Genomic DNA, 72,089 nt, shown 5'->3' on the forward strand with positions numbered 1-72,089 from the left:
ACAGTCTGCGAATGGCGATAGGGGGGTGGGGTTTACTTGTCTTGTGCTCTGTGCGGTTAATAGAAATCTGTCATCTGCATGGGCTCATGCGACGTGAGACTCCCCGCCACCCCCATCGCGTAATTGCGAAGCGATACAATGTCAACATCCACACCATTCCTGTCTGCATATATATAATATGTATATATATAGATAACTATGGGATTACACTGTAAATTAATGATGGACATTTTGTTATTTTAAAGGCATTGATAGGGGTGATTTCGTACAACAAAATGCGGGATGTATTTACATTTAAACGCACTTTGTAGGAATGCCATTCATTAACTGTATTTAAATATATATATACGATAATATGATACAAAGATCCCCCGTATAACCTACACGGGCTGTTGGGGCAAGTGCTGTTAGCGAGCACCTATGAAGGCCGGCACTGCACACGAGGGAGTGGGTGGCAGACACCACGCAACAAAGACAAAGATCACCCGTATAGCCTGCACAGGCTGTTGGGGCAAGTGCTGTTAGCGAGCTGCACCTACCAATTCCGGAGCGGCACACGAGAGGCTCCGTGACCAGCAACCACGCATGGTCGTCTGATGCTAGAAGTTATTCATTCACGGCTGAGCCGACCCAGGGGAGAACCAGAACCGGTTAAAATATTTGCCACCGATGTTGGCCGTGAGCGGGAACGGAATTCCCGACGTCGGTTTAGTAGCGCGGTGCGCTATAACCACCACATCACCGCTCCTCATATACTAAAATATGCTACATGCACGGGCGTGTGCGTACGTACGCACAAAGCGTGTTTAATGTGTGCGCACGTACGTCGATGTATGCATAGTGGCCGCCGCAATTGAGAATGCGATACTGAAAGTGCCAGAATTCGTTTCTTCTAAATCTAATCAAGGACGAAATCACATCCGTGTTGAGTAATTGTCCGCTATACACAAAGATCCCCCGTATAGCCTGCACAGACTTTCGGGGCAAGTGCGGAACGGCGAGCGAGGCGATGGTGAGGCCAGAACCACGCCTTGCCGCCTTTGTCTCCCCAGTGGCGGTGTTTTTACACACCGCACCGGGTACTTATTTGAGGCTGAGTCGACCTAGGGGAGGCCCAGGACCGGTTCAGATAGTCGTCGCCACTGGTGTTGGCCGTGAGCGAGAATCGAGCATGCGTTTCGTAGCGTAGTGCGCTTACAACGGCACTACCACCACCCCTGCCCCAATTATAGATATATATGTACACACAAATATACCCCCCCACCCCACCCCGGTATATCCTTAACAGACTGTGGCGGCAAGTGTTGTGAGCGAGCGCCTGTATGCACACACAAACGCACAAACGCACAAACGCACAAACACACAAACGCACAAACACACAAACACACAAACGCACAAACACACAAACGCACAAACACACAAACGCACAAACACACAAACGCACAAACACACAAACGAACAAACACACAAACGAACAAACACACAAACGCACAAACACACAAACGAACAAACACACAAACGCACAAACACACAAACGCACAAACACACAAACACACAAACACACAAACGCACAAACACACAAACGCACAAACACACAAACGAACAAACACACAAACGCACAAACACACAAACGCACAAACACACAAACACACAAACGCACAAACAAACAAACGCACAAACGCACAAACACACTAACACACAAACACACGCGCGGCTAAAAAACCAAAAAACAATCGGTGTGGCCGACGACTAAAGAAGTGGGCATCGATAACGCGGCGAGGTAAGTGGAACGTCACCAGCGTGGCACGCACGTGTTGGCGGTGACCCTTCACGTTTCGCAGAACTGACCAGACCCCCCCCCCCCCGCTTGTCATGCCTACGCAGATGCCTCAATGTAACCGCGTGTCCACAACCCCCCCGCGTGCTTTCCAACGAACCAACGCGCGCGTGCGTGCGTGCGTGCGCGCGCGGCTAGCCAACGTGCATGCTGTGAGTATAATGCAATTGTACCATTTGGGTTTTAATTTTTTTGTTTACGAAAGCCAGGGCTTAAATTGTACAGTGTACAAGTATACAATTGTCACATGCCGCGCGCGCGCATGCACACACGCACGCGCGCACGAACCGTTCCGATGGCGGATTTTCACGTTCCGTTCTACGCCGCTGTCTTTAGGCGATGCAGCATTACATGCGAAGAACCTCCCCCCCCCCCCCCCCCGTGTGTTCTTGACAAAACTTTTGGGGCAAGGGCTGTTAGTGAGCGTCTGTAACGGTCGGAACGATATACGAGGGGGAGCGGTGGCATTCACCACGCCCGGCCGCCTTTGTCTCCCCCAGTGGCGATATTTTCACACCGAACCAGATGCTTATTTGAGGCTGAGTCGATCTAGGGGAGGCCCATGACCGGTTCAGATAATAATCGTCGCTGGTGTTGGCCGTGAGCGGGAATGGGAACCTCGGGTCGCCGGATTCGTAGATAGCGGAGCGCGCTTAACCGCTACACCACCGCTCCCCATTAATAACAAACAAAGACTAAGATCCCCCGTATAGGCTTAACAGACTGTTGGGGCAAGTGCTGTTCGCGAGCATCTACTCAGGCCGACCACGGCGTACGAGCAGGGTCGGGTGGCCAGCACCACGCCCAGCCACTAATGCCTCCTTCATTTCTGATGATGCGCACCCCCACACAAAGACAAAGGCTACGATCCGACGTGTAGCCTTAACAGGCTGTAGGGGCAAGTGCTGTTAGCAAGCACCTATGAAGGCCGACACGGCACACGAGGGGGTGGGTGGCCAACACCACACCCGGCCGCCTTTGTCTCCCCAGTGGCGATGTTTACACATCGCACCAGGTACTCATTTTAGGCTGAGTCGACATAGGGGAGGCCCAGGACCGGTTCAGATAATCGTCACTGGTGTCGGCCGTGAGCGGGAATCAAACTCGGGTTGCCGGGTTCGTAGCACAACGCGCTAACCGCTCCACCACCGCTCCCCCCCCCACACACAAGCACGCACGTACCACACCATGTACGACTAATTTGAGGCTGAGCCAATCTAGGGGAATGCCAACCCCCTCCCACAACCAACAATAAACATAATCAGATACCGCTTGCCACCGCACCCGTGATGTCCGCCGGCCGGCAATCGAAGTCAGGTTTTGGTCGGGATGATTGCAATCGCAGTGCGCCAACCACTGCGCCACCACTCCCCGACACAAGACGCGCGCACACGCGCGCGCGCGAGCACACGTTCAATGCGCAAACAAGCTCGTACACATACCACGCACGTACGCAGACACGCATGCCTGTGTGTGCGTACATATGGGGAGCGGCGGTGCACCGGTTAGCGCGCCGCGCTACGAAACCCGACGCGCCGAGTTCGATTCCCGCTCACAACAGTGACGATCGTCTGAACCGGGTTACCCGAGCCTCCCCTAGGTCGACTCAGCCTCAAACGAGTACCTGCTGCGGCGGTGTGAACATCGCCACTGTGGAGACAAAGGCGGCCGGGCGCGGTGCTGTCCAACCACCCGCTCACCCCCTCCCCCCCACTCGCGTGTCGTTCCGGCCTTCATAGGTGCTCGCTAACAACACTTGCCCACCTCCCCCCAAAAGGTCTGATAAAAGCCTACACGGGTGTTCTTTGTCTTTGTGTACATATATATATACACGTGCGTGCATACACGAGGGCATCATTACGCGGTCGGGTCGCCGATCGCGCTCGCCATTGGTCGCGCGCGCGCGTTGCGCGAGGTGTCACGTGCTTTGTATCATGGAGCAGCAATAAGAGCTCGCCTCTCAGGGAATTGATCGCACATCAGTGCGTCACGCGGCTCGCGGACGGAGAGGGAGCGAGCGAGCGAGCGAGAGAGAGAGACGCACACACACACACACGGGGGGTGGAGGGGGGAGGCTATCAGCTTTAACCCTGGCCAAGCAGCCACCATCACCACCACCATCATCACGACCACCACCCAACCGCCGTCTCCAATTCTCTGCGCGCTCTCTCTTCTCTGCTCGCCTCTGTGTCTCTCTCTCTGTCTGTCTGTTTCTCTCTCTCTCTCGAGCGTGCAGTCCCACCGCTCTCGTTCATTATCACAGCGAGCAAAAGCAAAGTAAGAATATTTTTTTTTGAATAACAATTGTTATTATTATAACAATAATTGTAACGTAGCGAATAACGGTAGTCTAGCAGCAGCAGCAGCAACCCTGGCGGTTATCGACGCGCTAAAGTGGTCGTAGTCGTAACAACAGTTTGCATCTTGGGGGTGGTGGTGTTGGTGGTGGTGGTGGGCAGGGCATTCATTTCGGCCGAGTAAAAGTGCACGATTTGGGTCGTGGTGACTGGCGTGCCGGGTCGGCTTCGCCTCGCGGCGGGGTGGGGGCCCCGCGAGTCGGTGGGGGTGCTGTTCCCGCTGTCCCCGCTGCTCGTGAGTGAACGCCCGAGACGCGTGGAATGAATTCGCGGCGAACTGCCTGAACTGGAACGCGCGCCGCGGGCTTACGCGCCACGACGATGAGATTCGCCTCCTCTTCCTCCTCCTCCTCCTCCGCCTCCTCCTCCTCCTCCGCGTAATCGCGCATCGCGGTTGGGGCAGAGCCATCCCATCGAGAAGGATTCTCTCTCTCTCCTTCACCCCTCCGCTGCCGCGTCTTTCTCTCCCAGCGACGACGCCGCCGCCGCTGCTGCTGCCACCGCTATCGCCGCCATAGCGGCAGCAACAGCAGCATTAGCAGCAACATCATCATCAGCAGCAGCAGCAACAGCAGCAGCATCAGCACCAAGAACGGAAGCCCATATCGGCACAAGCTGCCATCTCCGCCGCGGCGGCGACGGCGGCACCCGTGGCAAGTCGCCGCGTCTCTCTGCCATCCTCACGTTGCAGCATCAACATCTGCTGCTGCTGCTGTTGCGGTGTTGGTGGTGGCCGCTGCTGATTTGCGTCTGCTCCTGCCGCTGATTGTTGTGGGTCGTCGGTGAGGCGGGCGAGAGAGCGAGAGAGCGAGCGGGCGAGCAAGCGGGGAGATCGGGCAGGGCGCGGGCAGACAACAGCGGGGGAAGAGACGCGGACCGAGGCGAGGGATCGCACGGAGAGAGCGAGAGAGAGAGAGGAGGGATACAAAGTGTAACCAGTGGCGACAGGGGAAGGCTGTAGCGCGGGGGGAGGTGGAGGGGTGGAGGAGGCGGGGGCCGGTGGAGGAGGAGGAGGGAGTCCTGCTCCTCCTGACTCCCGCCTGGCGCGCAGCTACTAGAGGAGCGACCCCCATGGATAACGGCGTGAGCGCGGAAGACAATCGCACCCGGGACCCCGACTCCCGTGTCTCAAGCTCCTCTTCATCCTCCTCCTCCTCGTCATCATCTTCGCCACCACCACCACCACCACCACTACCGCCGCCGCCGCCACCACCACCGCCTGCTTCGCCACCCTTGGAGATCGCCGCCGCTGCCGCCCATCAGCCGATTGCTCCTCCTGCTGTCGCCGTAGTCGCAGCAGCAGCAGCCGCAGCAGCAGCCGCAGCAGCAGCAGCCGGCCCCCCTCATGCCGTGCCCCCCCCAAGCCGGCTCACCAACTTCTTCATCGAAAACATCCTGAGGCCGGACTTTGGGCGGCGCAAAGAGCTCGGAGGCGGCGGCGGCCGCGCGCTGCTCCTGCCGCCGAGGCCGCTGTCGGTGAGCAGGCGGGGCGAGGCGAACCTTGGAGGTGGTGGCGGTGGTGGAGGTGGTGGAGGTGGTGGTGGTGGAGCAGGAGGAGGAGACAGCGCTTCGTCCAGCAGTCGCTCTCCCGAGAGGACTCGGCGCAATGGCGACCACGCGGACGAACGCGCTCACGACGGCGATGACGGCGACGGCGATGACGAGGATGAGGACGACGACGTTCTTAGCGTCGGTGGTGGTGGAGGTGGTGGTGGAGGTGGTGTTGGTGGAGGAGGAGGAGGCAGTCGAGGAAGAAACGCAATCATCATCCGCGAGCTCGGGCAAGGAGGCGGTGGTGGTGGCGGCGGTGGTGGCGGCGGCGCTTTCAGCTTGGACGGACAAACGAATCCCTGTAGCGGCCGCTTGCACCGCAAGGGGCTGGGAGGCTTGGCCAAGTCTCGAGCCAAGCCCGGAGCCAAGACGGACGGAGGAGCGACAGCGGAGAGCGCGCTGGAAATGGGGACCCTTCCCAACGCGGGCGGGCTGGGGGCAGCAGGAGCAGCAGCAGCAGCAGGAGCATCAGGCAGTCCCGGAGTTGATCTGGCTTTGCAGCAGCAGCAGCAGCAAGCGATGGCGTGGCCTGCGTGGGTTTATTGTACCCGCTACTCGGATCGCCCCTCGTCCGGTAAGGACAGCGAGCCGGGGGGGTTCAGTACCCACGCGCGCGTGTGTGTGTGTGTGTCGTCTCGTCACGCGTGTGTGTGTGTGTTAATGTGAACTTGTGTTTCAATGTGTGTGACCCCCCCCCCCCCTACCTCGTGTGCCTTGCCGGTCTTCATAGGTGCTCGCTAACAGCACTTGCTCCTAAAGTCTGCTAAGGCTATAGGGGGGATCTTTGTTTGTGTGTGTGCGAACGTGTGTGTGAAAGTGTGTTTCAATGTGTGTGCATGTGTGTGTGTGTTTGGACGTGTGTTTGTATGTATCGACGTGTGAACGTGTGTTAGTGTGTGTGGACGTGTGTGTGTGTGTGTGCACGTGTGTTTGTGTGTGTTAACGTGAGTTTCAATGGGTGTGCGTGCGTGAACGCGTGCGCGTGTGTCTGTACACGCGTGAAAGTGTGTTTGCGTGTGTATTTGTGTGTTTGCGTGAACGCATGTGTGTGTGTACGTGTTTCAATGTGTGTGTGCGACTGTGCGTGTGTGAACGTGAGTGTGAACGTGTGTGTGTGTGTTCGCGCAAGTGTTTGTTTCGTGTGTGCTTGTGTGTCCGTGGGCTCGGAGCAGTGGTTTCGTGGTTAGCGCCGTGGGCTACGAACCTGGCTCGGTCCTGGGCTTCCCCTAGGTCGATTCAGCCTCGACTAAGTACCGAGGGCGTTGTGTAAACATCGCCACAGGGGAGACAAAGGCGGTCGGGCGTGGTGCTGGCCACCCACATCCACTTCGTGTGCAGTGCCGGCCTTTATAGGTGCTCGCTAACAGCACTTGTCCCAAAAGTATGTTCAGACTATACGGGGATATCTTTGTTTTGTCCATGTGTGTGTGTGTCCGTGAAAATGTGTTTGTATGTTAGGGTTCGCGTGTGAAAGTTCATCGGTGGGGTGTTCATCTCCACGTGCACGAACTTGTGTTTGCGTGTGAGAATGTTGGTGCGTGTTTGTGTGAAAGTGTGTTGGTGTGTGTTTGTGCGAAAGTGTGTTGGTGTGTGTGTTCATTGTGTGGCCTCAACGTGCACGTAGCCTGGCACAAGGGCCGTGGTGACATCTCCGCCACTTAGTGTCGAATGGCCGTTGTTGTTGTTGTTATTGTGTGATGTTTGCAGTTTTTTTTAATGCGTGTGTGTGAGAACGTGTTTTTGAATTAGCGCCCGTGTGTTATCTGTGTGTTAGCGTGTTCTTTCCCGATGTGTGTGTGTGTGTTTGAATGCACGTTTGCGTGTGTTGGTGTTTGTGTGTACGGTTTGTGCGAACGTGTGTTTGAATGCGTGTGTGTATGTTGACGTGGGTGTGTGTGTTTGTGTTAGTTTGTTTTGCGTGTGTTTGTCTTTGTGCATGTGCGTGGTGTGTGTTTGAATGCACGTTTGCGTGTGTTGGTGTTTGTGTGTACGGTTTGCGCGAACGTGTGTTTGAATGCGTGTGTGTGTATGTTGACGTGTGTGTGTGTTTGTGTTAGTTTGTTTTGCGTGTGTTTGTCTTTGTGCATGTGCGTGTTGTGTGCTCGCTAAACAGCAATTGCCCCACAAGTATGTTCAGGCGAAATGGGGGATATTTATATTTGATCTGTGTGTGTGTCTGTGTGTGTACGCATGCGTGTTTGTGAGTTTGTGTGTTGGTGCATTTTGTGTGTGTTGTCTTTGTGCACGTGTGTGCGCGTTTAAAAACATGTACACTTGTGTCTACGTGTGTGTATTTGCGAGTGTGTGAACCTGCGTGTTGATGTTGGTGCGTGTTTGCATTTGAATGTGTGTATGATGATGATGATACTGTGTCTACGTGTGCGTTCGTGTGTTTTCGAATGTAATTATGTTTCACGAATGTATTCGTGTATCAGAGTGAATGTGTGTTTGTATGTACTGTATGTGTATTGGTGTGTGGTGCTGGCCACCCACCCCCTCGTGTGCCGTGCCGGCCTTCATAGGTGCTCGCTAACAGCACTTGCCCCAACAGTCTGTTAAGGCTATACGGGGATCTTTGCCTTTGTGTGTGTGTGTTGGTGTGATGGGTTTTGTCTGTGTATTGGTGTGTGTTGTGTTTTGTGTGTGCATGCGTTTGTGTGAATTTGTGTGTATGTATATATGTGTGTTAGGCATATGTTTATTGGTGTCTGTGTTTGTGGGGTCAAGTTTTAGTGTCTGTAATGCGTTTGCGTGGACGGCGTCGTGTTTCCGTGTGTCTGTGCACATTTGTATGTGCGTGTGAGTGTCGTTCTGCATGCATGCATGTATGTTTTGTGTGAGTCTGTACGTATGAGTGTGCATGTGCGTTTCACGTAAGTGTTAGCGTGCTTGGGGAGCGGTGGCGCAGTGATTAGCGCGCTGCACTACCGCGCCCGGCGACACGAGTTCGAATTCCGCTCACGGCCAACATCGCCACTGGGGAGACAAAGGCGGCCGGGCGTGGTGTTGGCCACCCACCCCCTCGTGTGCCGTGCCGGTCTTCATAGGTGTTCGCAAACAGCACTTGCCCCTAGCAGACTGTTAAGGGTGTACGGGGGATCTTTGTCTTAGTTATTGTGAGTGTGTCTGTGTGGTTGTGTGCGTGTACCCTATGCATGTGTGTATGGTTGGGTACGTGACTCCCGAAATGTTGCGTATGATTGAAAGTGTGCGTGCTTGCGCGAGTGTGTTTGTGTGTACGTATGTCTGTTGGTGTGTTTGTGTGTGTTAGTGTTGTTGTGTGGGGAGCGGTGGTGTAGCGGTTAGCGCTACGCTGCGCTACGAACCCGGCGACCCGGGTTTGCGATTCCTTCTCACGGCAAACACCGGTGGTGACGATTATCGAAACGGGTCCTGGGCCTCCCCTAGGTCGACTCAGCCTCAAATGAGTACCCGGTGCGATGTGTAAACATTGCCACGAGTGAGACAAAGGCGGCCGGGTGTGGTGTTGGACACCCACCCCCTCGCGTGCCGTGCCGGCCTTTATAGGTGCTCGCTAACAGCACTTGCCCCAACAGTCTGTTACAGGCTACACGGGGGATCTTTGTCTTTTGTGTGTGTTGTGTTTGTATCTCCGTGTGTTTGCACGCGTGGGTGGGTGCGTATGAATTGGCCTGTGCATTCGCGTGTGAGTGTGTTGTTGAGTGTGTTATTGTGTATGTATGTGTGTATGTACGTGTGTATGTGCGCGTGCGCCGTGTTGGCCCTTCATGGGTGCTGCTCGCAGACAGCACTTGCCCCAAAAGTCCGTGCAGGCTATACGGGGGATCTTTGTTTGTTTGATGTGCGCGTGTTTATTTTTTTGAACTTGTTTGGGTGAGCGGTGGCGCAGTGGTTAGCGCGTTGCGCTACGACCCGGGCAAGCCGAGTTTATTATTCACGGCTATCATCGGTGACAAGTGACATCAGAACCAACTTAGAAGAAGCTTCCCTAGGTCGACTCAGCCTTAAAGTAGTTCCCCGGTGCGGCGTTGCAAACATCAGCATTTGGGAAGACAAGGCGGCCAAGGCGTGGTTCTCGTCACACCGCTGCCCGAATGGCCTCAAAATCCGCTCACTCACTGCGCTTATAGACAACAGTGCGACAAAGTCTACACGAGAGGGGGGGGGGTGATTTGTGCAACGTGCAGTGCTTGCGTGCACGTTGTGTGTCCAGATCCACTCAGCGTAAAATGAGTAAGCTGGCGGAGTGCGTAAACACCGTTACTGGGGAGACAAAGGCGGCCAGGAGTGATGCTGGCCACCACTAAGGCACTCGGGTGCAGTCCCGGGCCTTCGTTAGGTGCTACTCGCGATCAGCACTTGCCCCTCCAGCCTGTTATGTCTATACAGGGGATCTTTGTCTTTGTTTTGTTTACGTGTGTACGCGTTTATATTCCTGTGTGTGTGTAAGAAAAACAACGTGTGTATGCATGAGAGTGTCCACTGCGGACACACGTACGGACACACACGCGTGCCTTTTCCACGTGCACCGTAGATTATATGTTGCGCGCGCGTGCGTGTGTGTGCGTTGGGGGTAAATGTCCTGCTAGCGAGTGCCTATTTCGGTGTGCGTACGACAAACCACGCGTGTCGAACTTCTTCCGCACCGTACGTGGCCGATTGTGCTACGAGTGATAATTCAACAGCGATCATTTACAACCGCGTCGCTCGCTCGTGGGGGGTCGTTTGGCCATACTTCGCCACGGGGGGTCACGGCGAGTTGGTGCGCGGTTTGTGAGAGATGGCCCAACAGGCGTGATCATCTGCGGGCTGGAATCGAACCCATCGTTGCGCGCCCGCACAACCACTGCGCCACCACTCGCTCAATACACACACACACACACGTACATACGTGTACGTACACACGATACCACGACGGGCGAAATTATTTTAAGACACACGACATACGAAAAAATAAAAAATAAATATTTTACTGTTTAACACGTAGGCTTTCGCGACCAATATTATTCATAATCAACGTTTTTGGGTTTAGATCGCGTTATTTATAAATGTGTCGTAACCCTCCACCACCCGACACGGCCAATCAGTAAAAAAGTGTCACGTTGACAAAAGACAAATAGTTCACTGCTTTAGCCCACCGGTGTGTTGAAGCGTGAAACCACAACATTTACAATTTGAGTACGACGTTTCGCTGGTAATTGCATCCAGCATCATCGGGCAATTCGCCAGATGAAATTGAGTACCTCGACGTTTCGGCCAACTGGCCTTTGGTCGCATTCACAAGGCGCACCGTGAATGTGTTTATAGCACGTGGACAGCGAAACGGACACGCATAAGTTGACACAAAGACGAAGATCCCCAGTAGAGCCTTCACAGACTTTTGGGGCACCTAATGAAGGCCGGTACGGTACACGAGGGGAGTGTGGCGGTCAGCACCACGCCCGGCTTTCTGTATCGCCCTCGTGGCGATGCGATGCCTTAGACATCGCCGCAAGACTCATTTGAGGCTGAGTAGACCTAGGGGGAAGGATCGGGACCGGTTCAGATAATCGCCACTGGCGTTGGTGGCTGTGAGCGCGAATCGAACTCGGTTTGCCGGGTGTCTTCCAAGCAACGCGCTAACCGCTGCGCCACCGCTCCCCGCACGCGCGCGAGCACTTGCACCCCCCCTCCCCTTACCATCGTACCGTGCAAGCTCAGAACACGCGGTGTTATTTAACCTTACAACAGCAGCAATATAAATCAACGTTTGCCTATGAAATCAACGCCGCGTTCATTATACACAAGCGGTTAATAAGGGGGGGGGGGGGGGGGGATATGTAATACTTACATTGTTCCCCGAGTAAGAGTGTTTTTTTTAATAAATATTATTTCTCGGTTGTATGCCTTTAGTTTAATAATCAGGGTCTAAATAATTATGCAAACGTATGAAATATAAATCGGGGAGTGTGGGGAGCGGGGGCTATGGAGCTGGGGAGGGGGGGAGGTAGAGGGGGGGGCGAGTCTTGTCTGTGAAATTAATGTTTGTGCCATCATCAAATATTAACCATTGCACTTTCTGGCATGATATTAGAATAGCCAGGCGAGTGAATTGCATGGGCAGCATGGCACGTATAGGCATCTTTTATACAAACACAATGCATATATATATACCATTTAACTTATGAACCTCGGTTGGAGCGGTGGGCACGGTAGTTCGCGTGGCGACTGATTAAACAAAAACCATAATCTTAGCCGGTCAAGGCTGAACATCGATCGGTAGGCGAGTGATGTTCTGTAACCACGTCTCGGTTCCTAAACGTTTATTGTTTGCCACCACCAATCAGCACATGGACCGGCGTGGTGAAGTATGGCCAAACGACCGCGATCAACGACACTGCGTTAGATAGGGAGGCCTTATACACTAAACTATATATTTGTTTTCTTGGTTCCTTCGGTAAAGTCACGTAGAAGACGGCTGCTTGCGTTGTAGCCGAAACGTCGTGAGAATGATTTTATTATGTTTTATTTTTATTATTTTATTACTTCCCTTCTACGTGACTTTACCGAAATAACCAAGAAGATGAATCCCTGCAGTCACGAAAGCTTTAAATCGAAATATCTATTTGTTTTTATTTCACCAGCTAAGGCCCGCCACTTAGCTACATAGCTCTAATTCAGAAGCGACTTCACCACGAATGACAGCCGAACGAAGTGGCTTATCATCGCGTGGGCATTTCAGAGCAGGCAAAATACGCTTGGGTGCGTGTTTCTAAATGTGAAAGTCAAAATATTGGAGGACCCCGAGAAAAATCCACGCGACCACGGGGGGGTGGGGGAGAGAGAGACACGCACGCAGACTCCAAATATACAGCAGCAGGCGTACGCGGTCGTGGATCGAACCCACGAACCTCCTGCATACCAGGCGAGGGCGTTAACACCTCGCTACCGGCAGCAGCTTGACAAAGGGTTCGTGGAATCGCAATTCGTCGGCATTATCATCGTAACTATCATATTTGGTTTGTGGACGTAATGGCAAACGTTATTGTCCACTCACGTCGAGACCTCGGAGTTCCTTCGCCTGAGTACGTACGCATGGAGGGGGGAGAGGAGGGGGAGGGTAACTCAAATGCGTAGCTTGCGTATGGGGGGGGTCTCTACTGACAATGTACGCATAAGAAACGGGAGTGAAGCCTCGATAATAATTTGTCTACATTGGTCTTCAGATGAGTTAGATAGTCCGGCGGTGGACTATCTGTTTGCGTAAACACGTGAATATTATTAATCCTTGATCGTTTTTGCGTGGATTAAATATCGGCCGTTCTATAGGATTCGATGGGGGGGGGGGGGTCAAGCCTACGTACGCAGGTGGGGGGGGGGGGGTGTAAAAAGTCCGCGTGCGTACAGGGAGCGGATGGAGGGGTCAAGTTTTGACAGATCTTCGCGTACCTACTACACGGATGGCCCCCTAACTGGGACCCGGCGGGGGGGGATGTCAAGAAACTTCGGCCGACGCGACTCCCTCGCTCGCAAACGCATAAACCTCGCGCCCTATCGATCGAACGCGAATATCGATTAGGTTTTGTTGTTGTTTTTGTTTTAAGTTGTAAAATGTGTTCGTTTATATTTCTCTCTGCAACGATGGAAAACTTTGCGGGGGGTTTTCCTTTTGTTGTTGTTGTTGTATCGTGCACAGATTCAGCGAGCCCGTTCCATTCATCACCACCCTCCACCCGACCCCCCCCCCACTGGTTAGTTGTGTTGCGTGTACGGTGGGGGGTGCGGTAGCGTAGCAGCGGTCGGCGCTACGAACCCGGCGACCAGAGTTCGACACACGGCCACCGACAACCCAGTGACGATTATCTGAAGCGGTCCTTGGTCGACTCAGCCTCAAACGAGTTCCTCGTGCGCTGTGTAAACATCGCAGCGAGGGAGACAAAGGCGGCCGGGCGTGGTGCTGGCAACCCACCCCCTCGTGTGCAGTGCCGGCCTGCGTAGATGCTCGCAAACAGCACTTGTCGCAACAGTCTGTTAGAGGCTATACGGGGGATCTTTGTCTTTGTTGTGTACGACATTGCTGCATGCGAAGTGCTGTTGTCAATAACAGCAGCAGCAGGCTCTGGCGATGCTGTTGCTCACGATGATGATCGCCAGAATGTACCGCATGCGGCGCAGACTTACATAGCTCGCCTTCAAGCAAACCATGCCCGATAACATTGGTCTGGAAGGCCAATAGACCGATGGCCACATAGGGCCACGTAAAAAGCAGTCTAAATCATTGACCACGCGGGCATGTCGAATGGGCTCGTGCGTTCTCTGGCGTCTACGCACGATCAGATGCGCGTGGCTGGATTCGTCGAAGCCGTGAATCTTTGCAGCGGCTTCGTAACGGCCACCGGCTGGCAACTCATTTGAGCCACCACCGCAAGGAAAACAACAAAAGGCAGGGAGACCGCCGTCTCCGGGCGACCCTTAAGAAGAACCACGACGGCTGCTGGGCGTCCACAATCGGTGGTGGTGGTGGTGGTGATGTGGAGAGAACCACTCCTGATAAATTATTCACTCGCCTCTATAATCAAAACACCTGGGCCTCCCACGTGTCAATCTCTCCCCCTCGTCCCCCCTCTCTCGCCCCTCTCCGTGTCTATCTCGCTCTCGTATTTGTTAGTATACAACGTGCTGTAGGATCTCTCTGCGATGCAACAACAATAACAACAACAACAACAATACCGACAATAAAGAGCTCTTTCCCCAAGTCGTTAGGCCAGGATAAAAATGCTTGCTCGATTAAAAAAAAACAATAGGCTGATGGGACGTTTTAAAATGTACATATTAAAATCTCGGTATAGCACAGAGTTCCGCTTACGAATTAACGTGATTGTACACAATACTCTACGGTAATTTAGAGTGCCCGTGGGTCTATATATATTGGTGGACAGTTGTTTATGTGTGGCCGTTATAAGACGGGCGGTCAATGCTTCGGTGTGTAGGTGTGTTGCAAAGACGTGCAATGAAGATGTGGTTGTTTGTAAGTGGCAGTATCGTGCGCGTGCAAGTTCAGTCATAATTGCACGGTGTTATACGGCGCCTCCGATGAGCACGCTTGACTACGTACGGTGCGAAAGAAGCTCTACATACACACGCTATGAGCATGTACGATAGCGTATACTTGCCGTGGGTAGAATGGCAATAATGTGTAATGTAGGCGTTGTGTATGTTGAACTTCTTTCGCACCGAATGTAGCAAGCTGTGTTCATCGGAGATGGGGCTACAGAAATCTACAATGTATAGCCGTGATAATATGCACTACTCGTGTTATGCAAATATATTCAATAAACATGGTATAATTGCGTACGCATGCGATGTACACAGATGTACGTATATATATACACACACACGCACAGGACACAAGCATAGGCGGTCATACTTTCCGTAAGCATAATATACACAACATCGTCGTACGTGAGCGTGTAGGATTGTACAATTCCGCAGGCGTACACGCGAACACAATATACACATACATGCAATGATAATCCGCGTGTTTTTTGGGGGGTTAGGCCACGTGGTAGTTTTATGCCCAAAACAATTATTGTCATCGGCCCGCCACCACCCGGCAAGATTAAGCCATGAAGTGCCAATGCATTTATCAAATTCTGACACACGTGGACACGCACAATACGTAATGATATTTATATAAATAGATAGTTGAACAAAACATTGACAGAAGTTTGTTCCGCAATAGAAAAAAAATATGTATATATACAATTGCATTGCATGGCCATCAGCATATCCTAGCCTCCTGCCCGCCGATGTCTCCCCACAGCAGCGTATGAGCAGGCAGATCATGGACCGGTTTTGGACGCTCAGTCTCATCAGCAGAGCTGGAGCCAGCCAAAGAGATGCTGCCAATTTAACAAATGAACCTCGGTTTACGTGCGCGCGTGTGAGTGATTGTGTGAGTGAGTGTGTGAGTGAGTGTGTGTGTGAGTGAGTGTGTGAGTGAGTGTGTGAGTGAGTGAGTGTGTGAGTGTGTGAGTGAGTGAGTGAGTGTGTGTGTGAGTGAGTGTGAGTGAGTGAGTGTGTGAGTGAGTGTGTGAGTGAGTGTGTGAGTGAGTGAGTGTGTGAATGAGTGTGTGAGTGAGTGAGTGTGTGAGTGAGTGTGTGAATGAGTGTGTGAGTGAGTGTGTGAGTGAGTGTGTGAGTGAGTGAGTGTGTGAGTGAGTGTGTGAGTGAGTGTGTGAGTGAGTGAGTGTGTGAGTGTGTGAGTGAGTGTGTGTGTGAGTGAGTGTGTGAGTGAGTGAGTGTGTGAATGAGTGAGTGTGTGAGTGAGTGTGTGAGTGAGTGTGTGTGATTCGCGATCGCGCAACGAACCCGGCCACCCGAGTTCGATTCCCGCTTACGTCCAACACCGGTGACGATTATCTGAACCGGTCCTGGGCCTCCTCCCCTAGGTCGACTCAGCCTCAAATAAGTACCTGGTGCGGTGTGGAGGCGTGGTGCTGGCCACCCACCCCCTTCTCGTGGTACCGTCCCGGCCTTCATAGGTGCACGCTTATCTGCACTTGCCCCAACAGTCTGTTGAGGCTATACGGGGGGGGGATCTTTGTCTTTCTGTGCACCGCGTAAGGCTGCAAAATGCAATTACAAAAATCCGATCTCTTCCCTTTCGTTCGCAATCCCCGTTAGGCCCCGTGTTTGCAATGTCAAGCGACGGGATGGGACATTATATTGGCTTAGAAGTTGCGCGTGTTTTTGTTGTTGTTGTTGATATCTGCTGTGAAGAAGGGCCATCGCCCGAAACGTCGAATAGTATCTAGGTCACCTTTACAGGATATGTTGTCGATATTTGCGCTTAATGCATCACTGCCCATCGCCGCAGCATACATCAAGCGGGCATCACCAAGTACATTTTTTTTGTTTTATTCAGGAGCCAAAGTAAGAGGTGCGGACACACAACGGGCGCTCTCGTGCCTCCATTAACGTCCTCCCGACGTCTTTTTCCGACGTCCTCTCAACGTCTTTTTCGACGTCCGATCGACGTCCTCTCAACGTCTGAGCACGTGACCAGACGCGATGTCACTCCCGGGGTATTCCCACTCCCCACCCCCAGCAGCCAATCAGATGCGCGCGCACGTCACGTGTTACGGCACGTGACGTGCGGTGCGCGAACAATATTCAATATTCGCGGTTTGCTTCTTGGCGTTGCAGTCATCACGGATGCAACGACCCCATTGTGATGTGCGTACTAACGTTGTAATAAATACATAAATGAAACGTGTGCACGAGTGTAATAACAATTACAGCATTAATATTGCTATTTAGCTATATAAAAAAAAAACTATTTTAATATTCGCGGTTTGCTTTTTTTATTTTATTTTACCAGCTAAGGCCCAGTGAGCTTTTTAGCTCTTATTTTTTAGAAGCGACCTGGCCACAAATGATAATATAGATTATATATATATTTGTTGTGTAGGCGAAGTCCTAGCGTTACCACATGTATATTTATATTGACGAGTACAACTGTTGATGGGCTCTTCTCTCGCTCCCACAAAACTGCCCGAGTCAATAACCCTGGCCTGCTGATGAGCTCTGATGAAGACGAAACCGAACCTTATCATCCACCGTTGTGTACTGCTCATGGAATATTTCTGAAATATTCAATTTATGGCAGTGAACTAAAATAAAATGCTGAATGGTTTCATAACAATAAGTCATTTACACAAGCACGTGGGTTTTTTTTTAGTTGTTAATTTTTTTTTATAGATTACGGAAATTTAAGAATGTCACAGTCATTGACAATTTTTGAACCGCATTGGCTTTTCCTTATCAAACGGGGCACAGCATTCCAATTGACGGCATACTCACGCCTAACAAACCATACCGATTAACAACGCGCCAAATTATCGTCAACAACGAGGCGTGCGAAACGAAACACCTTCCCACGATTGTCTCTGGCGAGTAAATTTGTTAGTTCCACGGCACCATCGGCCGCACGGACTCCTCTGGGCGATTTCGCGAACGTCCCCAGCAATCGTTGGGAGCGTTTTTTGTTCGTGTTTTTGTTCGTGTCGATGGCGAGCAAACACTCGGGGAACGGGCTTTCAACGTTCGAGGTGTGATCTTCGAACAGACCCACGTTTTGGCTTTAATTGGATCGAGGTTCGCAGCCAGTCTCGACAGCACACACGACGAGCGTGGAGGACTTTGTGTGTGTGTGTGTGCAAGCGCGGCTCGGCGGCGCTGCATTCGAGCGCGTATTCCTCGCATTGTTGAATAGACGGGTGCGCTTGAATAGGCCCCAGTGCGTTCGCAATGCAAAGCGACGGTTTGGACATGTCATTGGCACGGAAGTTGCAATTGTTTTGGTTGTTGTTGTGGTTGTAATATCTGCTGTGAGGAAGGGCCATCGCCCGAAACGTCGAATAGTATATACGTCACATTTCAACGCCGCGTGTGTTGAGTATATGTTGTTGTTGTTGATATTTGTGCCTTATGTACTACCTCCGCTTCACCAAATATTTTGTTTCATTTGGAAGCCCTCGTAAGAGGTCTCGACATACACAACAGCCTCGTGTGTCATTGACCGGCGTGCGCTTTGTCACGTGTGTACACACAACATACAAAGATCCCCCGTATAGTCTTAACGCAGACTGTTGGGGCAAGTGCCGGTTAGCGAGCACCTATGAAGGCCGGTACGGCACGCGAGGGGGTGGGGTGGCCAGTACCACGCCCGACCGCCTTTGTCTCCCCAGTGGCGATGTGTTTTACACACCGCACCAGGCACTCATTTGAGGCTGAGTCGACCTAGAAGAGGCCCAGACCGCATTAGATAATCGTCACCGGTCTTGTCCGTGAGCGGGAATCGAACTCGGGTCACCGGGTGCGTAGCGCAGCGCGCTAACCCACTACACTACCGCTCCACACACACATTCACACGTACACACATACATACAAAGACAAAGTTCTCCCGTATAGCCTTAACAGAGACTGTCGGGGCAAGTGCTGGTTAGCGAGCACCTATTAAGGTCTTCACGGCGCGCGCGAGGCGGGTGTTGTGGCGCCCAGCCGTCTTTGTATCCCCCGGGTGCCGAGGCTTTACACACCGCACCGGGCATCCATTCAAGGCTCAGGCAGTCGACCTATAGGCCCTGTTGGCAAGTCCCAGAGCGGGTTTCTATTCATTTTATGTTGAACTTCTTTCGCACCGTACACAGTCCACCGCCCATCGCTCGGCTCACGCGTCAAACGCTCTGCGACCCATACAAAGACAAAGATCCCCCCACCCCCCATAGCCTCAACTAGTCGGGGGCAAGTGCACTTAGCACCTACGAAGGCCAGCAAGGGCGCACGGGGGGAGAGAGGGGGGGTGGGTTGACAGGAACCACGCCCGGCCGCCTTTGTCTCCCCAGTGCTCAACGTTCTCACGCCACCCAAGGTACTCATTTAAGGCTGAGTCGACCTAGGGAAAGCCGAGGACCGGTTTAAATAATCGCCGCTGCTATTGGTCGTGAGCGGGAATCAAACTCGGCTCGGGTTCGTAGCGAAGTGCGTGCACACGCTGCAGGATATCCACACTCACCGCATCTCCACAACACGTGCATCTACAACATTGCAGACAGTAGCGAAACGTAAAATAACATAGAAACACTTAATATATAATTCTCATCGCAGAATCTGCGCAATGCTTGCATATGCATATAGACGCAGTTTGGTGAAGGGTTGTGGCATATCAGTATATATATTAAAAAAGACACGTTTTCACATTTCAGACAATGGTATGCCCAATGTTATTTTGACACGTGTGTTCGTACGTAGGCATGCATATGTGTGCGTGCGTGTGTACGTAGTTGAGCGCAGTTTTTGATGCGTGTGTTAACACTCAAAATTTAATATCAGCATATATATAAATATCTTATCAGCACATATATATTAAACACACGTTTTCACATATAATACAATATTATGCACTTATGCCCAATGTTATTTTGACACGTGTGTTCGTACGTAGGCATGCATATTTGGGTGCGTGCGTGCGTGTGTAAGTAGTTGCGTGCAGTTTTCAATGCGCGCGTTTCTGTGTTCACTCAAAATTGCCCACGGAGATATTTTTTTGAGCTGTCATGTGTCACGCACAGTGCGCGAGCGGTGGCGCAAGTGGTTAGCGCGCTGTGCTGTGAACCTCGGCAACCTGGGTTCGATTCGTATCCTGGATTAGTATCGTTGGCGACTTTTGAAAACTCACAGAATCGTCCACCACAGCGCTTCCCTAAAGAGGAATGAGGATCACATTCGGCCCTATCCGCACAACACTCGGGGCAATGTCGCAATCCCTTTCTCTCTCTCTCTCTGCTCATGAAGGACCGTTGCCCGAAACGTCGACTCGGTTATTTTGTGTGTTCCTCTAAAGGGCAGTGGTGGTACTGGTAAACGTGTTGACTTGTTGTTGTCGTTGTCGTTAAGTGTGGGCACCGCTGCTGCCAACACAACGCAGCGGCAGCATCACCACGCACGCGTGAGTCGCGAGTGGTATCCGTGCTGCTCACTGGCCCATACTCCTCAACCCCTTCCACAGAACGCGCACTGACCGCCGCGGTGAAGTATGGTCAAACAATCTCCATGGCCAATGTGGGGTGGGGGGGGGGTGAGATCTTCGTCTCCATCCAGCAGTGGAGTAACAAAGATACAGATGTTTGAACGTGTGTCTGGACACTGCAAGCCATCCATTGCTCCGTGCCGTCTGTTGCATTTTCGCCTCCTTGTGCCTTTGGAGGTTTACTCAGTCGGTGAAGTCGCTCGTCAGCTATCGGTAACCCGTGGTTATGTGGTTTTCAAGGCTGCAACTCTTAACGCGATGCTATTATAATTGCTAATACTACAATTTCGATTTAAAGCTTTCGTGACTGCAGGGATTCATCTTCTTGGTTCTTTCGGTAAAGTAACGTAGAAGGGAAATAATAAAATAATAAAAATAAAACATAATAAAATAAAAATTCTCACGACGTTTCGGCCACAACACAAGCAGCCGTCCTCAGGTGAAGAAACAGAGCTGTCGGAAAGACAGCGTCCCAATCATTGGGACGCTGCTTGTGTTGTGGCCGAAACGTCGTGAGAATTTTTATTTTATAATGTTTTATTATTATTATTTTATTATTTCCCTTCAACGTGACTTTACCGAAAGAACCAAAAAAATGAATACTACAATTACCAACGCAAACCGTATATATTCCGAATTATAAGTCGCCCGGAAAATAAGACGCGGTGTTAATACGTCACACAACTTTGGTTGAACACACACAAGGCAAATAATGCCCCCGCATATCCTGCAACATGCTGCCAGGGCAAGTGCTGTGAGCGAGCTTCACCTATGAAGGGCCAAAAAACGGCACACGAGGGTGGCCAGAATCACGCTCGGCCGTCTTTGTCTCCCCAGTGGCGATGTTTTTTTACACACAGCGCCAGGTACTAATTTGAGGCTGAGTCGACCTAGGGGATGCCCAGAGCCTGTGCAGATAATCGTCACCACCGGCGTTGGCCGAGAGTGGGAATCAAACTCGGGTCTGCTGGGTTTAAAGCGCAGCACGCTAACCACTGAGCCACACACACACACACCGATACACATATAGACGACACACAAACTACCCGATCATACGACGCACCCGATACGTTTGCGTTAACATACAGGGGGAGGGGTGGGTGGAGGAAAGGTGCGTCTTATATTCCGGAAAATACGATGCACCACGGGCAACCCATTCATTTAAAATCTCGCTCGCGCACGCAGCCCCTGGCTCAAGTTGACGGGGTCTTCCACGGCGACCCCACGGCCCAGGCTTAGAGGCCCCAAATGCTGGATGAAGGCCCCCACCCCGGTCCACACCACGTGGCACGGTCACGGGGGTTGTGTTGACCATACTTCACCACCCCACCGCACCGCTGCTCAGTGCGGGTTGGTGTCGCGATGGGGGTGTGGACGATGACGTTAGCCGCGTGGGCTGCGAATGTCCAAGCTTGATAATAAATACGACTCATATCATTAATCTATTATATATAGATGTTTTTTTATATATATATTTAGTGACTCGCTTATTATTTTCTCTCTACTTTGCACTCCTATCGTTAGTTTTATTTTTTATTGTTTGCTGTTGTAACTTTCTGATCCGCCCATGCTGTTACATCTGTGAAAAAAAGAGCGTTTATAGCTCATCGGATTCCTCCTACAGCCTCAACAAAGATTCTGATTCTGAACAGAACTCAGAAGAGGATTGCCCGGCGGTTTAAAGGCAGCACTGTGCTACCCACTGCGCCCCCCCCCCCCCCCCCCCCGACAAAGCAATGCTAACAACAATACTAATAACTAGTTTACTCATTGTATTTGTAGTAAATATAACCTGTGCCACTGTGCCCTTTGTAATCATCACAATACGAAGTATATAATCCTCGCTGTGTCCGAGTTTAGCACCGAAATAAAACCACCCTGGATTTACGAGCGGACACGTTGGGACGAGTTAGGGCCTTTCATAATCGTCGTCGTCATAACCAGTCATGGTCGATGTGCTGCTGGATGGATTAAGGCCGTCGCCGAGAATCTCACGACCACGCGACGCGACAGTCCAGCGGGGAGCGTGCAGTGATTCCGCCGCTCCGTCTCCCTTCGTTGGGGTCGCCCTCTCGGGCGCGATTCCTCCTCTCCCGTCACCTGTCTCGATCCACCGACGATCCGTGCCACACCCTCCTACCACCACCTTCTGAGCGCCACGTGTCCTGCCCAAGCCCCCACCCCCGCCCCCCCCGTCCCGCTTACTCTTTTCAGCAGACAGAATCAGAGATATTTATTGATACTGGAGGAATCCGATGAGCTATGAAGCCCTTTTTAATACGTGTGTGCAGAGTAGGGGCAATTTCAGAACGTTGCAACAAACAAACAGTTCGAAAACACGACGGGAGAGCACTGGGTAGGAAAGGTAAACAAATCATCTTCTTGGTTCTTTCGGTAAAGTCACGTAGAAGGGAAATAATACAATAATAAAAATAAAACATAATAAAATACAATTCTCACGACGTTTCGGCCACAACGCAAGACCTGTTCTTCACCTGAGGACGGCTGCTTGCGTTGTGGCCGAAACGTCGTGAGAATTTTATTTTATTATGTTTTATATTCATTATTTTATTATTTCCCTTCTACGTGACTTTACCGAAAGAACCAAGAAAATCACTTAAACATACACAAGTAAAACTAATCAATTTGTTTTGTATATTATCAGGTAAAGCCCACTGAGCTATTAGCTTATGTTTTTTTAAAAGCAACCCGGCCACAAATGATAGCTCAACGAAGTGGCATACGACGTGGACATTTATAGCAGCCAAAGTAATCTAAACAATATAGACGACGTTTCGATCGCAACACAAGCGGCTGTGTTGCGATCGAAACGTCGTAGTTTTTGGTTTCTTATTTTCTTTGAACCTATCTACGTGACTTTCCCGAAAGACCCAACGAATATTAATTCCTGCAGTCACGAAATCTTTCAGTCAAGATTTAATATCTAACTGTGGAGAGGGGGGGAAAAAATCGCAGGACCCGGAGAAAAATCCACGCGACCACGGGGAGAGAGATAGAGACAGAGATACCGCGAGCTCCACATATACAGCAGCAGGCGTCGTCAGGGTCTGGATCCGGGATGTCCCCAACTTGCGTTCTGCTGTCCGCCAATCCCCACTCGTTCATCCCCACGCTCAGTGTCAGAATTCCAAGACGTGAACATCTCCATTGCCTCCCTGCGCACGTTCCATTTGGCGTTTGCCGCAAAGTCCGCGTGAGCGATTCGTGTGCCACGGTGGCTGATTACACGCCAATTATTTCCCTCCTCTGCAGGGGCGCACTTCGCGTGTCGTTTTTTTAGGATCACGTTCAATGTCGTTTTGGTTTCTGGCTAAAAGAACTCCACATTTGCGCTCAACCGCCTCTCCATTCAAGTTCCGTCTCGATCCACATTCATCGCCAATGTCTGCTCCTCGGTATGCACGCTCTGGTGTGTAGCCCAAACGTTGGGACGACTTTGAGACACATAGACAGGGGGACGACTCAAAGACAGAGAGAGAGGACGAATTAGAGACAGAGGACGACTCAGAGAGCGAGAGGACGACTCAGAGAGAGAAGACGACTCAGAGAGCGAGAGGACAACTCAGAGAGAGATTACGACTCAGAGAGAGAGGACGACTCAGAGACAAAGAGAGGGGATGACTCAGAGAGCGAGAGGACGACTCAGAGAGAGATTACGACTCAGAGAGAGAGGACGACTCAGAGACAAAGAGAGGGGACGACTCAGAGAGAGAGAGAGGACGATTCCGAGAGAGGTGATGACTTAGAGAGAAGGGGGGGCGACTCAGAGAGAGAGGACGACTCAGAGAGAGAGGACGACTCAGAGAGAGAGGACGACTCTGAGAGAGGTGATGACTTAGAGAGAAGGGGGGGCGACTCAGAGAGAGAGGACGACTCAGAGAGAGAGAGAGGACGACTCAGAAACTGACAGAGAGGACGACTCACAGAGATAGAGAGAGGACGACTCAGAGAGAGAGACAGAGAGGACGACTCAGAGAGAGAGAGAGGACGACTCAGAGATAGAGAGAGGACGACTCAGAGAGAGAGACAGAGAGGACGACTCAGAGAGAGAGAGAGAGGACGTCTCTGAGAGAGAGAGGACGACTCTGAGAGAGAGAGGACGACTCAGACACTGACAGAGAGGACGACTCACAGAGATAGAGAGAGGACGACTCAGAGAGAGAGAGAGACAGAGAGGACGACTCAGAGAGAGAGAGAGGACGACTCTGAGAGAGAGAGAGGACGACTCAAAAACTGACAGAGAGGACGACTCAGAGACAGAGGGAGAGGACGACTCAGAGAGAGAGACAGAGAGGACGACTCAGAGGCGCTAACAGGAGGAACCACAGACGATTGTGAAGGCAGCAGCAGCAGCACCAAAACAATTGCCCAAGCTTCGCGTTCTCCCCTATATTGAAGACGTTATCGGCCAACTACAGTGTGAGTTCATGGCTGTGTCGCCACAAAAGAAGGAGACGATTCGTGTTTCTCCATTTATGCGAATGGCCTTATTGCTGCTCCAATTATCAAATTGTTTTTGTTGTAAAATGTATTTTCCAACGTTGCTGTGAATATTCCCGGCGACAGAGCTTCTCCTGGTCTCACTCCACTACCGATGTTTATTTTGTCAAAATCTCTCCTCTCTCTCGCTCTCGCTCATGCGATATCAACCGATGTTATTTTTTTTTAACGACGACCATTGAATGGTATTCAATGCTAGCACGGTTGGCTACGTACGGCGCGAAAGAAGTTCAACATACACACGTCGTAACGACTACCACGATTCCTCTTCGTCGTAGACGTCTATGGAAAGGGGCAAATGGTTTCGGTTTCACGAACACTAGGCCTACGGAATAATACAAATACATTTTAAATTACAAAAAAACCCGAACAATTTACGAACGCTATACGGGATTGCATTAAGAAAGTCGTGAACTCAATACCAGCCGAACAACAGTACAGCTGACCCTATATATACATACACAGTACTGAATACAACATTGCAATAATCGTTATATATGGTGGGAGGTGTATCGTATTATTGAATATATTTGCATACAGCATTATGCACAGAGGTAGGTTTAAAATATAATTCGACAGGCAGGTATTTGTGTATAGTATTATATATACAGTTAGATATGCATTGAGTCGATATGACGTAAAAAAACACCATCAGAATCATGATATGTGTTCAGAACCAGAATTTGTGTTTATATTGGAGGAATCCGATGACCTACGAAGCTCTTTTTAACAGATGTCCAGTGGCGGCGGGTAAGAAGGTGACAACAACAAACACTACGAACACGCGATAGGAGCGCAAAGTGCAAAAGAGATAAACAAATCACCCCAACACGCGTACAAATACATGAAAGATGATCAACAGAAATTATACTAAGATCGTGTTGTTATTATTCACAATATCATTCATTGAATGTCACCTCCTGGACAAAAAAAACACCAAAACACTTAAGCGGTTGTGCTTTCGCTACGTTGTCCCCACCTGAAGAAGGACGCTTGTGTTGCGCCCGAAACGTCGTGATTTAATTTAGTAGTTTTATTTGTATTATTTAATTATTTCCCTTCTACGTGACTTTACCGAAAGAACCAATAATATGAATCCCTGCAGTCACGAAAGCTTTAAGTCGAAAATTAGAGGTCTCTTACGCATCTCTCCGTACATCCAGCTCCCAAAATGACATTTCCATCAAATGTACTTAGAGCAAGCAACCGTGGACTGTGACAGCCCACGTAATTTTGCTGTAAAAAAAAAATCGCTTTTAAACGAAATTTAACATAGATTCAGTTGCTTCAAACGCGTTGTTGCTCCTTATAACTCCCACGATGACAATGAGAGCCACATGACGACATCCTCGTCGTCATCATCATCATCATCACGCATCCGGTGCCGACGCATTCTGACCTATGAAGACGAAAGTTGCTGCATTGAATATGTCCTCTGACTGCACAGGCGCGCGCACACACACACATCGCACCAAGACAAAGATCCCCCGTGTAGCCTGTAACAGACCGTTCGCGGGCAAGTGCTGTTAGCGAGCACCTATTAAGGAAGAAACGGCACTCTAAGGAAGGGAGAGGTGAGGAGGGAGGGGGGAGGGGGCTTGGGGGTGACCAGCATTACGCCCAGCCGCCTTTGTCTCCCCAGTGCCGATGTTAACACACCGCACCAGATAATTAAGGCTGAGTCGACCTAGGGGGAGGCCCCAGGACCGTTTCAGATATTCGTCACCGATGGTGGACGTGAGCGGTTATCGAACTCGGGGGGGGGGGGGGGGGGTTCGGATGTTGTGGTGACGTTTGAAGCACGTGTCAGCGTGTCTGGACGTGCGTCCTCCCGTGTGTGTCTGTGTGTGTGTTTGTGTCGCGGGGAGCGGTGGCGCAGTGGTTAGCGCGCAGTGCTACAAATCGGGCGACAGGAGGTCGATTGCCGCTCACGGCCACCGGTCCCTGGGCCTTACTTAGGTGGACTCAGCCTGAAATGAGTTCCTGGTGCGATGTGTGTAAACATTGCCACGAGGTGCTCGCGAACAGCACTTGCCCCGACAATCTGTCATTGGGCTATACAGGGGATTTGTGTCTTTGTGTTCTTATACACAGTATATGCACGTGTCTGTGTGTGTGTGTGTGTCCGGGGAGCGGTAGTGTAGTGGTTAGCGCTACGCTGCGCTACGAACCCGGCGACCCGGGTTCGATTCCCGCTGACAGCCAACGCCAGTGACGCATATCTGAACCGTTTCTGGGCCTCCCCTATGTCGACTCAGCCTCAAATGAGTACCTGGTGCGATGTGTAAACATCGCCACTGGGGATACAAAGGTGGTCGGGCGTGGTGCTGGTCACCCACCCCCTCGTGTATCGTTCCGGCCTTCATAGGTGCTACTCGCTAACAGCACTTGTCTTAACACTACAGTCCTTGTACAGAAGATTGTTTTAACCAAACCTTCCAATATAGCAGGATCCTCCTATGACGAGTCTCGAGACTCAGTGGTGTGTTCTTTGCATCAACAAAAAATGCAATAATATCATACTGGTAGGAACCCACTGGTTCGACCAGCCCACAGGGGATTATTGTGTCCGTCCGGGGCTGGGTGGGGAGGGTGGGCTGGGTGGGGATGGGTGGGGGGTGGGGCTGGGTGGGGAGGGGCTGGTCACCCCGTGGTGCCCTTATAAAACTCAACGTTTAACCTACTCACGCCGGCTTGTGCCAGCCCTCACAGTCGGGCATATTTGCGGAATACACCACGCCGCCGTTGACCCTGGCCATTGACCGAGCAACCCAACGTTCCTACCAGCTCCCTCCGCAGGAATGTGTTTATTATTTTGTTAACGCAACTCGTTCCGAAGAGACGGAGCAATGAAATCACAGGCTTCTGTCACTCACAAGCGTTGCATGGACTTTTTTTTTAAATTTAAAGGTTGAGTAGACCTAGAGGAGGTCCCGCGTACACTTACTTGCACGTGGTCACCTTCGTGGGCACAGTGTTGTGATGTAGGCGAAGTCGAGTGCTTAAGAACGACCCCTGCAGAGGGTCAAGGCCTCTGACAGAAATCAGCCTCGGAAGCTAAGCAGGATTTGAGCCTGGATAGTTCTAAGCTGAGTTACCAGCGCGCACAGGCAGCTGGGACGTGCGACACGAGCACCACTGCTCACGTACGGGCGGTCCCCCGCATTTCACGACGCCACAACACGCGTTCGTGGAAATCCCGTTGTCGAAAATCGGACCGCTGTTTTCTCACAAGAACAGCGTTGTTGTTTACCTCGCCTGCGGCCTTGCGCCCACTTAATTTGTGTCGTCGACGATTTAACTTCTAAACAAACAAAAACATCTGGCTAAGAAGAAGAAGAATCATTGCCATAGGCAGTCGGAACAGAAGAGACGTCGCTTGCCGATGCGTTTCCTCTCTCTCTCTTTCTATCGGCCTATTTAAACGCGACCAGATAGCTAAACGACTAAACAGGTAAACGCATAGGTAATTAAACTAAATAGGTAAACTAAACGACTCAATAGGTTAACGTCCGCACAAATAAACCCCCTTGAGAGTTCCAAAAAAAGCTCCACGTCAACGTCGCGTCGGAGACCGGTCGGACGAGGTTCAAACGCGGTCCGAGTTCGTGTCGTAAGCCGACTCCGTGCGTTGTAAATCGATCCACAGCGGCGGTGATGCAAACGTCGTGAACGCGGATCGTCGTAAACCCGAGACCGCACGTGCCGCTCTCGTTCTCCTACGCTACCCCCCCTCGCCCGCCTCTCATCCAGCAGCGCACTGACACACGCGGGCCGCTCTGTACAAACATAGCAAGGTAATAGGACACGTGCATGCGTTTTAATAATGAGCAGTGCACACACATTGTATTGTTACGGCCTCTGAGTGTTACGTGCGAATTTGCGCGCGCACGCGCATTCGGGCAAAACGATTAAACCGAGAAAAAAAAATTTGCTTGAGTTAGCAAAAACGCAATTGGACCGTATGCTGTTAATTACATTGTCATTACCATACATTGGGGGCAATTATTTGCTAAATTAATCGCAGAGTCCTGCTAAGTGTAATTACGAGAAACTCCGCCCATGACAATATTTGCGGGCCCAGCCTGCACAGTTCACGTGCAGAACCGATTTCTACCCACACCGCACAAAAACATAAAATTCGCTCGACGGCAGCTCTCACGCCTACTTCAGCATTTTTCTTGCTGTGGTTGTTCCACCTGATGAAGATTGTTTGTAGTAATAGGTTTTTACCCTTTTATCTGTCACCAAAACTGACACCTTTATACAAGCGATCATGTTTGCAATAACCACAACACAAGCAGTCAAAATGCAAACAAAAAGAGACAATGAAAAATAGACAACTCTGATAATGATATGCACTGTCCTTGAAATTGATTGGTCCACACCCGAGACGGCTTTTCTTAGAGCCTAGTCTCCACTGGTGTTGGACCAGATGACGCCAAAAGGCGTACAACTCAAAAACAGGGCACTATCAGAGTATTGAGAGCTCGGGGTAAGATATATGACTATATCTTGCTACTGGCAAAGGAGGTCTCATAATGTAAATGAAGATTGCGTGTGTTGCGATCGAAACGTCGTGATTTGTTTGATTTTATTTTTCTACCCACGTGACTTTACCGAAAGAACCAAAGAGTATGGATTCCTGTAGTCACGAAAACTTCAAATCAAGATCGGTTATAATTCGCTCGTGTAGGTGTACTGTAGGTGTACTGTGTGTGTGCTGTGTGTGTGTACTGTGTGTACTGTCTGTGTAGCGTGTGTACTGTGGTGTATACTGTGTGTACTGTGTGTGTGCTGTGTGTATACTGTGTGTACTGTGTATGTTAGTGTAAGACTAAAAGAACACCAGAGAAATATTAAACTATCGCAAACACAACTGTCGGCAGTGGCAGAACATGCTTGTCAACAGGGACACTCAATTGATTTTGACAACGTTGAAGTGTTGTGTAAAACTAGTTACTACTGGCAAAGACTAATTAGAGAATCCATTGAGATTGAGAGAAACAGAAATAACTTTAATCGCTCAGACAGCTACAGGCTTAGTGCGGCCTGGAAGCGTATTATTAAATAAGATGCATTACAATTCCTTATAAGGGAAACAAGCACTAACTGATTATTAATGTAGCATAATCACAATAGAACACATTCCAAATGATTACTAATCTACAACTCGCATCGTAACAATAGCCTTATTACTAATCAAGTATATAATTACAATAACCCCCCCCCTCAAATCTTTGCACCTGATGAGTTAATGAGTTAATGATGACGTCACCCTGCTGCTGCTCTATATAAGAACGGGAGACACAGCAGAGCCTCACCATTCTGGCGAATTGCCCGATGATGCTGGATGCAATTACCAGCGAAACGTCGTACTCAAATTGTAAATGTTGTGGTTTCACGCTTCAACACACCGGTGGGCTAAAGCAGTGAACTATTTGTCTTTTGTCAACGTGACACTTTTTTTGCTGATTGGCCGTGTCGGGTGGTGGAGGGTTACGACACATTTATAAATAACGCGATCTAAACCCAAAAATCGTTGATTATGTGTATGTACTATGTGTGTGTGCTGTGTGTACTGTGTGTACTGTGTTTGTGCTGTGTGTGTGTACTGTTTGTGTACTGTGTGTGTATACTGTGTGTATACTGTGTGTGTGTACTGTGTGTGTGTACTGTAGCGCTAGTGTAGCGGTAGTGTGGGGAGCGGTGATGTAGCGGTTAGCGCGCTGCGCTATGAACCTGGCGACCCGGGTTCGATTCCCGCTCACGGCCAACACCGGTGACGATTATTTGAACCGGTCCTGGGCCTCCCCTAGGTCGACCCAGCCTCAAATGAGTACCTTGTGCGATGCGTAAACATCGTCACTAGGGAGACAAAGGCGGCCGGGCTTGGTGTTGGCCACTCACCCCCCCTCGTGTGCCGAGCCGGCCTTTATCGGTGCTCGCTAACAGCACTTGCCCCTACAATCTATTAAGGCTACACAGGGGACATTTGTCTTTGTACCGTAGCCGCTACTCGGCAGACGGGACGTTTCCTCCTGCTGCAGTTTCGCGTCGTGCCTTTGTTTGAAGCGCCGAGTGAAGTTGTCGACTCGGGCCAGGACACGTCGCGCCTGAGAAGGGCTGACGGCCGAGGGTCCCAAGCACAACGACTGAGTTTGTGAGCGACGCCAATGGGACGCGTTCCGAGTGGACGCCCGACCGAGGATATGGAGCAGCGATCGGACCGGCTCCATGTGCGCGTGTGCGCGCGTGTCAGGCGCTTGATCAGAATCAGAAAATATGTATTGATATTTGAGGAATCCGATGAGCTATAATGTATTTTTTTTCGCGGATGTTCAGTCGAGGCGGGTTAGAACGTTACAACAAAAAAGATTTTTAAAAATCATTCAGACGCTGTCTTTCCGACAGACCTGTTCTTCACCTGAGGACGGCTGCTTGCGTTGTGGCCGAAACGTAGTGAGAATTGTATTTTATTATGTTTTATTTTTTATTACTTTATTATTTCCCTTCTACGTGACTTTACCGAAAGAATCAAGAAGATGAATCCCTGCAGTCACGAAAGCTTTAAATCGAAAAAGAAAAAAAGAAAAGTATAGGAAACGTAAAAGATCACTTACAAAAAAATAAAAAAAATGTATCTTACCAGATAAAGCCCACTGAACTGTTAACTCTATTTTCAGGAGCGACCTGGCCACAAATGATAGCTCAATCGAGTGGCTTATCTTGTGAAATGTTACAGCAGCAAAATAGATGACGATTATGATGTTTATTAATATTATCGCATGATCGTGAGAGGTGGTGGCGGCCTTTTGGGGAGGCCTTCATCCCCCAATGCTGATGGTGATATGCATACCGAATATTCATAATTTAATATGTTACAGCCCTATAAATTAAAACTAAACTATTTTATTTGACCACGTAAATCCCAACCGAGCTGCGAGTTAGTTTCCAGAGGCGACTTGGCCACGCGTGATGATAGTTCATCATCGCAGTGACTGATATCATCATCATCATCACCACACGTGGGAATTCATTGTAGCAGCCAAATAAGCTAAACGCGTGCAGAGTCTAAATGTGGAGGAAGATGCCAACACCGGAGGAGGATCCAGGAGAACAACCCACGCGGACTCCAAATATACAAAAACAGGCATCGTCAGGGTCCGGAATCGAACCGACGAACCTCCTGCATTCCAGACGAGGCAGATGGCATCTCATCGTCTCCGCGTTGACCATCTTTGCCAATTCGCCGACGATATAGGAATTGAATGTTCTACAATGGAGAAGCTTCAACATATTATATACACTTGCTGTTTTGTTACGTTAGGATAGGCTATCTTCGTGTTGTTGTTGTTGCGTATGGCAAGGTGAAGTCAGCAACGCTATTCGTGGATACGCATGTAGGCCATGAGAGATGTGTACGGGTGGTATCGTGTTCAGCAGAGGTGTGGACTCGAGTCATGTGACTTGGACTCGAGTCAGACTCGAGTCATGAATTTGATGACTTGCGACTCGACTTGGACTTGCATAACAATGACTTTGTCCCACCTCTGGTGTTCAGTGATCATTTTGCGAAAAGCTGGTCCCTAGCCTACCAGCAAGTATAGAATCCCAGTGCTTTTCACCTGGGTAAGTGTTATACATCAAAGACAGAGCTGGGTTCTCCGATTATTTCACTCGACCATCGGTTCGATTATTCGACTAAACAATCTGATAACATGAAACTAGGGAGGTTGGGGGGGAAGTAACAGCCGATCATGTTAACACGCGTGCCGCCGATGTGACGTCATAGGTCACAACACTCTACGTCACGCCGGGCGTGGCTTGTAGGGGGTTTCCCACCTTCGGTAAGCAGGGGGGAGGGGATTTTTTTTTAAGTGTCAATTACAATAAATGAGTTGGTAAATTGACTTCATTACATACACATCTAAGCTCTCCGCCAATGTAATCGATAAATATATCTTTACAAAAATAAAGTATTAAACGTCGGTGGGTTCGTGGTCGTAAATACGCGTATCAAAATCCCACGCTCACATGGCGTTAGAAAGTATGTTATTCCGAGTACCTCGATAATTTCATGCAAATCCCCGCGATGTGTATCCATCCCATTGAGACGAACCGCCTCTTCTTTTGTTGTTGTCGTCGTCGTCAAAGGAGACCTGAGCTAAAACAAGTGCACATTAATTGTCGCTCTATTTTTACGACAGCAGGAAGTCGTCGACCGAGTCTCGAATCTCTTTCAGGGGAGCCCTGCGTAGTAACATTGGCACGGCTGGCCCATCAATGAGTTGCTTGGCATGTGGATGGAAACTGACTGCAGCCGGCAGCCGGATATAATCCACCAGGCATACTGGAATGGTGGAGGGGGTGGGTGGGTGGAGGGGGGGAGGGTAGAGGCTGGAGGGAGGGGGGCTAACAGTACATTGCATTGGAACTACTTTTTGCCTTCTGTTTGTCGTCCTTGCCCAGCACCTCCGATTAGCACTGTCGACTACGTACGGTGCGACAAATAAGTCCGATATACATACGCGCACTGACACGTATAACAATCGTACGCAATGCGATATAGTCATCAATTATGAAACGTTGCACAAACCATAACGTGTGCGTTCGATACACTTTAAAGACGTAGACAAAGGCTCAATTCCAGCAGAGTTATGCCCGGATCGGCCACCCCTGGAACACACGCACATGATGTCCGCATTCCCGGCACGCCACGTCTACTAGTTAGTACCTCTCGCGATGGCTGCGACTACGAGCAGTCACGTGTCCAACCCCACAAACAAAGCAGAGTCTACAGGCGGCCTGGGATATAAAAAAAACATTCATTGAGAAATTAAGCCCCAGGGAATCAGAGAGATATATATAGTTAGTTAGTTGGCAGGGCACACGTGCGTTTGCATTGACCAGGCAACAACGTGTCCAATGTCAGGCTAAACCGCTGCCCCGAGGTGGTTTTCAAAACGTCAACTGGGAAGGGCCCGTCTTGATTTACATAGAGCAGTGTCCAGCATGGCGTCACGTGGTGGGTGGTGGGTCATATAAACACTGTGTAACAAAAAAAATTGTTCCTGGGTAGTGTTATTTCCTAATTGCTAATGTATAAAAAGTACAGAAAATGGCTATTATTATTCCCCATAAACTTTGCTTTTGTAACCAGGACGTAAAATAAAAGTTAATCATCCACTCCGTTAATAACACTGTGTAACAAAAAAAAATGTTCCTGGGTAGTAAGTGTTATTTCCTTATTGCTTAGGCCTCAAAAGTACAGAATATTGCTATTATTATTCCCCATTAACTTTGCTTTTGTAACCAGGACGGTGATATTTATAAAATGTTCCTATTTTTAATTAGAAAACGTGTGCATTTGCGTCTATCGTTCACATAAAGTCCTGGTCACAAAAGCAAAGTTTGTAGGGGAATAATAGCCATTTTCTCTACTTTGTATGCATGAGCAATGAAAAAACAATACTTAGTACCCAGGAACAAATATTGCGTTACATCGTGTAATTCACGTTCCATTGTCAATCCACTGGCGGAAAATGACCATACTTCACCACTCTGTGCTCAATGCGGGGCTGGCGAAGGTAAGCAAGGAAAGGAAGGCTTGCCGGGTGCATATGCGTAGATAGGCGAAAATTACCGCGCTAACCACTGCGCCACCGCTCCTCTGCACAGCTTTAAAAAAAAAGGTTGCAGGAGGACCGGTTGACTGATACTACTCGAGTTTTGCGGGTTCCTCCCATAACCTAAAAACAGTCCACACGTCTTGTGTGTACGTGTGTTGAACTTGGTTCACACCCGTTACGGAGCCAACCGTTGCTGCTCATCGGAGGTATTGGCCAAACATCCCCAATGCCGAAATGTTATCTGCAAATCACTCAAATTGGGATCACACAGCAGCAGCAATAACACCCCCCCCCCCACCCAACTCTATTTCCCCTCGAGCCCGCGTTTGTGAAATAGCTGGCAGGACCCTCCTGATAAAAAAACAACCTCATTCTTGAGTCTCTGTGAAGCAATCTCCGTGTTAGCAAGCGGAAGAGTAGACAAAAAAACCACCACCACATTCGTCAACAACCCTGTTGCCTTAAACGGAAACATATATATGATAAGCGACGTTTCGGGCAATGGCCTTCGCAAGGAAATATATTTACCAGAGATATAGTCGGTAACAATGGTTCATCGTATTTGTGGTATTTGCCGGGAGGAAGGTGCATTGCCCGATAAGACACCTGTTATATATTCATGTTTTACCTGTGACGACCACATTTGATGACGAATGCTGAGCGTTGTTGTTGTTGTTGTTGATTGTGTTTGTGCACCACTGCCAGCGCAGCAGCAGCAATTACCAAATAAATAATAACAGCAACAATAAATAATAAGAATCTCTGCTAGGAATCGAACTCAGCATTTTATTTTATTGAGCTCCATGCCACCCGTCTCAATATTTATGTTTAGGTTTATTTTTGCCACAGGGGAATGAGAAAAACCGCATTGGTCATTAAATGGCCATTTCCCAAGGGGGGGGGGGACCTTCAGGTGACGCCACAGAAACCTGGCGTCAGCAGCAGCAGTAACAACAACAACCACAACCCCACGCAAAACACACGGACAAACCCATCCCACGAATAAACTGTGACGTTTCCAACAATGCTAATATAGAACGCATCACAATACGCAAAAAAATAAAATATGAATAAAATAAACCTCACGTGGCTCGAATCGCCCCCTGGTCCACACAAGACGGGTGGGGCGCGCGTGCAGTGGAAGGGGATAACAGGCGACGTACTGAGTTCATCTCGGACCGGGTGTGCGGTGATGACGGGGAAGTATCCGCCGCGTGCTAGCCAGTTGTGACGTCACATGGTCACTGGGTGCGTGACGTCACTGCGCTGTGACGTCACTGCGTGTCGCGCACAGAACGGCAGAGCTACGCGCAGGTTCCCCTCGCTTTATATGCGGGCTCGGTGTGCGCGAATTTGCGCTGTGTATGCGGATAACACATTGCTGCGGAGGGAGCTGGTAGGAACGTTGGGTTGCACGGTCAATGGCCAGGGTCAACGGCGGTGTGGTGTATTCCGCAAATATGGCCGACTGTGAGGGCGGGCACAAGCCGGCGTGAGTAGGTTAAACGTTGAGTTTTATAAGGGCACCACGGGGTGACCAGCCCCTCCCCACCCAGCCCCACCCTCCCCACCCAGCCCCTCCCCACCCAGCCCCTCCCCACCCTCCCCACCCTCCCCACCCTCCCCTCCCCACCCTCCCCTCCCCACCCAGCCCCTCCCTGCACGACGGACGGACGGACACAATAATCCCCTTTGGGCTGGTGTAACCAGGAGGTTTCTGCCAGTAAAATGTATTTCTGAACAAACTTCGCTATATGCTGCAATACAGTCGGGACGTGGGACAACGTTGTCTAGCGTGCACTGTGTGCGCTACTCGGCAGGCAGTGGTTTCACTTTGTGCGCCCTTTTTTTCGGAACGCATCTACTACCACCGCATAAAGCGAGGGAAACATGTGATGAGAATAATAATAATTAAATTATTATTATTAAAAGAACGTACTTATTTTTCCAGGAAAGTCACGTGCCGAGTCGTAAGGCTATTATTTTAAGGAGGGTCCTGCTTGCATTGGGTATTTTATTCATTTTTTCTATTTGTAAGATGTTTTAGCCAATTGATAACGAGTTGCTGTTGTTTATGATACACGTGGGAGGGAACCCGGAGCTAAGTTGTTTCCTATTTGACCAGGCATGGTCCGCTGAGCTGTATAGCTCTTGTTTCAGAAGCGACCTGGCGATCACAAATGATATCTCAACGAAGTGGCTTTAACATCGCATGGAAATCTAAAGTGGCCAAATACTCTAAACGCGTGTTTCTAAACGTGCCGAGAAAAAACCCAGAGGACCTGGGGAAAAATCACACCATCACCGAGAGAGAGAAAGACACGCAAACTCAATATACAGGCATCATGCGAGGGAGTTAACATCTCCTAGCCACCGTGGCGGGGAAACCCCACGCACCGTGATAGAACGAAGATACCCAACAATAAGAATAGTACCGAGATTAAGACAACAGTTGCAGACAGACCGACTGACAGAGGCAGAGAGGCAAACGGGCGTACAGATAGGCCCCTTAGTAAAACACGTGTTGTGTTTGTTGTTGTTGCGACACTGCGCTCGTTGGCAGTGTAATATGTTGCATACGTTAGGCGACGTTTTTGGCAGTGGCCTTTCTTAATCGCACGGAGATGTGAGCTGCATTGCTTTGTTTAATCAGATAAAAATGCCGCCGCGAAGACTCATTTTGTTGCAAATGCAAATACGGCCCAGGAATAAAGACACAAGCAATCGAACCTTAATAGTCACGAGCTAAAACAGGCTATCTATATATGCGTGAAAAAACACCTAAGCAAGGCTCGCGAGGGTATGTGAAAGCAGGAAAAATGGACTAAGAGCAGTTAAAAAATCGAAGCAAAAATGAACTTGACAACCAAGTCAGGTCGAAAGTGACAGTCAGACTCCAGCATCGGGGACGACGTCAACCATTGATGCAGTGACCAACAACATCAACAGACGCCATTTGTCGCACGTGACAGTGACGTCACCACGACGCTTCATGCCTGGCTGGGTGCACGTTGAGGCCACGTGCATTGGCCCAAGGCTGGCTCGATGGCAGGAGGTCATGGGGGAGCACTCAAATGTTATGGATTGACCGGCTGAGATGGCTCGCAAAATTAGTCAGTCGTCCAGTCGGCAGTGCGCACACAAAGACCAAGATCCCCCATGTAGCCTTAACAGGCCATTGGGGCAAGTGCTGTTAGCGAGCACCTATGAAGGCCGGCATGGTACGAGAGGGGGTAGGTGGCCAACACCACGCTCTAACACCTTTGTCTCTCCAGTGGCGATGTTTACACACCACACTGAGTACTCATTTTATGCTGAGTCGACCTAGGGGAGGCCCATGGCCGTGAGCAGAAATCGAACTCGTGTTGCTATGTTCGGAGCGCAGCGCGTTAACCGCTACACAACCGCCCCCCCCCCCCCCCCCCGTTTGTGATTGAAATAATAATAATTATTATTTTTAGACAACATCAGCTAATACTTTGCATTGTACTGAGTTTGGGAAAACAGAGGTGGAGCGATGGCGGGGTGGTGAGCTCAATGGACTATGAAACCAGGGAGCCTAAGTTCGATTCCCAACAAAACTCCAGTGGCGAATAATATCCGAACCGGTCTTGCCCCCCTCGCCCCCCTCGCCAACCGGCTGTGACAAGCACGGTGAATTCTAGATTTGAAGCTTTCGTGACTGCAAGGATTCATATTCTTAGGTTTTTTTCGGTAAAAGTCACGTAGGTAAAAAAATAAAATTAAAATTGATAAAAGTAAAATAAAATAAAAATAAAAATAAATCACGACGAAGCTTGTGTTGCCTCCGAAACGTCGTGATTTTTTATTTTATTTTACTTTTATTAATTCTAATTTTTTTTTACCTACGTGACTTTACCGAAAAAAACCTAAGAATATGAAGCACGGTGAAGTATGGTCAAGTAACGCTGAACCACCTTCCATACCGAGCACCAGGGCGTGGGGAGGCCTTCATCCAGCAGTAGATGCCGTGCGTGTGCATGCATACACACGGCATGCTATAACCGCAGCAGTAAATCAAAACAATAAATAACTTTGACTCTTTGGTTCTTTCGGTAAAGTCACGTGGATATAAACTTAATTAATAAGATAACTGCTGACGTCAGCAGTTCTCCTACTGTGTTTGTTTCACCTGATGACGGTTGCTTGTGTTGCGATCGAAACGTCGTGATCTATTAATTTTCTACCCACGTGACTTTACCGAAAGAACCAAAAAGAGTATGGATTCCTGCAGTCACGAAAGCTTCAAATCAAAAATAAATAAATAAAAATTTTCAACGTATAGCAACGTCTCAATGCAATTTCCTCTCGCGGCATTGTACACGCCAACATCATCATCATCACCAGCCTTGGTCTATCCACTGCCCACGCCGTCGCCATCCATTGCTCGACAACCGGAGCAAGGGTACATGGAGTGGCGTTCGGCACAGGACGTTCATCGTTTCACCGGGGGCCCGTCGAGGTTGTGCCATACTCCTGGCTCGCCATGAGCAGGCGGTGCAGGAAGTGAACTAATCGCCATCTGTTTCCGTCTGTACGGGGATAGAAACTTGCCCCCCCCCAGTGCAAGGCGTGGGTTTACTCCGGTTGCTCCAGGTTTGCGCCCCCGGTTTTATAATGAACACAACTCATTATTAATCGGCTGAGAACGTCAGGGACCTCCTGAACGATTCCTCCGACCCGGTGTGGCTCACCTGGATTAAATAGGCACGTAACACTCATTGTTATCGTAGGTAAATTGTTTAATGCAGTTTTCTTCACAGAGAAGTGCCGTACGCACGGACGTACGTTGAACTCCTTATACCGTTCGTAGCCAACCGCGCTCATCACAGGTGGACAATAGGTGATGGAGAGGAGGAGGAGGAGGGCGACCTTGAGCCCGAACTTGTTTCGGAGCATCTCGGACAACACAACGAAGGGGACCGCTGCAGTAGCAACACCGCGCGCTGAGCGGGAGCTGAGTGCGGCCTTCGACAGAGGGCCTGGCTGCTGGGCACGCACCTGCACGTGGTCCGTGCCGGCCTTCATAGGTGCTGCTCGCTCACAGCACTTGCACCTACAGCACGAGCAGGGCTATACGGGGGAGCTTTGTCGTTGGGGGGGGGGGGGGGTGATAGAACGATTGGAGGGGAGGAGAGTGAGCTGAGGGAAGTAGAGCGAGACGAGAGGGGAGAGGTAGGAGAGTGCGTGGAGGGGAGTAGAGTGAGATGAGAGGGGAGAGGCAGTAGAGTGCGTGGAGGGGAGTAGAGTGAGATGAGAGGGGAGAGGCAGTAGAGTGCGTGGAGGGGAGTAGAGTGAGATGAGAGGGGAGAGGCAGGAGAGGGCGTGGAGGGGAGTAGAGTGGATTGAGAGGGGAGAGGTAGGAGAGTGCGTGGAGGGGAGTAGAGTGAGATGAGAGGGGAGAGGTAGGAGAGTGCGTGAAGGGGAGTAGAGTGAGATGAGAGGGGAGAGGTAGGAGAGTGCGTGGAGGTGAGTAGAGTGAGATGAGAGGGGAGAGGTAGGAGAGTGCGTGGAGGGGAGTAGAGTGAGATGAGAGGGGAGAGGCAGGAGAGTGCGTGGAGGGGAGTAGAGTGAGATGAGAGGGGAGAGGCAGGAGAGTGCGTGGAGGGGAGTAGAGTGAGATGAGAGGGGAGATGCAGGAGAGGGCGTGGAGGGGAGTAGAGTGAGATGAGAGGGGAGAGGCAGGAGAGTGCGTGGAGGGGAGTAGAGTGAGATGAGAGGGGAGAGGTAGGAGAGTGCGTGGAGGGGAGTAGAGTGAGATGAGAGGGGAGAGGCAGGAGAGTGCGTGGAGGGGAGTAGAGTGAGATGAGAGGGGAGAGGCAGGAGAGGGCGTGGAGGGGAGTAGAGTGGATTGAGAGGGGAGAGGCAGGAGAGTGCGTGGAGGGGAGTAGAGTGAGATGAGAGGGGAGAGGTAGGAGAGTGCGTGGAGGGGAGTAGAGTGAGATGAGAGGGGAGAGGCAGGAGAGTGCGTGGAGGGGAGTGAGATGAGAGGGAGAGGGAGGAGAGTGTGGAGGGGAGTGAGATGAGAGGGGAGACGCAGGAGAGTGCGTGGAGGGGAGTGGAGTGAGATGAGAGTGGAGAGGGGTAGGAGAGGGCGTGGAGGGGAGTAGAGTGGATTGAGAGGGGAGAGGCAGGAGAGTGCGTGGAGGGGAGTAGAGTGAGATGAGAGGGGAGAGGTAGGAGAGTGCGTGGAGGGGAGTAGAGTGAGATGAGAGGGGAGAGGCAGGAGAGTGCGTGGAGGGGAGTAGAGTGAGATGAGAGGGGAGAGGTAGGAGAGTGCGTGGAGGGGAGTAGAGTGAGATGAGAGGGGAGAGGCAGGAGAGTGCGTGGAGGGGAGTGAGATGAGAGGGAGAGGGAGGAGAGTGTGGAGGGGAGTGAGATGAGAGGGGAGACGCAGGAGAGTGCGTGGAGGGGAGTGGAGTGAGACGAGAGTGGAGAGGGGTAGGAGAGTGCGTGGAGGGGAGTAGAGTGAGATGAGAGGGGAGAGGTAGGAGAGTGCGTGGAGGGGAGTAGAGCGAGACGAGAGGGGAGAGGTAGGAGAGAGTGGAGGGGAACGACGGCCGAGCACGATCTGGGATTGGAATCCCGTGCAGGGCTGCCAGGCGTTCTGGCTCAATGAACCCACAATGCGCGAGCGAGGTGCCAAGTGCCTGGGCTGTAATTCCGAGTGAGTTTGAGTCCCTCCCCCCTCTCTCTGATCGCCCGGGGCGAGGTTGAGAACGCGGCGCGCTCACGCTGCTGCTTGTGCGGTCGCAGTGACACGCAGTTGGACTGCGTGCCCAGGTCACCGCGGTTCACTCGGGATTCGTCGAGTTCAGTGTTTGTCAATGGGGTGCGTGCGGGCGCTATGAACCCGGCGACCCGAGTTCCATTCTTGCTCGCGGTTTGGGCCCGTCCATAAATGACGTCACGCACATAGTGGGGTGGGTGGGGAGGGTGTCAGACATTTGTGGCGATGTGTGACGAGGGGTGGGGGCGGGGTTTGAGAAATGTGACGTCACATCAAAATGCGCAAACTTTCAATTAATATAGACAACACGTTCTACTCATTTAAATAAACTTTTCAATGTTTTCTCCTACAACATTAGAGTGCAGCGCCACATTAAATACGCACTACATTCACAATAGTTTAAAGCGATTTGAAGCATCTTTTTTTTGGGGGGGGGGGCAGAGCTTTGTGACGTCATATTTGAGGGGGGGGGGTCTGACTTTTTGTGACGCCGTGTGACGAAAGGGGGGGGGTCAAAAATCGTCAAAAATCGCGTGACGTCATTTATGGTCGGTCCCGGATATCTAAAACAGTCCTGAGCCTCCCCTAGGTCGACTCAGCCTCAAGTGAGTACCCGGGCGCGGTGGTGTGTACATCGCCACTGGGGAGACAAAGGCGGTCGGGCGTGGTGTTGGCCACTCACCCCATCGTGTGCCTGGCCGGTCTTCATTGGTGCTCGCTGAAACAGGACTTGCCCCAACAGTCTGTTACAGGCTATACGGGGGATCTTTGTCTTTTTTGCGAGTGGAGTGTCAATTGGTTGGCGTCTAGGCTTGGCTCGCTCTCTCTCTCTCTCGGATGTAGTGTCACACACTCAGCGGGCGGCGAATTACTCGGTTAACTCCCCATGAAGAGTTGGAGGAGCAACAGGAACACGGCACGAACTCTCTCCCCTCCCTCTCTCTCCTGAAGCCCTCTCTCGTGGCGGCTAGCAGCACGCCTTCACATTGGCATCGATTGCTCCTCGGCGCATTGCTGCTGCTGTGGCTGGTGGTGCTGGTGGTGGTGCTGGTGGTGGTGCTGGTGGTGCTGCTGGTGGTGGTGCTGCTGGTGGTGCTGGTGGTGATGCTGCTGGTCGTGTTGCTGGTGGTGGTTGGTGGTGGTTAGTGGTGGTTGGTAGTTGGTGGTTGGTGGTGGTGGTTGGTTGGTGGTTGGTTGGTGGTGGTTGGTGGTGGTTGGTGGTGATGGTGGTTGGTGGTGGTGGTGGTTGGTGCTGGTGGTTGGTTGGTGGTGGTGGTTGGTGGTGGTGGTGGAAGCGGTGGGTGAGTGGGGGAGCGGTGGGTGAGTGGCGGAGCGGTGGGTGAGTGGGGGAGCGGTGGGTGAGTGGGGGAGCGGTGGTTGAGTGGGGGAGTGGTGGGTGGGTGAGGAGCGGTGGGTGAATGGGGGAGCGGTGGGTGAGTGGCGGAGCGGTGGGTGAGTGGGGGAGCGGTTGGTGAGTGGGGGAGCGGTGGGTGAGTGGGGGAGCGGTGGGTGAGTGGGGGAGCGGTGGGTGAGTGGGGGAGTGGTGGGTGAGTGGGGGAACGGTGGGTGAGTGGGGAGCGGTGGGTGAGTGGGGGAGCGGTGGGTGAGTGGGGGAGCGGTGGGTGAGTGGGGGAGTGGTGGGTGGGTGAGGAGCGGTGGGTGAGTGGGGGAGCGGTGGGTGAGTGGGGGAGCGGTGGGTGAGTGGGGGAGCGGTGGGTGAGTGGGGGAGTGGTGGGTGGGTGAGGAGCGGTGGGTGAGTGGGGGAGCGGTGGGTGAGTGGGGGAGCGGTGGGTGAGTGGGGGAGCGGTGGGTGAGTGGGGGAGCGGTGGGTGAGTGGGGGAGCGGTGGGTGAGTGGGGGAGCGGTGGGTGAGTGGGGGAGCGGTGGGTGAGTGGGGGAGCGGTGGGTGAGTGGGGGAGCGGTGGGTGAGTGGGGGAGCGGTGGGTGAGTGGGGAGCGGTGGGAGAGTGGGGGAGCGGTGGGCGTAGTGGTTAGCGCGACTGCGCTACGAACAACAGCCGAAATCTGAGTTGGCGACCATGGCGAACACTCGGTGATGTGCCAATCCAATAGTGTGGTGAAGTATGGTTAAACAAGCCCCCCGCCCTCTCCCCCAAACCCCCATCCGCCTGATGACAGCCACGGCGTGACACGGCCTTCATCCAGCAGTAGATTGAGAAAGGGTGTGTAAATTATAATTGTTGTTGTTGGCATGGTCATTAAGCATCGGCTGGACTACGTTTGAAGGGGATTGCGGCTTTCTATCCCTTTAAAAAATATATATTCTAGACCGTCGATCGGTAGAAAGCACACCGCTTCATCAAGTCGTCTCTGCGGTATATATGTGTACAACAACAACAACATATGTCTGTGCCATACTCACCGACCCAGCCACCTGGGTGTCAAGTCCATTGTGCTTTCGACGCAGCCTCCGATTAGCACGCTTGGCTACGTACGGCACGAAGGAAGTTCAACATGAACACACACACGCGCACATGTATCCGTCAACATCACCGTGGCCTTAAAAGTAAAACATAGGTGACGTTACAGGCGATGGCTCTCATTCAGCGCAGAGGTATCTCTCCGATCGCGGGTTGGGGAGTTTGTGTTTTGTTTAATCAGTGCTTGTGCACTCCTGAAAACGTATCGGAATCGACAATTCTACGCACGTGTCTGTGTGTGTCTGTGTATGTGTGTCTCTGTGTGCGTCTATGTGTGTGTGTCTGTGTGTGTCTGTGTGTATAGTGGGGAGCGGTGGTGGAGCGGTTAGCGCTACGCTGCGCTATGAACCCAGCGACCCCAGTTCGATTCCCGCTCACGGCCAACACCAGTGACGATTATCTGAACCGGTCCTGGGCCTCCCCTAGGTCGACTCAGCCTCAAATTAGTGTCTGGTGCGGTGTGTAAACATCGCCACTGGGGAGACAAAGGCGGCCGGACGTGGTGTTGGCCACCGACCCCATCGTGAGCCGTGCCGGCCTTTATAGGCGCTCGCTAACAGCACTTGCCCCTACAGTCTGTTAAGGCTATACGGGGGATATTTATCTTTGTTGTATACAATAAGATACCGGCATAGAGGCTGCACGTCCTATATAGGAAACTCAATGCACGCATCACCGTGTGTGTGTGTACGGTCTTTAAACATTGACATTCGTGAAATAAAGATTCGGAATTCTTTGGCAACACGGCTATCCAAACGCACATGGATATCCTTATCGTGAAGTGGGTTAGCCAGACTTATAATAATGAACACATCACGTACACGTGCACACACCAAAGATGACCCATATAGCCTTAAGCAGACTTTAAGAGCAAGTGCTCTTAGCGTAGCAGCTATGAAGGCCGGTACCACACAGGAAGGGGGTGGTTGGCCATCACCACTCCCGTGATTTTTTTCACATCTTTTAAGGCTGAGTCGATCTACGGGGGGCCCAGGACCAGTTTGAATATTCGGCACCGATGTTGACCGTGCGCTGGAATCGAACTCGTGTCGCCGTGTTCGGCATGCAGTGGTGCGCTAATCACTGCACCACCGCTCCTCACTGTGCACACGTGCACACGCACACACAAAGAACAAAAATTCCCCGTATAGCCTAAACAGACTGTTGGGGCAAGTGCTGTTCGCGAACACTTAAGACACACAAACACGCACACATTCACAAACATACACAAATGTAAACACACACGAACATAGGGCACACATTTTATGCACACACTCACGGAAACACACGCACGCGCACACATACACAATTATAAAGTCACGCAAGTATAAACAAGACAAAGATCCCATAGTATAACCTTAACAGACTGTTGGGCCAAGTGCTGTTAGCGAGCTCCTATGAAGGCCGACACGGCACACGAGAGGGTGGGTAGCCAACACTACGCCCGGCTGCTTTTGTCTACCCAGTGGCAATGTTTACATACCGCACCGGGTACTCATTTGAGATTGAGTCGACCTAGGGGAGGCCCAGGACCGTCACCGGTGTTGGCAGTGAGCGGGAATCGAGCTCGGGTCGCCGGGTTCGTAGCGCAGCGCGCGAACCGCTACACTACCGCTCACACACATACACAAATGTAAACACACGCACGCACGAATATAGGGCACACATTTTATGCACACTCTCACACACTCACGGAAACACACACACACGCGCAGATACACAATTATAAAGTCGCGAAAGTACAGTACACAAACACACATACACGTATACACGCACGTAGACACTCATTGTTAACGCTTTTTAATTACGCACACAAACTTTGAACATATACATACACAGGAAGAGTTGCACACACACATCATACATTTACAATGATCCCCCGTATAGCTCACACAGGCTGTTGAGTAAATGGCTGTTGGCGTGCACAATTGAAGACACGCACCATATGTACACACGCACACACATCAGAAGCAAAATACGTTTTCATACTGGAGGAATCCGATGAGCTATGAAGCTATTTTAATTCACAGTTACACGCATGTATACCGTCCGAGCAGACACCATGCCTCCTTCCCCAACTCTGTCCTTTCACGGAAAGTTAATTTTATTTAACGGATCCCATCAGCCACACGTTTTTTTTCAGCAGCATTGGTTCAACGCAAACACAACTCTGTAGCGATGTCGACATTCAGTGTCCCATCACCCGAGTCAGTCTTTGCTTGAACTGACGATGCACAGCGAACTTCCAGATATGAACGGGCATTATTGATTCTGTCTGATACATCATGGGTCCTACAATTCGACGCAAAACTATAAAATACCAAAAATGCCGCAACCGATATTATGTTACACAGTAAAAAAAAATGTCCACAACGACGCTTTTGACATAACAATACACGTGCAGTATATGAACACAATATTGTTGGTAACTACTGCTGCTGCTGCGTTAGCAACGGTGTACACGCGCGAACAACAGCACTCAACTCGACAACAATAATACCGTATAATAGTGCGACGTTTCGGGCAATTACCCTTCTCCATGGCAAGTAAATGAAGAAGGAGCCGTTTGCGCCACGCGTCACATATCGTATCTAAAATATATATATTCATCCTTTTAAGGCCACGCAGTGCTACTGACGGGCAAGACTGAGTCATCAGTTTGTGGCACGTCTGCACCACGACTCCAGTGTGCATCACGCGCACGCGCGCGCGCGTGGATGGCGTGTGATGAGCGAGGTTTCCCCCCACAAATGCTAAGATCCCCCACCCACCTATAGCCTCAACAGACTGTTGGGGCAAGTGCTGTTAGCGAGTAGCACCTGTGAAGGCCGGCACGGAACGCGACGAGGGTGGGTGACCAGCAACCACGCCCGCCCGCCCGCCTTTGTCTCCCCAGTGGCGATATTTACTTTAGTAAAAAGAAGAAGTGTTTTTTGCTTTTTTTCATTCACTGCATCATACATGTGTAGTGGTGTTAACTACTCGCTGTTCGCAAACTGTGAGAGCAGATCGTAAACAAGGGTTTCCCGCTCAATCAAACGGTCAGGGTCAAATGGGGTGAGGTAGGATCCAAACCCAGATTGGTAAGGACAAATCAGAGGGTCCCACAAGGTGGCCGCGGATTGGACAACCCGGCCACGAACAGGCATGAAAGCCAGAGCGCTGAGAGCTCTGGAGGAGTTCTGCTACACGAAGACCCAAGTCGGCCGAAGACGTCTAGGACCCTGGACCAAGCCCTCCAGCCCTTATCAGGGCTCGGGCTCAGAGTAACCAGTGGTCGGGGAGAGATCCCCTAGGTCCAGCCAGAGGACGCTGGGAGAGCAGGGAGATTAGATAGCCTGCAAGGTCCGGAGGCTTGTACCTTCTGAGGGTAACGGGTGAGGGGACCATATACCCCTTAGTGTGATGGGGCCTGTGTATTAAGATAATAAACAGTGTGTGCCATAAAGAAGTCCAGAAGTCCGTCCTTACAACATTACACATGTAACGGTGGCTTCTCGGTGGGTGCCCCCACACAGTCTGGAACGCCAGCCCCTCTGCACATCCGCAGCATCACCTCCATTGTCTCCTTCAAGAGACACTTCACAACTCACCTCCACGAACCACGACCCGACTTGCGAGCGACTCTGAGTTGCGGCCCGTTCGGTCCGCAAAAAATTTGCGCGCGTTACCAATTGCATCAGCACGAATAAGAAGAACATCCATAAACCCTCGTACCGATCCTAAGTTGGATATTGTTGGTCAAGGAGTAATTTGAGGCCGAGTCGACCTGGGGGAGGCCCAAGACCGGTTCATAAAATTGTCACTGGTGTTGGCCGTGAGCAGGAATCGAACTCAGGATGGGTTCGTAGCGCAGCCTGTCGCGATGACTCAGGATGGGTTCGTAGCGCAGCCTGTCGCGATGACATTAATCCTCACAGCATATCCCTGGCCTTCGGTGTTGATGCTGAACTCAGACAGTCTATACCGAGCAGACGACAGTATACGTTGCACGGGGGGGTGGTGAGGGGCTATCGAAGAGAAAATAAAATAGTCCAGACACAACGTGTGGCACGTGGCAGTTGCCAGAACGATTGCCTTCGTGGCGAATGCGGTGTCAAATCATACACAGCGAACGATGATCATCATGATAAGAGTTTTTTTACCCTTCTGTCTGGCAACAAAACTGACACCTTTTTACAAGGAGTCATGTTTGCATAGACCGCAATACCTGCAGTCATAATGCAAACAAAAAACAAAAAAATTTGCGCCTTTTGGCGTCATCTGGTCCAACCCATGTGAGACTAGGCTCTAAGGAAAGCTGTCTCGGGTGTGGACCAATCAACTTCAAGGACAGTGCATACATTATCAGAGTTGTGTTTTTTGTTTGCATTATGACTGCAGGTATTGTGGTCTTTGCAAACATGACTCCTTGTAAAAAGGTGTCAGTTTTGTTGCCAGACAGAAGGGTAAAAAAACAATTATCATATTTTTACTGGCAAATGAGGTTCCAATGGATGATCATCATGTCTGCAGCACGGATGACTCGAGTGCGTATTTCGCTTGGAGAGCGGTGGCGCAGCGGTTAGCGAACTGCGCCACAAACTCAGCCCTCCCTTTCGGTCCGGGAAATCCCCCCCTCAAGCCCCACCTCCCCAACCCCCCCCCGAACCCCCCCCCCCACCTCCCAACTCTCACCCCCCTCTTCGTATCCCAGAGCGTGTAGCCCGCGGATTCGCGAGTCCCCACGCAGTTGCACCGCCTACGCACGCTGTATGTTTTAAATTATCCCGGAGAAGGGAGTGTGATGTAACTCTGTATGTTGGACTTCTTTCGCACCGTACGCAGCCGACTGCGCTAATCGGAGGTCCTGGGGGAAGGACGACAAACCTAAAGTGATGGAGCTGTGAAGGTTTTCTGTTTTGTCACTGATGTTAAAGCAGGGGCAGGTTGGTCGGAAAGTTGCATCCACACGTTGCAACAACAACCACAACAACCACAGACCATTTGAGGATACAAGGGTAAGTTAGAGAAAAGTTCAGCAAGTCATTGGTAAAGAAGTAGTAAAATATGAAGCACTAAGTTCAATATTTGAAGTTCAATATTTGACCTTCGTACGTAAATTCCGGCAACCGCCATCTAAAGACGTTGGCACTGAACAGAGGGAGCGGTGGTGCAGCGGTTAGCGCTACGCTGCGCTACGAACCTGGCGATCCGGGTTCGATTCCCGCTCACGGCCAACACCCAGTGACGATTATCTGAACCGGTCCTGGGCCTCACCTAGGTCGACTCAGCCTCAAACGAGTACCTGGTGTGATGTGTGAGCATTGCCACGGGGGAGACAAAGGCGGCCGGGCGTGGTGTTGGCCACCCACCCCTTCGTGTGCCGTGCCGGCATTCATAGGTGCTCGCAAACAGCACTTGCCCAAAGAGTCTATTACAGGCTACACGGGGGATCTTTGTCTTTTTTGTATATGTAGCGAGCACCTATGGTGGTGCTGGCTAACATAACTTGCCCCAACAGTCTGTTAAGGCTATCGCGGGGATCTTTGTCTTTGTATATATATGGTTTATATATATATTGGTGTATTTTAGTGGACAGAGTTGAACACACTATGAGACCTCCTTTACCAGTGGCAAAATATAGTAATAGGGTTTTACCCTTTCAACTGGTACAAAAACTGACACCTTTATAATACAAGGGATATTGTTTGCAATAACCACAACACAAGCAGTCAAAATGCAAACAAAAATAAACAACTCTGATAATGATAATGATATGCACTGTCCTTGAAGTTGATTGGTCCAATTGGTTTGCATTTTAACTGCTTGTGTTGTGGTTATTGCAAACATGATCCCTTGTATAAAGGTGTCAGTTTTTGTACCAGTTGAAAGGGTAAAAACCTTTTTCTAGAGTTGAACACGTCGTGGGCTTTCGCGACCAATATTATTCAGGACAGATTACATTTTTGGGGTTAGCTCGCGTCAATATAATGTCTCGTTAATCCCGCCACCACCCGACATAGCCAATTAGTGGGGTTCCTGACGTCAACAAAGCATGCCAATTAGTTCAGCGCACCGAAAACGGAGGATTTCTCCACAATTCCGGTTGTTGTAATTAAGCGCGAAACGTCACGGTGGGTTTACTCTTTAACATACCGGCGTGCTGAACTAGTGACCGACCAATCGGCGCTCTCTGTTTACGTGACACAACTTTACTAACTGGCTGTGTCGGGTGGTGGCGGGTTTAAAGACGACCCCTCTTATGGCTCGTGGAGAAAGAGCCATAGGAGAGGAGAGAGAAAAGAGAGTGTCAGATGACATGGGAGTGAGAGTCATAGGCAGAGGGGGGAGAGGTAGACCTTGAACAGGGGGGGCAGGGAGTTGACATCGCTGTGTGGGGGGGGGGGGGGGTTAGAATTCCAAGTCATGACAGCAGCACATGAGAGAATAACAATCTCTAACGAAACGTTACGATTGCGTAAAAATAAAAAATAAACTTTGGCCCAGAATCTCCCAGCCTCTCCCCCCCATCTTTTCACGAGGGTCCATGCCGCAATTTTGGATGTCCTTGGCCCGTTACGTGAACGAGAGTTTGGCTTCGTGCGAGAGAAGTAGAAAAACCAAAACCGTGAGAGTTCCCGCAGAACAAACCCCGCGCGCGCGTTGCGCACGAGGCAGAGACTGGGCACGGGCCGTCTCCCGTAGCCCCACAACTACTATCACAACCTGGCAAGCCGTCGTGGGGTGGCTCCAACCCATCAACCGTATCAAGCAGGCTTCCAGAGCCCTGCCGATTTAAACATTTCAGGTGACCGGCAGTGGACTGGCAACGGCGTTGATTTCTAATTTGTTTATTTACTTGAAATCACGTGTTTCTTTTTTTTAGCGCTGGCTCGGGTGAAGGACAAACGCGAAGCGGTCAGCAACAAACGGCACTCTTGAAGTTGTAATCGTGAATGCGGTTCATGGTGACGATGCATAACGACGCAAAAGTTAAAACAACTCAAAAGAAGAAGAGTTTTTTTGGTTATAAACAATGTCTCTGTATAGACATACTCTTAGTTCTTTCGGTAAAGTCACGTAGGTAAAAAAATGAAATTAAAATTAATAAAAAATACAATAATAAATATATTTTTTATTAATAAAAAATAAAATAATCAATATATTTTTTTATCAATTTTCATTTCATTTTTTACCTACGTGACTTTACCGAAAGAACTAAGAGTATGAATCCTTGCAATCACGAAAGCTTCAAATCTAGAATCTGTATAGACAGTCATCTGCAGGGTGAACTTTAACTTAGTTCTTATTTCGAAAGAGTGAGCACGCGAATTCACCTGTCCATAGCGTTGCATAATGCCCTACAAAATAAACCGCCCGATGCGTTATTGCTCGCATTAATCTGGGGATCATCTCTCGCTGCGTACCTAATTCTACAGCAAGCAAGAACTCGGGATGGATGGAGGAGGGGTGGCGCAGTGGTTAGCAGCACTGCGCTGTGAAATCTGGCAAAGCGGAGTTCACTAAACCGCACCCAACCACCGTGATCGACCACTGTACGGCCAATCGCCTTCCATGACCGACACGGCCTGTGGAGGCCTTCGTCCGGCAGCGGAGTGACCCGGAGCTGTTGATTGCGGCATTCTCCGGATTACGATGAGAAGGACCGGACAATCAAGACGAGCCGGAAACACGTGTCCGGTGTAAATAAAAGCTCCCTAATTAAATCTGGTCACACACACACATAGCCCATTATAATACGCAACCCCCCCCCACCACCCCACTGTAATAAAAAAAAACATTATATTATTTATTTGTGTAAGAGACAATCCTCAATTCCACTTGGTTTGTTGTAAAACTCGCTTCCCGTGTGCATATCACTCACCCCCCCCCCCAGAGCCCCCCCTCGGTGCCCACCCCCCTGGTGCCCCCGCCCCCCGGTGCCCATCCACCAACTCTTCGAGCTCTCCCGCACCCCCCCCCCCCCCTCCATTGACAATAACCAACCCGCACGGCCCACAACAATCAGCACCACCACCACAACTGCCAGAAGCCCCCCCAGCCCCCACCTCTCTCCATCGCCAGGAGCAGCCCAAACGCCCATCCCACCCATCCTTCGCAGCACGCGGCTCAAGCGCACCACGCACGCACACACCCCGCTAAAGACAAAGATCCCCCGTGTAGCCTCTAACAGACCGTTGGGGGCAAGTGCTGTTAGCGAGTGGCGCCTGTGATTCTATGAAGGCCGGCGCAGTGTAGCAACCACGCCCTTTGTCTCCCGTGAATGCTTCCTGAACACACCGCACCAGGTACTACTCATTTGAGGCTGAGTCGACCTAGGGGATGCCCAGGACCGGTTCAGACATCCCTCGCCGGTGTTGGCGGTGTGCGGGTTCGTTCTTTTTTATCGCAGCTTGCTCACCACTGCACTACCGCTCCTTCACCCCCCCCCACCTCCCACACTCTCACGCAGGACCTCGCAACCGCAAGGCCAAGAAGAAAGGAGGAGGAGGAGGCGGAGGAGGTGGAGGGGCAGGAGGAGGTTCGGGTGGAGCAGCAACAGCAGCAGCAGCAGCAGCAGGAGGAGGAGGCTCGGGAGGAGAAGAAAAGCGGCCACGGACCGCATTCTCCGCCGAGCAACTCTCTCGTCTCAAGTCCGAGTTCCAAGCATCTCGCTACCTGACCGAGGCGCGGCGCCAGGCCCTCGCCCAGGAACTGCAGCTGAACGAGGCACAGATCAAGATCTGGTTCCAGAACAAGCGCGCCAAGCTGAAGAAGGCGAGCGGAGTGCGAAACCCGCTCGCCCTGCAGCTGATGGCACAGGGCCTCTATAATCACGCGGGCGAGAGGTCGCGCTCCGATAAGACTGACAGCGAGTGAGATCTGGGGGGGGGGGAGGCCCTCGGGAGAGGACATCGCAAAACTGTGGCTTCCACGTGTGCCGCACCTGTGTGGTGCACTGCGCCGCGTGGGTTGCGTTGTGTCTGTTGCGTCCGGGTGTTTGTGGCCACGCCGTCACCCGCTTGCCCGCCTACACATCCGGCGATCTTTGTATCGCGTCAATAACACTGTGGCCTTAGACGTTCATTAGCAGGCGACGTTTCTGAAATTGGCACCTCGGGGTGCCTAGGCCCGTAACATCGGCTGTTCTATTTACGTACGCGCGCGTGTGTGTGTTTACTCTTAAGGCCGCCACACGCAGTGTCATTGACGAATGTGTTGATGTGTTGTTGTTGTTGTCGTCGTTTGTGCTTGTGCACCCACTGCCAATGCAGCGGCAGCAGCAGCGTCGCCAAACACGTTGCAGCCGGCCATCTGTGTCGGGCGCGCGCCCGTGTCCTCTTCGCGAGGCGCCACAGAGAGGCGAGAGACGGAGGGACGCGGTCACGGGCCGGTGGATCTGAACATAATAATGGGCTATAAATGTATCACAACGCGCACGCACGCTTGCGTGAATACACACGCGAACACGCGCGCGCGCACACACACACGTGGACATATCTAAAGGCCCGTGCCCCCCGTAAAGGCTACACGGGCTATTGGGGCAAGTGCTATTAGCGGGCACGTGTGAACGCCAACACCGGCGCACGAGGAGGTGGGTGAACAGCGCCACGCCCGGCCGCCTTTGTCTCCCCCGCCACTCCGCCCCTCCCCTCTCCAATTATGATGTTTACACACCGCACCAGGTACTCGTTTAATGCTGAGTCGATCTACGTGAGGCCCAGCACGGGTTCAGGATTTTCGTCACCGATTTTGGCCGTGAGCGGGAATTGAACTCGGGTCGCCAGGTTCATAGCGCAGCATAGCGCTAACCGCTACACTACCGCTCCCCACACGCTGAAAACACACACACAGACACCACTACACACACACACCACTACACACATACACACCACTACACACACACCCCACTACACACAAACACACCACACACAAACACACCACTACACACACACACCACTACACACGCGCGCGCGTATATATGAATGCACATTGTCGTATGTCCTGTGCTCGTCTAAGTGCAAGTGCCAAACTCTTTTTTTGCTTTCACAAAATAACAACTCACCGGCAATACCCGCCTCCGTGGGCATGACCGCAATCGTTTGCTCACGCACACAAATGTGGGCGGGCGGGGGGTGGGGGAGCAATCCCTGCGATTCAAAAGGGATCCGGTCCGTTCCCTCCGCCCGACGATTCCAATTTCTGGCGTCACCGACTCTGCCACCCTCGACGGCGTTCCCGTGAGCCGGCCTTCTATCGCGAGGCATCGCTGTTGGCCTCCCCGTTTGTAGCCCCCTGCAGAACCGACGGTGGAAATTCCACATTCGTACGGCGTGGGGAGGCGAGTCTATCCACGCCACGACCACGGTTGACGTCCACACAATGTGGTACCTATTTTATCGACCCCCGTCCCCCTATGGATGATGGGTTGAACCACCCCCACCATCCCACGCTCGCAACCTTCCGATTGAGAGTAGCTCGATCTACTGCTGAGTAGCCCCCTACCCGGCCCTACTATTAACAACACCCCCATGTTGATAATTGTGGGTGGGGGGGGGGGTGTTCTTCGACCATACTTCCCCGTTAATTGTCAGCGTTGATTGGAGAGGGGGCGGAGGAGGCGGGGGGCCTTGTGACCGGTTCAGCTACCACTCGTCCACTGGTGTTATATACGTGACCCAGAGTATCGCATGTATATATATATGTACTTACAATTAAATAATAGCAACGACAGCCACAGCGTATCTGCTGACCGCTCAATGCAAGCGGTGGTAAGACAGGCGAACGCAGGTGACCTTTTACATTTGACTTGTGGACGCACTACGCTCGCAACGTGGAGGCGAAATGTGCAGCCACTGGTTTATCTGTTGCGGCACTGCCTTAAAAACCAAAATATATATATAGAGAGAGAGTACGTGTGATTTGTTAGAGCAATGTGGACCCTTGCTTGCGACGCTGAGAGAGGGCCGTGCCAAGTTTTGCCACGGTTTGAAGTACAAGCAGCAGGAGAACGCTGGGCATTATTTTCATGACTATGATGGAGAGATGTCTCCCACCAAATCCTGCACCCCGCGCGTGACCCCAGACCCGTTCAAACGTCACCAAGTCTCTCGTCAGCAAGTAACCACGTGGTTCTTAAAACACACAAGTCCCCTTCACCAGCAACTCACCAGATATGTTGTTGGTTGTTGTTGTTGTTGTTACTGCGTTTTTGTTACACGGATGAACTCCGTTTAGCCAGTTGCCCGGCTATTTTTTTTTCACGGGAGAGATTCCGTGGTGGGTAAGATCGGCCACTACTAAAACCTTGTCATCTTTGATGCAGAAGAGTGGTCGAGTAGTGACGTTTTTTGTTGTTATTGTTGTTGTTGTTGTCTTTTCCTTATAACAACAGTTGCTGAGCAGCAGGGGGCACAAATAGGACAAATAAAACACAGCAACTGCTATCAAAAGGTGGACGTATGTATACGTATATTGAATCGAGCAAGGTTGTGGTTAGACGATCTTTTGCGGAATAAAAAAAAAGAGATGGGAGAATTCCAAAGTAGCGGCAGTGCGGAGGGAGTTGTGTGACCTGCAGTGGTAGTGGTGGCGTTTGAACAACGGAATCAGAATCAGAGATATGTGTTTATCCTACAAGAGGAATCCAATGAGCTACACGGCTTTATTTTTCACAAATGTCCAGTCGGGGTCATGGGGTCAGAACTTTTCAACAACAAACAAATACAGAGGCACGAGATGAGTGCAGAGTACAGGAAAGGAAAACGAATCACGAAACAAAGTACAAAATCAAACTAAACTCTTTTATATTCTTGGTTCTTTCGGTAAAGTCACGTAGAAGGGAAACAATAAAACAATAAAAAATATAAAACCATAAAATTCTCACGACGTTTAACAAACACGCAGTCGAAACGTCGTGAGAATTTTATTGTTTTATTATTTTTATTATTTCCCTTCTACGTGACTTTACCGACAGAACCAAGGATATGAATCCCTGCAGTCACGAAAGCTTTAAATCAAAATGTTAACTCTTTTACTTCAGCAGGGAAAGCTCGTGGAACCATTCGCTTATTCTTCCTCCTCTTCAGAGGCGACCTGACCACAGACGATGCCTTCGAGGAAGTGGCTCGTCACGTGGGACTTTTTATCGAGGCCAAATATTCTCAATAATCTCGGCGCATGTTGAGTGCGGGTGGGCCTCGCTCCGGCAGCATCTTCACTCGACTCGGGCGAAGGTTGCCGATGGGTGAGGTTCACGGAAAACTGTAACCGTGGTTAGTAGCGATAGTAGAGTGATATGGGAGCGTTTGTGTAAACAAAAAACAAAACGTGTTGATGTTTCTCTGTTGATTTGACTGGACGCAGGAAATCCTCGTCAAAGCTTTGGAGTCCGAGCGAACTTTATGGACAATGTGATCGCTTTAAATCAGCACCTCCGATTTAGCCACGCTTGGCTGCGTTCGGTGCGAAATAAGTTCAACGTACATACAAGACACGCTCAATGGAGGGCGTGTTGAAGTCGCGCATTTCCCGACACACACACGCACACGACAGCCTCCATTCGCCACTAAGTGGCGGTGACGTCACAACGGCGCTTGTGCCAGTCTAGGTGCACTCTGAGGTCACGTGACATGGCGAAAGCTCGCCTTGCAAGGAGGTCACGGGACCGAGACCCGGGTGATATTGGGTTGACTGACTGAGATGACCGACAGATGCACACACGCGCACACGCAGACAAATACACACACGGATATATGTGCAGCTGACGTCAGTGGTGGGGTCAATGTGTACGTTTGTACGTACACACACACGTGTGTGTGTGTGTGTTCATATGCTAGTGATGACCAAAACATCTGAGGACACGAGTTATTTACTCATCGCTGTCCACTTCAACGGCAAAAATGATACACGCGGTACGAAAAAATATACATAATATTTGGCCAGTGATAGATATGGTTCACTCGTTACTTGCAACGTAATACCCCCTTTGTCTAATGCGGACACGCACAGCCCCTGTTTTTTATTTGTTTTGTAAATCCATGCCGCACCACGCTGGTGAGCGTGGGTTGACATCGCTGTACGCAATTACAGAATCTTGGTTTAAAGCCACTACCCAGGGACAGCCATACCCCGATTTACGTCCCCCCCCCCACCCCACCCCCACCCCACCCCCCTTAGCGTCGTTTCGCAAATACGTCGTCGCTTTGTTATGAACACCGCGAAACCGAATTGGGTCGACTCAACCCCACGCTTACGTCGCTAGGCAGCAGCAGCAGCATCGTCGTCGTCCGTTCGTTCTCGTTATCAGCCTTCGCCTCCACAATCACCCACCACCACCACCACTACCCCGTAACTCGCTTTGGATTTACGTCGTTTCGACGTTCGTCGTCACGCCTTTCGGGAACGCATCCCTCGACGTAAACCGGGGTATTGTTGTTTGGGGGGGGGGGGCAGCTCTCCTACTGCCACAGTGCTCCGTAGAAACCTTCCGACGTTCACTGCAGATGGTGAAGTATGGGAACGTGCATGTTTACACACACACACATACATGTACACACACATAAATATAGAGGGGAGGGCGGGAGGGGAGTGATGCTTGTCGGAATTTGAAGCATCCTTGCCGCTCTGATCCGTTACTCGAGGGGGCACACTCTCTAGAACTGGCGACAGTCTTCTCTCGTCTGCATCAGCCATGCTCGACCCACTGCTAGATCTAATGACTCACACGAGCCGAGCAATCGAACCGGGGTTGTTGTTGTTGTCTTTATATGGCTCCATCTCAACGGTGGAAACGTTACTCCCCGGATGCCGCTCCCGCCGCGAAGCTTTTGAAACGGCGACGAATTGATCGCTCCACGCGTCGCTTCACCCCGCAGAGAGCGGCGCCTCAGATGAGCGCGATTGTGGCTACGTACGGTGCGAAAAAAGGTCAGCGGACGTCATCCGCGCGTTCCCGAACAGTTTGAACGTTTCGATGTAAAGCTTTCGTGACTGCAGGGATTCATCTTCTTGGTTCTTTCGGGTAAAGTCACGTAGAATGGAAATAATAAAATAATAAAATAATTCTCACGACGTTTCGGCCACAACGCGGTCTCCTCGACAGACCTAGTCTTCACCTGAGGACGGCTGCTTGCGTTGTGGCCGAAACGTCGTGAGAATTATTTTATTATGTTTTATTTTATTATTTTATTATTTCCATTCTACGTGACTTAACCGAAAGAACCAAGAAGTTTGAACGTTGTTAGAACTGTGCGGAATAGCGCGCGGGCGTTCTCGAATCGACATGCTCGTCGTCCTGCCCTGCGCAGTATTAATAATGATGATGATTCCAGGGACAAATATGATCTTCTAATTGGCTTCGACGGGTCGTACATTCACTTCTGTCCCGTGCAAGATTTGTAAAAAAGAATGTTTCGTGCGCGGTCAACGGAGTTTAACCGAGCGCGCTAAAAAAAAAACATCGAAACGCAACACTGTGGCGTTGCATCCAGTTCGAAATCACTACCCCTCCCCCCTCTAGTATCCGATTAGTGCGGCTATGATGCTCGGCAGCGGCGGATGAGTATCGTCTCGGGGAACGCCGATTTCGATGGTGCAAAGGCCGCGCCATGCGGAGTTCGTGTGCCATACGCGAGGTCTCGGGGCCGTGTCTGTCCCGCGATTCTTAAACCCTTCCACCTCCACCACCCCCCACGAGCACTCCCCCCACCCTCACCCCACCACCACCACCACACTGACGCTGTATTACACATCGTTGCGTGCGTGATGAGTCGACGGTAGCTTAACTCTTTGACGACTTAGAGCACCACCACCACCAGCAGCAGCAGCAGCAGCAACGCGCTGTGTACGTGTTGTATTGTACATTATAAATATATTGGTATTATACATAGGCTACTATACATAGACGTGCATATATAAAGGTGAGTATGTAGTTTAGAAGCTACGAGAGTGTGGTGCCTTGCAGTGCGAGCGAACGCGCGATCTTAAACACCAGCAGTAGCACGAAAACACAAACAAAACGACGAGCTCCCTTCCAATGGTGGAAACTCGGCGAAAAAATTGCACTGCACGGACACTGTAATAGCAGCTGTCTCAAGCTTGTGTGTCACTCGAGACGACACAGACAAAGATCCCCCGCATAGCCTCAACACAGACTGTTGGGGCAAGTGCTGTTAGCGAGCGGCGCCTAGAAACGACACGCGTGTGTGAGTGTGTGTGACGTGGATGGTCAGTTACACACTCGTCCAAGTGTTCACACACACGTGTGTGTATCTGACCATGCACACGCGTATGTGTGCGTGTGCCAACATGCATGTGCGTGGTCAGCTACACACACACACACACATCGATGTGTTCACATACGCGTGTGTATTGTCAGCTACACACAAGTATATGTATGTGTGTCTCTGCATGCTCGGCTACACACATGTGTGTGCATGTGTGTGTATTCACGTACAAAGATACCCCCCCCCCCCATAGCCTAAACCGACTGTAGGGGCAAGTGCTGTTAGCGAGCACCTATGAAGGCCGGCACGGCACACGAGGGGGTGGGTGGCCAGCACCACGCAACAAAGATCACCCGTATAGCCTGTAACAGACTGTTGGGGCAAGTGCTGGTAGCGACATTCACCTATAAAGGCCGGCACGGCACACGAGGGGGCGAGTGGCCAACACCACTCCCGACCGCCTTTGCATCCCTCGTGCGAATGTGAAACACACCGCGCCGTGGTTACTCATTTAAGGCTAAGTCGACCAAGTGGAAGCCCAGCACCGGTTCGGGTATATTGGCCACTGACGTTAAACGCGAGCGGAATTCGAACCAAGGTCGTCGGAGTTGTGCTACCTTATCCACTACGCTCACAGCACTTGCCACCCCTCTCAACAGCCTGGAGTATGTCTACGCGGGGAACGTTGCCTTTGTAATTGTTCATATACGTATACGGTACATATATATATGGCCAAACACACACACGTGTGTATACGTGTGTGTGTGTGTTGGTAGTGCACCCATGTACGTGGGGAGCGGTGGTGTTGCGGTCAGCGCGCTGCGCTACGAACCCTGCGACCCGAGTTCGATTCCCGCTCACGGCCACACACCGGTGACGATTATCTGAACCGGTCCTGTGCCTCCCCTAGGTCGACTCAGCCTCAAATGAGGGGTGTGTAACCATCGCCACTGGGGGAGACAAAGGTGGCCGGACGTGGTGCTGGCCACCCCACCCCCACTCTCGCGTGCCGTGTCGTCCTTCGTAGGTGCTACTCGCCAACAGCACTTGCCCCAACAGGCTGCGTAGGCTATACGGGAGGGGGGCAGCTTTGTCTTTGTGGTGCACGCATGGAAGCAGACGGACGCTGCGGGTTTATTTCTGTTTATCAAAACAATCACTCGGCTGCTTTGAAATGTAAAAAAAAGGGGCCGTTTGGTTATTTTGTCGTTTTATATATCATTTAGCTCTGTTTATTATGATTATTGTTGTTGTATTTTAGTACGAATATCTAAGAACCAAATATACTATTGTTGTTGCTGCTGCTGGACACAAAGGCGGCCAGCCGTCATACACCGCACGTACACACACCGCGTGTGCACGTGCACACACCACGTGTGCACGTACACACACCGCGTGTGCACGTGCACACACCACGTGTGCACGTGCACACACCACGTGTGCACGTGCACACACCGCGTGTGCACGTACACACACCACGTGTGCACGTGCGTGCGTATGAATGGCCTTAGACTGTCGGAGCAAGTGCTGTTCGCGAGCCTTACAGTCTGTTCAGGCTACACGGGGTGATCTTTGGCGCGGCCTTAGCAGGTGCTCGCTCACGGCACTTGCTCCCCCACCCGCTCCGCCTCTCTGTTAAAGGCTGTACGAGGGGTCTATAGCCTTTGACAGACTGTTGGGGCAAGTGCTGTTAGCGAGCTTCACCTATGAAGGCCAGAACGACACACGAGGGGGTGGGTGGCCAGCAACCACGCCCGACCGCCTTTGTGTCGCCCCAGCGGCGATGTTTTGACACCACCGCACCGGGTACTCGTTTGAGGCCGAGTCGACCTAAGGGGAGACCCACGATCGGTTCAGACAATCGCCACCGGCGTTGACCGTGAGCGGGAATTGGAAGTCGTCTGCCAGCCGCGTTTCGTAGCGCAGCCCTGTCACCGTTGCACTAGCGCTCATCCACGACACACACACACACAGACAGATACACGCTCGGACACGCGCACACGCACGCACAGCGCACGAAGCTCATCATTTTAGTTCCCACAGGCGGAAAAGGCTACACAGCTGGCGATGTATAATCCAGAACGGAAACTAAGGACAAATTGTCCTTTAACCGAAACCAAAGAGCGATTATTGCTGGGCAAAAATTTAAAAAAAAAAGCACGCGCACGCGAGCACGCACGCGCGCCTGGCTGGGTGAACACTTGTACGTGCGCTACGCATGTAACCACGTGTGTACACATTTATATACAGGCCACTGGTAATACAATCCACCACTGGGGGAAGGCGGGCCGGGTGAGGGGTGTGTTGTGTTTGTCTGGCCATACTTCACCACGCTGGTCAGTTGCGGGTGGGAGAAGTGGATTGTTCGAGGTCGAGACATTCTAGGAGATTGGTCGCTTGGCATCGCACTGGGTGCCAGACACAGCTTCGCCACTCGGTCATAGTCATCATGATCGTCATCGTTATTAGTATCAGATACGTTCAATCCACTGCTAAATTGACGCCTCCCATCCCGCCCTCCCCCCCACCTCACCTCTCCCAAGTCGCCGCTTACCTCTCTCCGAAAATTATATTACATGCGGCATTTATATATTCTACAGGTTTCCCACGCTTTTTGCGGTAGTAGTTGTGGATGCGTTCTCAAATAATTATAAAAGGGGGCGCACAAAGCGAAATCGTACGAGGAGACGGCTGCCTGGCGCGTAGCGCACACAATACACAACACAGGACACACTTTTGTTCCGCGTACGACCGCATAGCAGAATTAGTGAATTCAAACCGCATATAGTGAATTCAAACCGCATATAGTGAATTCAAACCGCATATAGCGATTTTTGTGGAGAAATAAGTGAGCCACATTTACGGAAAATCGTACGAACCGAGCTCGCATACAGCAAGTGAAACCTGTATATTCACACACATATATATACAGGGTGGCACAAAAGTCAAGATACATAGGGTTATTATATTTATTTTAACACTTCACATTGGGTTATTTCATTGTTTAAACACGTGTCCAAACTGACTTCCAGGATCGCTAATGCACGACGCATGAATTATCTTTTGAAATGAATGTAGGACTTTCTTTTTTTTAAGGCGACATGCGTTCCCGTTTGAACATTCATCGGTTTTGTTTTTTCTCAATTAATACGGGGTTCGTGGTAGAGTTTCGCAAATGACGGCTTTTTGGGTGACCTACCACAGGAATGCGAAGAAACGTTGACGTGCATCGTGAAAATAGATTCACACAAAATCTTAACTTACATAATGAACAACTGAACAGTTTTAATGCCAGTGTTAACATAAATGAAATAACCCTACGTGTCGTGACTTGCGAGCCACGCTGTGTGTGTATATATATATGTACGTGTGTGTGTATATATATATATATGTACGTGTGTGTGTGTATACACACGTGCGCATGGACAAACTGTAATACAACGTAGTGATGCGATGCTTAAATTGCAAAGAGAAGTTCATCAAAGTGCTGCGGATGAGAGATTTAATCGAGTGGCCTAAAATCAACACACTGCAAAAATTATATATGATACAGTATATTGTGTGTACATATGTACCGGTAATTACGATAAATAAATAAATAAACTACACATCGAGCAGTAGAAACAATTCTAGAAGAACAGCAAACTCGTGGTTATTAAATATTTACAACAATTAACAGACCAGACAAAACAATCCAGCAATATATGTAGCCATTGATGAGTTAAACAAACAAAAAACAATACCAAAATGTACATAGCATTTGTAACGTGAATCCGTTCATTCTAGAGAAAGAATTCTAGAGAAAGAATGAACGGGCCGTGTATACGTGCCGTCTGATATTGACGCACCTATTTTGATCTCTATATATATACGTAAATATGTGTGTGTGTGTGTGCGTGTTGGAACTCGCGGATATTAGCAGGAAAATTATTTACACGCGATTATACGAAAACGAGTAAGTCGTGTTTGTTTTTGGGGCGCATGCGATGGTACATCGAGTTTCGTAGCGCGCGCGGGGGGATGTGGTGGTGGCGTTGGTGGTGGGGTTAGTGGCAAGCGAGGCCGCGTGTTTGCTGGTGAGTCGCGATGTCCCGTCCTGTCATTTGCGTTTCTTGTGTGCCGTGTAAGGTAACTGCCGCGTAAGTCTGTGATCCCCCGATTGAAGACAGCGACGATGATGATGATTATGATGACGACGATGCTTAAATGTTCGAAACGGAGTTTATATATATAAAAAAAAAATACGTACGGTTGTCGCAAAGACCATCTCTTAATTGTGTATAGTGTGCGTGCGTATGCGTGTTGTGTGTGCGCGCGCAAGATCAATGTAACTTCTACACGAGTTAAGGTGGGGGGAGAGTTGAAGGGGCAGAACGTGCATGTGGGGGATGGGGGTGGATTGCAGCGCCTCCGATTAGCACGGTCGGCTACGTACGGCGCGAAAGAAGTTGCAACATGCAAACCTATATCGGAACAGGTATCGATGAGTGTGAATAAATATAACTGTTTTTTTGTTTGTTAATTGTTTACATTGAATATTTTAACGTGAGTGCATACTATCATCATCATCATAATCATTATTACCACCACCACGATGATGATGAGTGACGATGATGCTGCAACTGAGTATTGTGCGTGAGTGTATATTGTATTCCGTATAGATTATAGGTTCACATCTGCTGTACACGCATCGATAATTGCCAAGGACTTCCCATCGGAAAATAGTTTGGTTCGTGTCTGCCGGTACTGTAATTACAATTGTGCATATTCGCATACACAACACACACAAACAAATGCATATTTATTTAAAATAAAAGTATTCTGTTTTAACTTTGTAAATGACGATGACCCTTTTGCCAGTAAGACGAAGAGCAGAGAAAGCAAGGATGTTTGCTGTTGTTGTTGTTGTTGCTATTATTATATATATGCTCTCGTCGTGTTGAAAGTCATTGCTGACGTCGTCGAATATCAAATCTTTCACCCCGTGTCTCATCCATTCAATGATAACGATCATTGATAACAATCATTGATAACAATCATTGATAACAATCATTGATAACAATCATTGATAACAATCATTGGTGATAATCCACCCCACGGTTGTACTCTCGCAGTTCCACATCGCTCTGTACAGACCCGGATCTCTGTTGTCACAGTTTGTGTGTTTGTATAAACAAAAAAGACTAAAAGTATTGTCTTTATATTTATTGAGGTTTTTTTCTCTTTCCCTCCGTCCCTCTCTCTCTCTCTTCAAAATAAAATGTTTTATGCTTCTCATGTTTAAATGTAGGATGTTTTAAAAATGTGTTTCTTGTGTTGGTGGTGGTGGCTGTTTCAGGTTTACTACTACATTGTAGGCTTTACACTAAATAACCTTTCACTATGTAACCTTACCCGATGTAACATTACATTCAATAACCTTGCACCAAATAACCTTACACTAAAAAACCTTAACCTATATAGCATTACATTCAATAACCTTACCCTACATAACCTTACACTAAAATAACCTTACGCTAAAATAGCCTTACACCAACCAATATTACGCTAAAATAACCTCATATTTTTAACCTTACACGAAATAACCTTACAATTATATTATAACCAATCGTCATCACATCGACCCATTCATCGTCACACCACGAGCACACGCGTGGCCAATGTCAATCAACTAATTCACGACTATTTATTGCGATGCCAATCGACTGCTGGACGAAGTCCTCCCGTCGACGTGTCGGCCATGGCAAGTCGCTGGGCCATACTTCACCTCGCTGGTCAGTGCTGGTTTGTATGTCTGAAGCGAGGAACCCAGGGATCGACTCGAACCATCACTCGCAACTTACGCCAGCCGTGGTCCGGAATTCAACTCCGGAATTAAACTCGGGTTTCATACACGCGGCGTGCTAATTGCTGCGCCACCGCTCCCTTGCACCCCACCCCCAGGTAGAAACGAGACGAACAAAAAAAAACGCAGCTCACCAAAAGTTCGGGTCAACTCTCGTCAACAAAAGCTTGCGGGCACCACGTCGCTCATTGGTGTAGCTGGCACGTGTGCAGGCGGTGCAACTGCGCAAAGGCCAACGATGACGCGTTTCCCCAATGATAATTGCCACTCGTTACGTCGCTACACCACAGCCATCGAACGGTTCATTTTGTCGAGATGTGTGTGTGTGTATATCTCGGCACGCTCTGTCAATCTCACCACGTGCGCATCGAATTGGCTCGAAAAGGCGTACACTGCTTGCAACTCTCGTGCTAGTGCCCTACGCCGACGATCCATTCCTACCAGCAAACCAGCCTTGGCAACGTTCCGAAATTCAACAACAACAATAACAACAACAACAACAACAAAAACCATCCGAATATCGGTTGAGAAACGAAACCACCCCCTGCCCATGACGCTGCAGGGCGCCGTTCGCACGGCCGCTCATCTCCGGAGCGCGCAAATTGACTCCAGGGCGCTTTGAGCGCCGCTCAGAGGAGCTGTCGACGGTGAGATGAGCGACCCACCACCCCCCCAATCCCTCCCCACGATCCAATCAACGATGCAAGTGGCCGTCAAAGTTCGCGACGTCGTGCGCCGCGAGTCGGGGGGGTCACCTTGGAGCTGCCACTGCAGCCGTAGAATTCACAACTTTGAACAAACATATTCGTGGATCTTTCGGTAAAGTCACGTGGATAGGTTCAAATAAAATAACAAAAAATAACAAAAAAACTACGACTTTCGATCGCAAGACGACCGCGAGCGCTACCGAAAGACCCACGAATATGAATTCCTGCAGTCACGAAAGCTTTAAGTCAAGTTTTAACAAACGAACAAACAAGAAAAATGCGTGTTGATGGAGCGTCCAAAGTTCCCGTTGGACCCAGATTGTGGTGGCGAAACGAGGGACCGGCGTCGTCGGACGAGCAGTCGAGGGGAGGAGGCGGAGACGCCGCGGAGATCGAAGCGACGCGATCAGAGCGAGGATCTCAACGCGGGGGACGCCAACTGTGTTCTCATCCAGCAGTGGACAGAACATAGCTGACGACGATGATGACGAGAGTGGTCATGATGACTCATGGTGCATAGTCATGTTTGCTTAAAAACGATTGTTGATTTTTATTTAATCGGCGAGTATTGCTTGCTGGTAAGCGTGCACTGGGCGCTATCACGCGTGCCTCTGGTGTGCGCGTGCGCGCGCGTGCGTGCGCGTACGTGCGTGCGCGTGCCTGTGGTGTGCGCGTGCGTGCGCGTGCGCGTGCCTGTGTTGTGCGCGTGCGTGCGCGTGAACATCAGCGGCGGTGTAGCGGTTAGCGCTACGCTACGCTACGAACCCGGCGACCCGAGTTCGATTCCCGCTCACGGCCAACACCGGTGGTGACGATTATCTGAAACCGTTTCTGGGCCTCCCCTACTTCGACTCGGCCTCAAATTAATACCTGGCGAGGCGTGTAAACATCGCCACTGGGGAGACAAAGGCGGCCGGGCGCGGCTCTGGCCACCCAACCTCTTCGTGTGCCGTGCCGGCCTTCATAGGTGCCGCCCGCTAGGAGCACTTGCCCACACAGCCTGTTCAGACCATACGGGGGATCTTTGCCTTTATAAACATCAGCACCGGGGGATACAAAGGCGGGCGGACGTGGTTCTGTCTACGCCATCCCGTCTGTGCGCCGTTCCAGCCTTCGTCGCTGCTCGCTAAGGGCACTTGCCCCAATCGCATGTCAAAGACTACACGGGGAATATTTGTCTTGTGTGCGGGGGGAGCGGTGGGACAGCGGTTAGCGTGCTGCACCTCGAACCGAGCCGGCGACCTGAGTTCAATTCACGGCCAGGAGAATAAACAACAACAATAACTACCAATTGCTTTGCATCCCAGTGATATCTGAACCTGTCGTGGGCCCTCCCTTAGGTCCACTCAGCCTTGAACGAGTACTCGTTACATTTTCTAAACCAGTGGTTCTTCACCTGGGGGTGAGAAATTCCCTATCTGGGGGGGGAGGGTGGGGGTTCGAGACATGGCAAGATTTTCTTTGAAGGTTTAAATCACCGAAGACACAAATGCAGCACGCGGCACGCAAGTGCCAACTACTTTGTTTCATCAAACTCAATGTGCGTTTGTGCACATTTTACATTTGTTGTTTGCAACGATTTGCAATGCTGCGTTGGCGGAGCGAACCCCGCGGGTTCTGACCCCGCGGGTTCTGACCCCGGCCAGCAAACCACTCGCGCTGGTTCCGGTCTGGACAGGTGCCCGCTTCACGGCTCTCGAAAGCCGCCAACAACACCACCAACCACCACTACCACTACCACCAACCACCACCAACCACCACCACCAACCACCACTACCAACAACACCACTACCAACCACCACCACCAATACCACCACCAACCACCACCAACCACCACTACCACCACTACCAACCACCACTACTAACAACCACCAGCAACCACCACCACCACCACCAACCACCACTACCAACAACACCACTACCAACCACCACCACCAATACCACCACCAACCACCACCACCACCAACCACCACTACCACCACTACCAACCACCACTACCAACAACCACCAGCAACCACCACCACCAACCACTACATCCACTACCACCAACCACCACCACCAACCACCACTACCAACCACCACCACCAACCACCACCACCAACCACCAACAACCAACCAACCAACACCTACCACCACCAACCACCACCACAAGTAGGTGCAAGGAGGACGGAGGCGAGGCAGGGAGATGGTGGTGGTGGTGAGTGGGAGGGGGGTTGCTGATGGTAGTGGTAGTGGTGGGGTAGATGGCGTGGGTTAGTAGGGGGGTAGATGGGGGGGGTGAGCGAATTGACTCTGTCGAGACTTTGCTCAAAATGATAGGCCGCTGAAAGGCCCTGTTCTCACGATGATATTTATGGGAGTCGGGGGCGGAGGGGATGAGAGGGCGAGACTACGGGTGGTGTGTGGGTGTGGGGGGGGGGCTGTGTGTTGGAGGGGGGGGGTGAAGTCCACCCCTCCCGTCTCTATGATGGTGCATAAGCGCACAGGGCTGGGATGAGCCCGGCATTCACCAAACAAGGTCCTCTGTACACGGACGCGATGCGACACCACGCCGACAGCACACGTGTCCCATCACCCCCCCACCCCCCCACAAGATCCAACATTGTGTCCTTACCCCACGTGCCGTGGGTTATTGTTAGGCAGCCAATCAAACACTCGTTGTAGGAAAACTTGACCATTGCGCAATCGTCGCTATCGTCGTCATTGTCGTCACCAGCACCATTGTCTCTCTACTGCTGGATGAGGGATTTCCGATTCTATTGCTCGCGGTGCTGCGTGTGTTGAACTTCTTTCGCGTCGTACGTAGCCGATCGTGCTAATGGGAGGTGCAGGGGGTAAGGACAACAAGCTAAATACACGCGCACACGTGGCGATGCCACTCTACGCACTGCCTCGCCCGTGCCCATCAGCAGCTGCCGATGCCATCGGCTCTCTCTCTCTCTCTGTCTCTCTCCACACCTCGAGAGCGTGTGTCGTCCCCTTCCTTGGCTGCCATTCTTGTCACCAGTCTCGTCCATCTGCGATTATAATTATTATTAAGATGCGTTCTAGCAACAGCGTGTCCTTTGCAAGACCTCCGACACACACACACGGGTCCCGTGATTTCAGCATTCATCTCACTCGTTCACAATCCTTCTCCGATTGCGTGTGTGTAGTGGTGTGTGTGTGTGTAGTGGTGTGTGTGTGTAGTAGTGTGTGTGTGTAGTGGTGTGTGTGTAGTGGTGTGTGTGTAGTGATGTGTGTGTGTGTAGTGATGTGTGTGTGTAGTGGTGTGTGTGTGTAGTGGTGTGTGTGTGTAGTGGTGTGTGTGTGTAGTGATGTGTGTGTGTGTAGTGATGTGTGTGTGTAGTGGTGTGTGTGTGTAGTGGTGTGTGTGTGTAGTGGTGTGTGTGTGTAGTGATGTGTGTGTGTGTAGTGATGTGTGTGTGTGTAGTGATGTGTGTGTGTAGCGGTGTGTGTGTGTAGTGGTGTGTGTGTGTAGTGGTGTGTGTGTGTAGTGGTGTGTGTGTGTAGTGGTGTGTGTGTGTAGTGGTGTGTGTGTGTAGTGATGTGTGTGTGTAGTGGTGTGTGTGTGTAGTAGTGTGTGTGTGTAGTGATGTGTGTGTGTAGTGGTGTGTGTGTGTAGTGATGTGTGTGTGTAGTGGTGTGTGTGTGTAGTGGTGTGTGTAGTGGTGTGTGTGTGTAGTGATGTGTGTGTGTGTAGTGCTGTGTGTGTGTGTAGTGGTGTGTGTAGTGGTGTGTGTGTATCTGGGGAGCGGTAGTGGAGCCGTGGTGTGTAAACATCGCCACTTGGGGAGACAAAGGTGATCGGGCGTGGTGCTGACCACTCACCCCCTCGTGTGCCGTGCTGACCATCAGAGGTTACTAGTCGCGACCTGCACTTGCCACAGCAGCCTGTGTTGTCTATACGAGGGATCTTTGTCTTTGTATGTGCGTAAGAATACGCGTGCTAGGGACGGGGTTAGCCATTCGTGTACATAAAACGTATTATAAACCAGCGCATTTGTGCGCGCGCACACACACACGCGCGTATATTAGGCGGGGGGGGGGGGAGCGGTGGCGCAGTGGTTAGCGCTAAGCCTTCTGAGAGTTGCGTTCGACTCCCGCGACAACGAAGGCGAAGTTGCATCAGCAGCGATCCCAACCGCGACCCCCTCGGATCGACTGAGCACCCCCGTGCGACGCGTACACACCCAGCAGGGTGCGTGGATACAGAGCCACGCGAGGCACGCTCGCGTGTTGCGCCGCCTCTTGCAATTGTTCGCCAACAGCACTTACCCCCACACACACAAAATAGCCACGTGTGAACGCTGTATTGGGGAGGGGGGAGGATCTGTTCCAAGTTGTCTTCTTCTGGCTATGTGTATCGAGGCAAGGTAGTGTGCGTGCAAGCAGGCGTCCAACGCTCGGTAGGAGACCTACGTAAGCAGATCGATATGTTGGTTGAGTCGATAAGTAATCGATAATTACCCGGTGGCTTCGGGAGGAAAAGGGGGTTCCGGATTTTTAAAAAAATATTTAAAAACGCAGGATAATCGCTACAGATAATTTTTTGCACATTATTGAAAAACATTGTGTTTTTTTGAGGTGCTGTGTATATGTGTGTTTTGTAGTGTTTCATATTTGTTTTGCTCTGCAAAAATTGCCATAACTAAACATACAAATAGACACAAATAAATACCCTCCTGTACAAAAAAAAGAGTGATTGTATTTACTGTACCGCACTCATCCCCACTCCAAATCTCGAGGACTCTTGCATGGGGTGATGATGTACGCAGCACTACGAATGCTCTTGTTTCAACAACAACAACAACACGTTTGCGTTTGTTTATTACGTACGCTGTCGCCTGATGAAGCTAGTTGTAATTGCTGGCGAAACGTCGTACTCGGATTGTAAATGTTGTGGCTTGGCTCTCCAACACACAACCGGTGTAGTGCTGTACTAGTGACGAATTGGCCACGTTCTGTTTACGTGACAACCCCTTACTAATTTTGCTGTGTCGGGTGGTGGCGGGTTTAACGACACATTTATGTTGGCGCGATCTAACAAAACCTCTCGTGTGGATGATTGTGTTTGACTATCGCCGGGCAAAGACAAATATCCTCCTCTAACTGCCGGATAAATTTGGAAGCGGTCGGATCGATCACCAACTTCACGTTGTCCGTGTGTGTGGGAATTACGGGGAGCGGTGGCGCAGTGGTTAGCGCACTGCGCAACGAACCCCGGTCCAAGAAGGAGACTCATTTTGTCGATGGGGCAGGGAAAATCGAACTCCGGTCTCGGGCAGGTTAGTAAGGCAGTGTGCTAACCTCTGCACCCACCGCTCCATGCACCCCATATATTAATATGTATATAAGACAAAGATCCCCCGTATAGCGTTAACAGACTGCCGCGGCAAGTGCTGTTAGCGAGTTGCACCGACGAAGGCCGGAACGGCACACGAGGGGGTGGGTGGTCAGCACCACGCCCGGCCGCCTTTGTCTCCCCAGTGGCGATGTTTACACACCGCACCAGGTACTCATTTGAGGCTGAGTCGACCTACTCATATGAATCGTCTATGAATCACACACACACGCGTTCATCATTGACGCGTACAGAAGATATCGTCAAACTATATATATAAAATACCTTATATACAGTACTGTGTTTATAGCGTATATACTATACATGGCACGCGCACACACAGAGCAAAACATTACTTTCATATACGTGTGCGTACATATATAATTCTAGTTTTAATTAGAAACAGATTTGATTTAATTCTAGATTTGAAGCTTTCGTGACTGCAATGATTCATATTCTTAGGTTTTTTCGGTAAAGTCACGTAGGTAAAAACATTAAAAAAGTAAAATAAAATAAAAATATTTTTTATTTTATTTTAATGTTTTTACCTACGTGACTTTACCGAAAAAACCTAAGAATATAGATTTGATTTAGTTAGAATTTACATATGTGTGCCAATCCATCGATGGATGAAGGGTCCTTGTGCACACGCGATGTCGGCCTTGAGGTTTGTTTGACTATACTTCACCGCGCTGGTCACTGGGGGTTGATGCAGTGGAGAGAGAAGGGGGGGGGCTAAAGAGGAGGAGGGAAAGGCGAGGATGGGGGGGGGGGCACTTGAGTTGTCACTCGCCACTGACGATAGCCGTGCACCAGACTCGAACCGAGGCCGGTGGCTGTGCGCAAAAGCGTCCGTCCTAGGGCTGAACGATTTGGGGAAAATCTGTAATTGCGATATTTTTTTTCTGACAGATATTGCGATTGCGATTTGGTTTATGATTAAATATTTTTAAAGTCAAGCTTCAGTTCAACATTCACTGTGTAATAGAATTTAAAACATGTGATGGAGCATTACCACGTGATACCATCAAAATATCAACTGCTCCACATATTCTCATGCGAGGATGAGAACTTAAAAGATAATAATTGCTCCCAACATGTATTTATTAAAAACAGAAATTTAAATAGAACAATCAAACATGGAACAATTGTTAAGTTAAATAAATAAAGTTATAATAATAAAAAATAAACATTTTCCAATAAGAAAGTAAGAGGACTTTTAAAATTGCAAAAAATCGCAGCCTTTGCGATTTAATAATCGCATTGTTTAAAATTGCGATTTGAAATCGATTAATCGTTCAGCCCTAGTCCGGCCCACCGCTCCATCTCAAGCAATTGTTGA

The 72,089-nt window shown here is 50.6% G+C and overlaps 1 protein-coding gene across 1 annotated transcript; it reads left to right on the forward strand.

Annotated features, from left to right (window-relative positions):
* The first annotated feature begins 669 nt into the window (after positions 1-669).
* LOC144938107 (homeobox protein engrailed-1a-like) lies at positions 670-52,504 on the forward strand. The gene is made up of 4 exons (XM_078865805.1): positions 670-719; positions 5,559-5,670; positions 6,070-6,319; positions 52,098-52,504. The coding sequence occupies exons 1-4, from the start codon at positions 670-672 to the stop codon at positions 52,502-52,504; spliced, it is 819 nt and encodes a 272-aa protein (XP_078721931.1).
* Positions 52,505-72,089: the final 19,585 nt, after the last annotated feature.

The sequence above is a fragment of the Lampetra fluviatilis genome, chromosome 21, assembly GCF_964198595.1.
Source record: "Lampetra fluviatilis chromosome 21, kcLamFluv1.1, whole genome shotgun sequence".
In the NCBI taxonomy this organism is placed as follows: domain Eukaryota; kingdom Metazoa; phylum Chordata; class Hyperoartia; order Petromyzontiformes; family Petromyzontidae; genus Lampetra; species Lampetra fluviatilis.

Excerpts from the sequence above, each read along its gene's own strand:
- LOC144938107 (XM_078865805.1), top strand. The coding sequence starts at position 670 with ATGTTGGCCGTGAGCGGGAACGGAATTCCCGACGTCGGTTTAGTAGCG. Across the intron at positions 720-5,558 it reads GACGTCGGTTTAGTAGCGCG|CCGGCTCACCAACTTCTTCA; the intron begins GTGCGCTATAAC and ends GCCCCCCCCAAG. Across the intron at positions 5,671-6,069 it reads TGCCGCCGAGGCCGCTGTCG|GGGCTGGGAGGCTTGGCCAA; the intron begins GTGAGCAGGCGG and ends TTGCACCGCAAG.